The 72,089-nt window shown below is 48.8% G+C and overlaps 1 protein-coding gene across 1 annotated transcript; it reads right to left on the bottom strand.

Moving 5' to 3' along the window:
• Positions 1-25,784: 25,784 nt before the first annotated feature.
• LOC144097964 (tubulin beta chain-like) lies at positions 25,785-37,294 on the bottom strand. The gene is made up of 7 exons (XM_077630554.1): positions 37,230-37,294; positions 36,526-36,634; positions 31,371-31,481; positions 29,433-29,677; positions 29,091-29,290; positions 28,123-28,559; positions 25,785-25,960 (listed from the first exon to the last, which is right to left on the bottom strand). Exons 1-7 carry the CDS (start codon positions 37,284-37,286, stop codon positions 25,785-25,787), a joined length of 1,335 nt encoding a protein of 444 aa, XP_077486680.1. The 5' UTR covers positions 37,287-37,294.
• Positions 37,295-72,089: the final 34,795 nt, after the last annotated feature.

A 72,089-nucleotide genomic window follows, 5' to 3' on the forward strand; every position in this document is an offset into this window, starting at 1 on the left:
AAGGGAGATGATTGGTGGAGAAACATTCGGTGAGGTGGAGAGAGATGATTGATGGAGAAGAGAAGAAGACGACAAGGCTTACGTGGACTAACACCGAGGCTATAAAAGGGCGAGTGAGAGCGAGGCACAGGGGGAACAGCAGAGAAGCGGAGGCTCCGGCAGGTCAGGGACACATCGGCTGGAAGAGAGCGACGCCGGCTACTGCTCCGGTGAGCTAGCAATCTACGACACCGCATCTTGGACTCCCTGCCGTGCCTGAGCCCGTTCCGGGGAGTCAACAGAGGACACTACCACCTGCTACGGCCAGGGGTGTCTCCAGCGCTGTTGCCGCCCATCCGGGTGGTGTCCCCAACGCCAACAACTCCGGCATCATCTCCACGGGCGCTTGCACCTGGCGCTTGTACGACGCAGCCAGCGACGCCAGCCCAAGCGCGTCGAACGCTGCCAGCGACGCCAGTCCAAGCACGGCGAACGCCGCCTCGGCGCCGCCTACTGGATCCATACAGCGCCGCAGCCACACCGAACCAACCGTGAGCACGAAGGCCGACCGCTAATAGTAGACCACTAGTAGTAGACGTTAGTAGCATTGTACCCGGGTTGTGTGTATTTATAGTATTTGTGTTTTGTGTTAGTTTTGTTAGTTTTTTGTTCTAGTGTGTGTGCCACGTAGGGTGTATTAAATGTGTGTTTGTGTCGGTACACCCATCGCCTAGTCCATTCTTTCAGTCCGAGTGTTCTCCGGAGAGATCCGTGACAAAGCGCCCTTTCATTTCCCTCTAGTCTCTCGCGACCAGAGGTCCGCGTAATCGGGTGGGGTTTATTGAAGTGTTGGGTACCCATGAGTCTAGCGACGAGTCCTCGCAAGAAGTTCTGGAAGGATTGCTATGAATCCGTGACCACATGAGCGCTGCGCCCTTGCGCTTCCCATTGCCGTACGTCAATTGCAAGAGCGGCGGTTTCCACCGCCACTGGACAGTCGTCTATGACGAAGGCAACCAGCACTTGGGAGAATTGGAAATTTATCGCTTCAGCCGCGTTTTTATTGTGTTCCGGGTATGCCGCGGCGTCCACATACCCCGCGCTGACGGAGATGGCAACTCGCTTGCGTAGGTAGGAAATTCTTGCTTTGCGCCAGCCAGTGTGGACATCTTTGCATATATGCTTCGGTGTCAGAGCTACTTTCATTTTATTTCTTTGTTGTTTCTCTAAGGAGGATTGAGAATCCAGGGCTCGTATGTCCGCTGTCATGTCTACATGCCGAAGAAGGGCGGGGCCGGCTTGAGTTTGTCGCAGTCAGATTGTTTAGTGACGTGAGGATTGGTTCCCAGAGTTCGGTGTATGTGTTGAAAAGGCAAAGGGCGTGAAGTTTTTCTGTGGACGTGCTGGGTGGAAGATTAACCGCCGTTTTATATGCCCCTCTTATGATAATGTCAATCTGTTGCTCTTTCTTTTTCTTGGTCGTGAGAAAAGAAAGTCCGTACGGTACGCTCCTGCATGAGGACCAGCAAAATACAGTAAGAAAGCTGTTTATTTTTTAGAATAGTATATACACACATACGACTTCCTGCTCAACACCCTTCGAAGAAGTAAAGCTGCCATGCATACCCTTTCTTTAACACACACCGGAAGAGAGCTGGAGGAGATATTTAGTCCAATACCTCAGGCTGACTTGCTAAATGGAGCGTGGGTCGCAAACTTATGTAAAGGTCAGCTCAGCCCCAACATGAAAACATGTAACATCCTAGCTTTGCAAATTTTGGGTAATCATAGTGCACTTGGAGTGAAGAATATCAACTAAAAGCAACAGTTTTGACTATCCCTTCTCCCACAGCGCACACTGAAACCCCAGTGTTTGTCACCAAACACATTGCATCTTCCAGATCTGCCAAGAATTAATTTTTTTTACAAAATGCAACGCCCTCAAGGGAGCGCAAAAAAAACTTGTCTGCTACACAGAAAAGCACTTGAAAGTACACACATGTGAACGCCGCAGTCACAATTTGCTTACAGCTGCCAGTTCGTTTTCAGCCAGTGGAGCATAGGAGAGGACTCAGAAGGAGAGGTAACAAGAGAAGCCGCATGAAAAAGTCACATTTAGACATCATCTCCATGAAATGAAAATTTTATGGAAACCTTGGCTTCTTTTCTGGATTAAATGTGTTTCTCTGTCTCGCATATACCTTTACTTCTAAGGACCACTACTTAAACGTCCTAGACTTTATTTATTTATTTATTTTATTTATTGAATAATGCGGACATGCTGCATGTCTAAGCAGGAGAGGGAAATACATACAGGGGAAAAGCAAAGCAAGTACTATAGTACCGAACAATATAAATGCCACAAAGTAAACAATGCAAAAACAGAATTGAAAACGCGATTACAGCCGAGCAACTAAGCCAGAAGTGAAGATATCAAGAATTATTAGAAAGCAGCGGAGAGTTCTGCGGTAGACCATTCCATTCAGAAACTCTTCTTCGAAAAAAAAAGAAAACTTGTATGTATTTGTGCGTAAGAAAATAGGTTTGAGGCTAAAGGTATGCTTGTGGCACAAGGCTCATCTAGAAACACTAGAGACGTGATCTTCGGGTCGAATACCAAGTCGAGAAAAGTATAATGAATGCAGGAAATTGAGACGAACCTTCTTTCTTCTATCTGCAAGCATTTCTAAGTCTTGAAGGAGAGCCTAGGCGTCTGTAACGGTTGAAAATAAAGCGAGCCAAAAGACGTTGCTTTTTTCTAGTTTTTCGGTGTCCTCTGTAGTGTAGGGGTCCCATACAATGCAGGCATATTCGAGAATTGGCCTTACAATCGATTTATATGCCTTCAGTCTTAGTGCACTAGGGCAACGGCCCATCGAAACTTGACAAGTCCTAACTTTTTGCGGGCGAAGGAACATATATTATGAATGTGTTTCGTCCATTTGAGCCGTGACGTTAAACCTGCCCTGCAAGACTACGTAGCATACTTCACTATATACGGTATACTTAGAAGCGCAATGGGTGCAATATGGCAATGCTAACCGATCTTTCTCATGGGGGAAGCTGGATCTTAGAATCCGGTAAACACGACTGGGTCCACGTAAACACAATAGTGCTTTTCCCGACCGCACAGACTAAAAGGTCAGTTTTATGCGATTGCAGAATGAGGATGTTGAGGTATTTTTACGGTGTTGTGGCGCCGCTTTCACACTGGGTTGGTATTTTAGGTGTTGTATGTACCAGCAATCATGATATTTATGGTCACACCCAGATGTATGATAACGGAGGACACAAATATATTGTCGTTGATCATCATGTCATGTCACAAGTAGGCATGAATAATTAACTCTGCAGCGCTGGCCCAGTGGTTTGAGCTTGCGCCTCGCATAAGGCAGGTGCGGGGTTCGATCGCCTGCGTCGCCGTGTACTCACCGGTGATAAAATGCGTGCGAGTAATCTCCTGGCCTTGTGCTCGGTTATTTGGGGCGCAGTTATCTGAAAATGGGTCTGGCCCCCTCTTGATCAGACTAAAGCACCTTGCTCCATGGTGTTATTTGGCCACAGGTGCACTTGCGCCATAAAAATGATGATCATGATCATTATGAGTAATTAATTGTTGGCGACTTGTGTGTGTGGGAGGCATGATGTCGTGTATAACGTTGGGTGCGTGAATGTTGTATGGTGAGGATTATGATTAAGCATGGCATGTGATGCGCGGTCAATACGAGCATGTGATATCGTGAAAAAATTTTTCCTGTTGATTAATTGGTGGTGGCTGCTATGCATAGCAGCCATGTATACTAGAATGGTGTGAGTAATGTGGCATAAATCACAGTTATCAACCATAATCATGACTCAGCAAAGTTAGTGTTAAATGATCGAATTATCATTGCCATTGTCATTAAATCTTAGGCGGCGTGCGAGCGAGTCGTCGCCAAACCACAAGTGACGCAACCAAAACGGGTCGACGGGCTCCTTACGCTGCAGTAACAAGGCGCCCGGAAATCTTTTATTCATTGCATGGGTCCAAGCTCTTGGCGTGATATGAACTCCTGGAATGATGACTGGTTATTACGCAAACATCCAAGTTCCTTGTTTTGTTATCTGGAGACGACACAGGTATGTGGAACACACATGGGCAGTTTTATATTGTAACGCAGCAATGAATTTATCCTCTACATTTCGTCTTCTTTTTTCGCAGATTTTCTTCCATCCGTCGCTTCAGACCACAATCAAGTGACTATTCAAACTGGGCCACTATCACTGCCGCGTGAAGACACGAGAAAAATTTGAAAATTGCTTGTTGGGGAAAGGAACTGGCGCAGTATCTCTCACATCTCGGCGGTCACCTGGACCGCGCCGTGAAGGAAGGGATAAAGGAAGGACTGAAAGAAGAAAGAGGTGGCCGTTGTGGCGGGCTCCGGAATAAGATCGGTTTTTGGTCTCCTTGACTGACACACTGCGGCATATACCTCACCGTTCTGAGCTGGCCCCAAAACGTGTCAGAAGACACTGCAGCTGCTCGCTGTCTAGTGCTTCGTCACAGCTTGTCTGCTTCGTTTTTTGGCGTTGCCGGGCGTTTCTTTTGGTGAGGCCGTTTCACTTTCGTGGGGTTTTTGCCAGGGTTCAGGGTAGCTCTGCTCTCTCAGGTGATGAAAGGTTGTCGGCGCGCTGTGTGCACGCATGTCTTTCTCCTCCCCGTGAGGAGGCTCGGCAGCCTGGTTCGCCAGCGAGCTGGCCAAAAGCTTCCCTTTAAATTCATTTAAAAAAATGGCGTAAATTGAATTCCCGTAGCGCTTGTATAGATAAGAGATGGAATTCTCGAAATTAAGAATCAAAAACAAAACAGTATCAACTAACCAGTCTAACCAGTCACTATCTCGACATCTCTGAAGTGCTACATTTCGGGAGGTGTTGCATTATTTGTAAGTCGGCAAACATTGAGTGTGTGTCGGATCTCCTTCGTCCTTCGGTGTAATACCTTCACTTCTGTGCTGGTTAAACCCTTCATTCCTGAGCACCGTGCGTGCACTAAGTGCAATGTGAACTCCTCAGCCATGCAGTTAACCAGCTCGGTGGTGCTCTCTCCACATGAGGCGAAGGATGAGTTAGAGCGAATTGCTCAAGGGCTTGCTTCACGTTTCAGGAGCAGCGTAGAGTCCTCTGTTCGCCCCCTACCCCTCCTCAGACTATGTTGTGGTTGACAAACCATAGTTAACAACTGCAGTTTCTTTAATGCAATCCTCAGCTCTGGGTTGGGATGGTGTTACGGTCGGTATGTTAAATATCTTAGCGCAAGACTTCACTCTGAAAACTTTCGAAAGCTCTGCGACAGTGGACACAAAGAGAAAGACCCGAAGGACAAGCGCTACAATCAACTTAAGTTTATTGGAAAAAACACAAGGTTAAATAGCTCACACAAGGCAGCCAGCAGCGCATGCGCCTACCCCCGAAATGACAAAACGAATCACTGTGTTGAACCAAGGTACCGAATTTCACAATCATGGATTACAACAGATGGTGCGCTGACGCACATGTCGTAAATTTTATGAATATGATATGCCTCATATAATTCATTTGTTAGCTGATTGGAATGGCTATACAGAATGTTTGTTCTATTGAACAGAGGTACACATGCATTTTTGTGCAACGGGCTCGAATTGTTAAGTTCCCAGTCTCAGTAATGTAGGGCCAAATTAGAGGTGGGAGCCCCTACACATGCATTTTTTTGCAACGGGCTCGAATTGTTAAGTTTGCAGTCTCTGTAATCTAGGGCCAAATTAGAAGTGGGAGCCCCTTTTAAAGACGCATCATGTTGGCGTAGCTGTGTATTTAGGCATTTACCAGTTTGGCCTATATAACTCTGGCCGCATGTGAACGGTACATCATATACCCCTCCCTCGGCACAAGGGGCAAACAGCAAATTTGGCCCTGCATTACAGAGACTGCGAAATTAACAATTCTAGCCCGTTGGACAAAAATGCATGTGTACCTCTGTTCAATAGAACAAACATTCCGTTTAGGCATTCCAATCAACTAACAAGGGAATTACCTCAGGCATATCGTATTCACAAAGCTCCAACATGTGCATCAGCACACCATCTGTTGTAATCCATAATTGTAAAATTCGGTATCTTGGTTAAACACAGTGATTCGTTTTGTCATTTTGGGGGTAGACGCATGCGCTGCTGGCTGCCTAGTGTGAGCTTTTTAACTTTGTGTTTTTTCCAATAAACTTCAGTTGATAGTAGCACTTGTCCTTCGTATTTTTCAGTTTGTGTCCCCTGTCGCAGCGCTTTCGAAAGTTTTCAAAGATGTACCAACTAGCTTAATTGTCTGTGTTACTCCAATTTAAGACTTCACTCAGGGCCTCCTCGATCTGGTCAATACATCATTGGAAACTGTATGGTTGCCGCACTCGTGGAAGATGGCGAAAATAATATTGCTCTAAAAAGATACAAAGAAAGGCTTCAATATTGATAACATTCGGCCGATAGCTCTAACATTCAATTGGGTAAAGCTCATAGAAAGAATTTTGCACAGCCGCCTATCAGCGCATGTTTTAGAAGTCTTAACGGAATAATGGCGCAGATCAAGTGACAGGCCAGCAGGAGAGTTAAACACAGAGAAGCGCCAACTTACAACTTTATTATTTGGCTGCCACTATGCCGAATTAATACAAAGCAATACGCCCAAACAGTGAACAATAATCAAACAGTGACGCACATGGACGCGATGTGCGAAGCGGCAAATCATTATATCGCACGAGGCAAACAACATGGCGAGTGCACTAAGCCCTACCGCAGCACGTGGAACATCCCTGTCTCAGATGACTAACTGGCAAAAAAAAACAAGAGGTAAAACACGGGACGACACAAGCTAAAACCTAAACTAATCACGAACATATCATTGAAGAAAAATTATGACGGAAGGCCACGTCACAAACCCAGGGAAATGACAAATGAGGACTAAAAGGGCTAAAAACCATGAGAATGATACCTGAAACGTCAACAAAACACGCAAAGAGTCAGTATAAAACAAGACGCATAAAACAAAACTACAAAGCCGAAAAAACACGGCTAACTTCGAAGAAAGTGAATAACAAGGGACCTGGTATAAAAGCGCAGAAAACACACTAAGCATGCTGACACGACCTCGGGGCCCCGTATGAGGTACATGTGCGTCACTGTTTGATTATTGTTCGCTGTTTGGGCGTATTGCTTTGTATAAATTCGGCATATTGGCAGCCAAACAATAAAGTTGTAAGTTGGCGCTTGTGTGTGTTTAACTCTCCTGCTGTCCTGTCACTTGATCTGCGCCATTATTCCGTTAAGCATGTCTGACCAACTTGCCCAATCCTTTACGCTTTTTGAAGTCGACGCATCGAGCTGTGCCCAGATTGGTTGTCGCTGCGGATGCTCAATTTGGTCCGCGCACGTCGATTTAGAGAGCAGAGTCCGCCTTGCTGTGCGCAAGAAAGAAGTATCAGCATTAGTGACGCTTGACATTGCTAAACAGTGCGACAGAGTTGAATATTCGATCCTTCTCTATTAATTGCCATCATTACACCCGCCGTACTACATGTACTACATTTATGCATTGATTCGCGAATTTTCAACTCGACGGCAGTTCTTTTGCTCTGACGGTTCCTTCACCTCATACACCTATGTCCAGACCAGAGGCGTGCCACAAGGTTCTGTACTTTCGCGACTTCTATTCAATCTGCTGAAGTGCGACATTTCAGTGCACCCTGATGTTACAGTATATGTTTATGCAGATGACATAGCCTTCTTTGCTTCTGCAGCAGACATTCATGCCCTATATCGTTCTCTCTCTCTCCAGCAATACCATAATGCGCTCGAGGTTTGGCTGGATGCATTAAATTTGGTATAAAATGTGCAGAAAAGCAGCGTGCTAGTTTTTAAAACCAACATGCCTTTATATATATCCCTGCACAATCACTCGGACAGCATACCTCAGGCGGAATAGTTGAGGTATCTATGCGTCATTTACGACGCCAGTATGTCTTGGCGGCCCCACATCAATACTAACGTTGAGAAAGGTGAGCGTGCACTGGGTAGGCTACTAGGAATAAGTAATAGGCAATTTGGCATGCGCCTGGACACGCTTGTACTTCTCTACAAAGCCTATGTCAGACCTATTTTCGAATTTGGCTGCATACTTTTTTCTGGCTCCCCTAAATATAAGCTTCATCGGTTGCTTCTATTAGAAAGGCGCGAACTGCGTCTCCGCCTAGGTCTCCCTCATTCAGTTTCCACTGCAGTTCTGTACCTGGAGCCTCGTATTCCCGACCTTAACTCCCGTTTTCACCTTTTAACTGTCAGCACTTTTTGCGGGCATTTGAGTCGGCTCCTGGTGTGGCTACACCTATTTTCGTCTCGCACCCAACCCTCTTTCTCACTCCTCATTGGCCAAGGTTCCGCCTCCCTCAAGTTGTTTTTACTTAGAACCTTTTATCCAACATTGGTGCGGATCTCAATTTTGTATGCAGAGTTGGTTGGGCAGCGTCCCCTGTCGATGTTGATTTTGATTATAATTTCCCACCTAATGCGAGGCATCTCCCTGCAAGGACAATAACTGGTCTCTTCTTTGATGACCTTGCCCATTTCCCACTACATACTGTGATTGCTACATATGTGTGTGGGGCCGGCCGGAAGGCAGCGGTTGGTATTTTTTCAGTCTCTCGTGGATATTTTTGGTTAGAATTCCTGATTACACAACCATATTTCAAGCATAGTTTATGGCTCTTGGGTTGGCCGCTTTGGAAATTCCCACAACTGTTTCTCAGGTGACATTCCTCTCAGATTACCTCTGTCTTGTTGGCGCTGGAGTCCACACGAAAGGCTTTTTTTTTACGCTCACTAAGGTTTTTTATTCCTGGATAGGTGAAAGAGGTGCGCTTCGTTTGGATACCAGGCCACTGCGGTATTTTGCAAAATGAAGCAGCAGACATTTCGGGAAAATCAGCTCTAAATGCACCTGTTGCCTGTTGCGTCGTTAATCTTGTTCTTTTCGGTATGACTCGATCTCAGCGTCTTCAGTTTATAACCGCCACGTAGAACGATCCCTTACTCTCTACTGTTGACTACAACACATCACATGTACCCATTGAAGGCTCGTGCGTGTAAAACCCGGCAGTGTAAGGTAGAGATGACACTCATGCGGTGCAAGACTCCCGTTTAGATCTTTTACTTCGGTCGACGCGGCTAGTCCCACAAACTTTTGTGCGGCTTGTGGTGAATTCAAAACATTGGAGCAGTTTATAATCTCTTGCCGGAGGTTTGCACATCAGAGGTGAGCACACCTAGAAATTCCTATTACAAAGTTTGGTCTCACTTTGTAGCTACCCGCAGATTCCATTGCTAATTGTTTCCAAAATTTCCGCATTTGAAAGAGCGTATGGGTATTTTCATATATTTAATTCTCAGATATTCTCTGCCGATATTTTGTTTTTGCTTTTCTTTTAAGTACTCTGAAATTTCGCCCAAGACACAATCATTAGTTTGACACAAGTTTACCCTATTCTATGGGGTCTCCCAACTGAACCATGGCCAATCCCCCGTCGTAGGTATGTGCCACGTCACGAAGGCAACAACAAAAATTTCAACCACATGTGGATCTTTAACGGTCACTGATATCGCACAGCCACGGGCGGCTTTGTGTTTCGTCTTCATCGAAACCCGGGTGCCGCGGGCGGATACGAACCCAGGGATCTCCGGATCAGTAGCCGAGCGCCCTAAAAACTGAGCTTCTGCGGCCTGTACGGGAAGTTAAACATATTGGATTTCTAGCAATCCTTGAGCTTTATTGCTCATTGAAAAAAAAATAAAAGGAAACCCGTTCACTTTTGAAATCTACGTCTTCTTGAGAATTGCAACGCGACCGCCAAAGCCAGTTACGCGAGCAGATCCAGCGAGATGACACAGCCTCGCATAGACACCGCTGGCGGCACCCGGGCTGTACCGTGGGAGCAAGCCCTCTGTACGTGGACTCCATTGTATGCTGTTGCTCGGCAGAACATGGCCGCCAGTCCTCCAGGTGCCCCAAGAGCGGGAGACGACATCGCGGCTACTCCAATGCTGCTGTACGGCCGATAGTGGCGGCCGTGTGAACGCCCCCACAGCGGTCGGAGACGCCGCTGTCGATGTGGATGCGGTGCGTTGGCGACGGTATCCCGGCCTTCGCGAAGGTCCGACTCGATGCGCGGCCAAGAGCAGCGATGTTCGAAGTCCGCTTCCGGCATCCTGCTTCGCCTGTGCATGGAACCGATGGACGTGGTATACAAGCCGGGCAGCGTCGATGCAGGCCCGCAGTAGCCGAGTCCGTCATCGGTAGCGGACCCCTCAAATACGTATGACACGACGGCCACGGCGGGCGCTGGATGCGTCACCGAAGACCCGTTCTAGTGGTAGCTCACCAATTTTCCCGGCTGGGCCGACTGTCTTTTGGTGCTGCGGCCGAGACTTGCCGCAGATAAAGTAGCAGATCACCCAACGAAAGCGAAACCCTTCGTGTGGAGCGGGTCGGCTGCGTCGTAATCGGCTGGTTTCTCGGCTTCTTCTGAGATGTTAGTCTTCCACGCGTCACAAAGCCTCGAGCAAACCAGCCGCGAGAGAACCTGTGTCCCTCTTCTTCCGCTTCTCTCGCGTAGAGTGATCTCCAGAGAGGAAGAGAAAGTAGTTAGGAAAAATGGATAGGTCGGCCTGGGGGTTGACTGTGGCCTACTACCACACACAAGTGAAATGGAAAAGCGAAAGCAAAATGGCCTTGGATATAGAGAGGACCACGCACACACTCTGAGTGGCGCAAATCTCACGTAGACAGTGTATATCTCATGCGGCCTATGTCTTCCATATCCATGTCTTGCAGACATACCAGTTTTCATTGCAGACACACCGTGCACAGATGGATAGCAAACCTCTGCGCACTCTCATATCCCCGCACAAACGCTTATGCGCTTACAGTACGTACTATTGCAGAAAAAGCTGAAAATGCACAGACACGTGTCCCGACAAAAACGCGTGTACACATGCGTGGTCCGCTCTCTACACCGTGAAAGCGCGCACCGCACAGCACGCGCAAATGTCACAGACAACAATCTGGGCCTACTTAATATAAATACTTGAAAACAGCCTTCATCGTGCACCAGCCATCAGTTTGTTTCACCTTGACGCCGAGCGGAGTTTCCTCAGAAAAATGCCGGCTGTCCAACTTAGAGTAATTTTCAAGGCCCTCCTCACATATCAGTGTAGCGACGGCATTCGAAAACAATATGATCAATTGTCTCTGGATCGTTACAGTTCAATCAATTCGGGCTAGCTTAAACTCCGATCTTTTTTTGGAGGCATAGCTTTTGGAGAATGCGACACTAAGCCGTAACCGCGGAGTGTTGACGTCGCAGAACATTTGATTGTAAGTTAAGTCGCGGTCCAGCATCAAGCCGAGAGATCCGGTCCTGCTGATGGCTCACATCGTTCCAGTGCAATTGCATGGCAGCCTCACTGAATGAGCCAGTAAGGCTGCTCTGTCACTTCTCGAGAACGACACTTGGATGGAAGCCTTGTCAGCATGAGGCAGCCTAGCTTCCGCATCAGCGCTTTCATTTCTCGCTATGCCGCAAAGTCTGCGTATCCATGAAGTCTGGTGGTGTGGCCGCGCAGCAACGCGCCAGCTAGCAAAAGTACAATTTGCCGGATTAGCTGCTCGCATGTGCGTGGTTTCATGAAAGTTTTTCGATCTGCAATGCGGGTCTTGCGTCGCAGAATATAGTCCAATAATTTTCGGTCTGCTGGCCAATGTAGCGCATGGCGTCTCGTGGGCCTACCAATTCGCTTGCCGTGGATGATGTTCTATGCATGAGCCTGAAACGGTGGCTGAAGGCGCTGCCAGGCAGAATAACCCGGCGCTGCTCCTGAAGAAGTGTTCGTCACTAATCCGTCGTCAAAAACATGATCTGAGTCGCCTTACGTGGAGCAGATATCGCCGATTGTTTCAGTGCAACTGTCGCGAAGTGCGACTTTTTCTGGTATTCCTGGAAAAGTTATACGAAAGTTCGGATTTGGAATTGTCCATAAAGGCAGCTCTGCAATTTGGCGGGGCATGTAGTTTGTGGGCATCAAATTGTGCTGCTTCCTGATGGCAGCAGCGTCTTGACGCGCTCTACTGTTATTGGCCAGGGGGTGGTGCTTTTGCTTATAGTTAGTTGTCACACATGCACCCGTAGTGGCTCTTGTTCGAATTAAACACGGGCTGGACTGGCGCAGGCCTCCTAAGCACACCGCTAAAGCACGAGACTGAGGGCTATCCAATGTTCGCAGATCAGTCTTATCCCCGAAACTTATACCCAAAAATTCTGGACAAAGGCATCTTTGAGCTGCATATCGTTTATGAGCGTATTTTTTTTTTCATATAATGCAAGATTTGACCACAACAATCAATTTATCCGCAGATCATCCGACGGCAGTATTGTAAATTTTTTCTATTAAGTTCTTGCTATCGTCGAAAGCGTTCCCCAATGGTTTCTAAGGCAGTATTTCCTGTTCGATGTGGTCGATGAACACACTATAAAAGAAAGTTATTGCTACATACAAGAAGAATGGACCATTAAATTCACTATTTTCATAACAAAACATTGCAATATTTCAATATTTAAAATTTTGTCCGAGAATGTTGGACATGGAAAAGCCGCACTGTATCTGTGCCCGTAGGTGAGTACCGGTAAGATATAGCTGTTGTACACTTTTCTCTTGAGGGATATTGGTAACCTGCTATTCATGATCTGAGAAAAACTGTTATATGCGCTCCACCCAATGCTTATCCTTCTAGTTATTTCCCTCTCATGATCCGTATCAGCGGTGACTATATACCTGCCCTAAGCAGACGTATTCCTTTACCCCTTCCAGCAGCTCGCTGCCTATTATGGACTGCTGTTATTTTGCCAGGCTGTTGAACATGACTTTGGTTTCCTGCATGTTAATTTCTCGACCCACTTTTCTGCTGTGCCTGTCTAGCTCAATGGTCATGATTTGCAGTTCACCCCCTGAGCCATTCAGCAAGCCAATGTCATCAGCAAATCGCAGATTATTTAGGTACTCTCCATTAACTATTATCCCCAACTGTTCCCAATTCAGACCTCGGAATACCCCCGGTAAACAGCGGTGAATAGCATTGGCGACATATTGATTCCCTGTCTGAGGCTCTTGCTTACTGGAATTTTATTTCTGACTTTGTGAAGGATACCCGCCGTGGTGGCTCAGTGGTCAGGGCGCTCGGCTACTGATCCGGAGTTCCCGGGTTCGATCCAGACCGCGACGGCTGCGTTTTTATGGAGGCAAAGCGCTAAGGCGCCCGTGTGCTGTGCGATGTCAGTGCACGTTAACGATCCCCAGGTGGTCGAAATTATTCCGGAGTCCTCCACTACGGCACCTCTTTCTCCCTTTGTTCTTTCACTTCGTCCTTTATCCGTTCCCTTACGGCGCTGTTCAGGTGTCCAGCGATATATGAGACAGTTACTGTGCCATTTTCCTTCCCCAAGAACAAATTTTTAATATTAGTATTATTTGTGGAGGACTACGACAGCGGTGGAGTTCCTGTAGATATCTTCCAGTATTTTGACATAAGGCTCTTCTACACCCTGATCCTGAATTTCCTGTATAACTGCTGATGTTTCCACTGACTAAAATGCTTTCTCGTAATCGATAAGGGCTATGGTTGGTTATATTTTGCGCATTTCTCTATCACCTGAATAATAGTGTGAATGTGATCTATTGTGTAATATCCTTTACGAAACCCTGCCTGATCATTTGGTTGATTAAAGTCTAAGGTTGCCCTCTCTCTATTAGCGATTACCTTAGTACCTTGTACGCAACGTACAGCAAGCTGATCGGTCTGTAATTCTTCAAGTCCTTCGAGCCTCCTTTTTTATGAATTAAGATGATGTTTGCGTTCTTCCAAGCTTCTGGTACGGTCGAGGTCATAAGGCATTGCGCATACAAGGTGGCTAGTTTTTCAAGAGCAATCTCCCCTCCGGCCTTTAACAGATCTGCTGTTACGCGATCCGCACCATAGACATCATGTGTGCCTAAAATTTAATCCCTCCAACCCCATCTCTTCTGTTGCCAGCCCACTTCAAATTTCCTGACGCCGTTCCAGGTTATTTGTGCCACATCGGTGGTGGAATTGTTTCCCTACCTGTCCACTTATTGAGGGCTCGACGCGCAATGACCAACTTTACCGAAGCTGCTAATGCATCTCATCCATTAGATCTGACATACCTCTATGCTGCAGCTTTCAGCAGGAGACACAGCCCTTCAGCATAAAACGGTTGCATCACTGCAGTAACCCGCACTGGAGGAATGCGAAAACATTGACGGCTCCTCGCCCCTCTTCACCTCTTTTTGCTTCACTCGTCGTCTCTCTTTGATTCAAAAGAATTGATGTCAATTCATCTAATTTCTCAATTGTCACAATGAGTTATTTACTTAATCATGTTCCATCAATTGCCCGTTTTGACTTTTCAAACTTGGCACCATGCTTCGTTTTCAAATTTGGCGCAACGCTTGGTTCCGGCCACACTTACGGTGTTTTCAAATTTAGCGCCACTTTTTATCCGCTTCCCCCCCCCCCCCTACTTTTTTGGACATTTTTTGCTCTAATAGACTATTCATCCGATTAAAAAAATTTTTTTGCGACATCAACCTATCTTATCGCTATCTCTGCACTATCTCAGTTCCTCAAAACTGCTGCGGACACGTTCTGATGACACGTTTTGCGGACATGACCCCGTCGACATAGCCTAGGAATACTTTCGCATTAGAAATCTATGCGGCACTGCACACATCCTTTGTGCGTGGATGTAACCTTCCCGGCGGTCAATCTCGCCGTGAGGAAGTCGCGCTGCGGAGAATTTTAATGGGTGCTGTGCTGACTCTTGGCATCAGGGCGTCCATGGCATCCAGGTCTGGTTAGGGAGCCTATATGTGCAAGGCTCCCTAGGTCGGGTACACATCCACTGACATCTCCCTCCTGCCCCGCTCCTGCTACGGAGTGGACGCTCAATTGCTTTTTTTGGAACTTGCCCCGGACTTTTTGGGCTGCGCGCGAACAATCATCTTCGCAGCCAGTGCTATGACCCGAGCCGCCCGCCAGACACACGCGGCGCGTGGACGCACGGGCCTCAGCATCGAGCCCAGCTGGCCTTAATCAACGATTAATTGTGCCAAAGGGTGAATTTTCGCAATAAAAAATTTCCAGATATCGTGGTCACCTTCGAGCCACTATCACCTATTCAAAGCTGTTGACTGGCACCGAACGCCACGCACTCAAATCGTGAATGTGGCAGTTTACTAACCCATTTCCCTCGGAGAACTGGATGAGGTCTGACCAAAGTTTCAGCCAAGCGTTTGTTCTATCAAAATGCTTTGCACATTGCACCTTTTTTTACAGCTTCTTGGGGTGCTGATCCGAAAGAAGAGCGACGGCTGATTAGCAGAACTGCAGGATCGTGTCGGAAAAATGGGGCGCTGCACTCAAGGCGGAAGACACGTCATATTCAGTAAACTTTTTCCACGTCTTACCTCTAGGGAGCTCTGGCAGAAAGAATACGAATAGAGGGTTTGTTGTAGCCTGATGTGGTGTGCGATGAAAGCGCATGTTAAAGAGCCCCAATTGGTCGAAATTATTCCGGAGTCCTCCACTATTACGTACGGAGCCTTTCTGTCGTTGTTTATGTGAGGGATCGCTTAGTGACGTACCACGACCTCAGCACGCACTACCGCAACTATCGATATTGTCACCGAGAAACGGTTGGTGTACGCAGGGCAGGTTTACTTGCTTGACTTGTACGCGCGTGACGCTGTTGGGACGCGCAAGGCAGCAGGCAGCACCAGAAATGAAGGCGACAAAGCATCTAGCCCCAAGATGCCTCAAGGCTTGTTAACTTCCAAGTAACAGAGTTTAGCCGCGATACGGCGCCTCTAGAGGATTTAGTGGTGTGGCACTACTCCCCCTCTCTGAAAGGCATCGACTCGGTGCGACAGCAATGGGAGGCAGGACAACAACGGTAGTCGCATGTGTCTGGCGCGCGGTGTAGCCACGCGCGAGGGGCTAGCGGGCGTGGTACAGCTTCATACGGGCGACGTGGACAACTTCGCATGTCGGCCGTCTAGAAGAACTAACGGTTCCCTGGGGGAGAAATTCGTAGGTGACCACTGATCTGGCGGAGCACCTCGTAGGGACCAAAGTATCTGCGTAGAAGCTTTTGAGAGCGCCTTCGCATGCGGACTGGGCTCCACAACCACACTTGTTCGCCGGGCTGGTAACGCCCATTTCTGTTGTGGAGGTTATAGCACCGAGTGTTATGTTATAGCTCGCAAAACCGGGTGGATAATTAGTACCGCCTTCAGGGTTCGCTTCCTTCTTTTGGTCCCAGGCTACATTTGTCGGTTGTGTCCTTCGGAGAGCATCGGACAGAGGGCTTGCCAAAGTGGAATAATCACAGATATAGAGATTGTAATATCCCGTAAGCCCTAAGAATGCCCTAATGTAATGTCCGTATTTGTTCTTGGCCGCGGGTGGTCTGCTCCCGCTGATATCTTAACCTCACTGGGTTTCCTCAGATCTTGGCCTACGATGTGGTCCAAATAGTCGACGGTTGCCCTCGCAAGGCAACATTTCTCGGCCTTTACAGTGATCCCAGCTTCACGCAAACGGCTCAGCACTGCTTTTAGATGCAATAAATGGTCCGCCCATGAATCTGAGAAGACAGAAATGTCTTCCGAGTAGAGCACCACAAATGCTTCAGGGCCCTGTAGAACGCTGTCCGTTAGGCGAGAGAAATACAACGAAGCATTTTTGAGCCCGAATCTCATCATTGTTGATTGATAGCTTCCAGTCGGAGTGACGAATGCTGCGTATCTGCTGGCGCGTTCATTGAGCGACACTTTCCAGTACCCTCGAATAAGGACTAGCGTAGTTACATAGGCTGCGCGACTGACCTGTTGCACTCTCTCCTCGATATTGGGAATAGGGTACACTTGATCCTTGGTCACAGCATTTAACTTCCGGTAATCTACTACAGGCCTTGGGTCTTTAACCGGAGCTTCCACCAAGATCATAGGCGAAGCGTATTCGCTTTCGGAGTGCTTGATTACTCCTAATTCCAGCATGCGCTTTACCTCCCTATCAAGGATATCTCTCTGCCTTGGATAGAGTCGATATCACCTTGACCGCACTGGCTCCTCGGATGTACGCTCAATATCATGCTCCATCAAATAAGTTCTGCCCAGCCTGTCTACCAAGCAGTCTTCACTCTCTGCTATCAGTTCGCCGAGATCAGACAACTGAGTTTCTTTTAGTTCTCCTCTCCGCTCAGTCCTCGTGAGGAGTTCCTTCGCGCATTTTTCCTCTCCGCCTCGGCAGATAAGGTTGTCTTCCATCTCCCCAGGAAGGTTCCGCGTTAGATTTATCGCGGTTTCTTTCTGCACGCAAGGCTTCATTAAGTTGCAATAGTAAATGCGCGTTTCTTACGGCCTTCCCGGTGTTTTCACCACGTAGTTGGTGTTAGAGAGCTTGCAAGTTACTTCAGCAGGCCGTTCCCGCTGTACTTCGAGTCTATTCTGCCTTGAAGCTCTCAGCAACATTACCTTGTCACCGATAAAAAAAAGTCCGTTGACGGGCTGTGCGATCATAGTAGACCTTAGAACGAGCCTGAGCTGATTTCATGCTGGCCTCCACGAGTTCTTTAGTCTTATGAAGACGATCCAGCAGAGTCAACACCAACTCCACTACTGTAGGGTCCTCTCCGCGTCCTTGCCAGGCTTCGCGTGCCATTCGCAATGACCTTACGTACGCCAACTCGGCGGGGCTAAATCTAGTGGATTCATGCGGCACGGACCGCAGAGCGAAAAGTGCTGCAGGTACGAATGCGTCCAAGTCACGCTTGTTTTCATAGCACAATCCCCTAAGTACGGGCTTTAGAACAGAATGCCACCTTTCTACGCTGTTGCTCTGGGGATGATGGATTGAGCTGTGCACTATCTTAATGTCGCATCGCTCTAGAAATCAGGCGGTGAGGGCACTCGTGAATACACTACCCTGATCACTTAGGATCTCAGAAGAGAATCCAACTCGGTCAAATACTGGTAACAGGGAATTCATCAAACTCTCTGACGTCACCTCGCGCAGCCCGCCAGCATCGGGAAACTTCGTGGCAGGGCATAACATGGTGAGGGTATAACGACACCCTGACTCTGTTACGGGGAGTGGCCCAACTACATCTATCACCAACCGGTGAAACGGCTCAATAATGTTCGGTCCTGAAACCATCGGCGCTTTCCACTTACCTCGCGCCTTTCCGACCCGCTGACGTGTGTCGCACGACCTGACAAAACGCTCCATGTCCTTAAAACATCCAGGTCAATAGTATTCTTGTAAAAACCTCTGCTTTGTTTTCTTGATTCCCAGGTGGCGTGACCAGGAATTGCCATTGGAAAGTCGCAGTAAGTCTTGTCGGTACTTCTGGGGAACGACTAATTGGTCTCGCTCCACTCCACGCTTATCCTTGTATAAGTGCTAAAGCACGCCACCTCTCACTGTGAAGCAATATTCTCTTTTTTCCCTCACTTTTTCAGTGGAGCTTTCTGATATCCTGTATCGTCGGGTCATTTGCTTGTCCCATACCTAGTTCTTCTCGGCTCGCACTTAGCAGCGTCGTGAAACTGCGTGACACTGGCGGCAAAAAAACCGCTCTCTAGGATCTCCTCGTTCCGTGGTTCTTCATGCTTACTGCTAGGCTGACCGGCCTCAGGTGCCTCGTTAGCGCGATTGTCTGAACCTTGTTCATTAATCTCTGCCCCAAGTTTAATGGCTGTTTTCTCCGCAGTGCAATTCTCAGGAGTAAGCTGTGTTGCAAGCTCCCGCGCCTCGTAACGGGTCAAGGCCTGCACAACTCTGTCTCCAAAAGGGATCCCCTTCTCTCGTAATAACGTATGCGATATGTCAGAGAACAAATACGGATAGCATTTTGGTAGCTTTGTTGACACTGCGGCTTCGGTTATAAGCGTACCCAAAGGGCCCTCAATTACCACTGTTGCTATTGGCAACCACACGCTTTGTTCCTCCACCACCTGTCAGATCCATGCACATTGGCCTGTGTAATCGGACGGCGACACATCAGACGGATGGAAAACATCCATCGTTGCGGCTGAGTCACACAGCACCTTTCCTTGATTCCCGTTCACTACCAGGTCATGCATGTAAGGTTCCAACAGCTTCATGTTTTCATCGCAGTTGCTGACATACGAGAACGCAAGTTTTTCTTTTTGGCAGTTCAATGCTATGTGACCCACATCATTGCATGTGTAGGAAGTGAGCGGTCTCCTAGCCTCAAACACGACTTTCACTTTCTGCGTTTTGACCAAATTCGCACCCTTCTCATTGTCTTCCTTTCTTTGAGGTTTATCGGAAGAAACCTTTCTCTCGTCTTTCTCGACTGTAGAGCTCTCAAAGTGCCTCTCGTGAAGATAATTCCCACTTATAGCAAAATGGCGGGGCCAATCAAATCTAGTGTTGTTGATATACTGCCGGCGCGAAGCGCGCTCCTCAATGAGTTCGGTCGCTTTTGTCGCAGACGTCACGTTGTCCCGGTCCTGTATTCAATTTTTTTTTTCTCTTCAGAGAGCCAGTTGTAAAACTGCTCCAACAAAATCCTCTCCACTACAGCGCCCCGGTCACTGTAAGACCCTCTGTCTTTAACCGTTCGATCAAGTTCACTTGCAACTTGTACAATACATCGGAATAGCTCTCCTGCATCGACTTCTTACCTCCCCAAAATCGCTGCCTGAACGCCTCGGCGCTAATTCTATATTTTCGTAGGAGGCAAGGCTTAACCGTCTCGTAGTTTTCCGCGTCCTCTTTTGCTGAGCCGCGCGACAACCTCCGCTGCCTCGCAGGGCAGAACTGTCAGTAGCCTCTGAGACGAAGCGTCTCGACTGCAGGATTGCTTCTCGCATGTTCGTTCAAAATTTGCCAGATACAGACCGATGTCCCCTGATACCACTTATGGCTGCATGTGCCTAGACATCTCGAACTCTGCCTCCTTGTTGCGAAGAGGTACCACTTGTTGGGGACATTTGCCCTTCCTCTTGCTCAACTCCACTTCTAACTTACGGAGTTCTAACTACCACTGCAGTAAGTTTTTTTTGCTTCTTTCTCACTTTCACGCTCACGCCTTGAGTGCTGTCTGATCAGCTCTTCCTTTTTTTTTGTCCTATGACGCTCCACACCTCACTGAGCTCATCATTTCCCCCAAATCAGTGATTGCCTGAATAATCATGGGTTTTCGTGCCAAACTCTTTGCATCGATCCCCACTTCCTCTCACAACAGCGACAGGTCCGGCTTGTGCAGCTTCTATAGGTCCATGATAGTCCTGAGTCTAGGCTATTTCTAAAACAACTATGCAAAAATGCTAGGCCTCTACGATTTAGGCACAGGTCTCTTCCAGTTGTATATTTCAACCCTCTTTTAAAATGGGGTCGACATCGGAGGAAAGCCAATCACTCACCCACACATGTGATCATGTCCCGAGACAGCTGCTCTCTCGCTGACCGACCGTTGCTGCTGCTTGAAGGTTCCGATCCCACAGCTGCCACCAGTTGTCGTGGCGGAGGGGTTCACTCTAACACGGGCTCCATTGGGTAGCGTGTCCGAGCCTTCGGGTTGAATAAATATGGAACTTGAAGCTTGTGAAAACTAAAAAACAAACTGGCACTTTTCAAGAAACTTGATTACATAGTTTAGAAGGAAACAAAAAGAGCAAACAATCAAGAAATAAAAGCTCATTGCGTCGAGCGACTGGATGAGTCTTGTCGCCAAGGCACAGAGCGATCGTTCGTACTCAGGATGCTCGTTAAATACACTTAGACTCCGCCTCTTTCACCACACGATTCACAGAACGGAAGAGTCGCCGCACAAGCACGCTGAGCCCCGTGGGAATGGGCGAAGAGGATACTGAGGTACACTGCTACTTCGTCCGAAGCAGTCAGTCACGGTAGTTTCGGAAATGTGCTTTTGCCCGCTTCCTTTCGTCGTCTTGTCCATAGTGGATCGCGTCTAGCGGTCCGACTCGAGCGGCGCGTGCGTGGGAAGGATTACACAGGTAGTTTCCCCGAGACACCTTTTTTTCTTTTCGTGGTGTTAACGAGGGGTCAAACAACGTGCCCCCAGCAGAGTTGTAACACTGCCTAACCTTGGAGGCCGAGGCAAAGCAGTCGCAGAAATACTGGATAACGCTTTCCAGGCAGCGACTCAGATTAGACGGGAAGTTCGGGTTTACGTCAGTTTTTTATGGGAGTGGTCGGTGCCTCCACTGATGCCGGGTCTCCGGACAAAGCGTGCTGTGCCGTGAATTCATCGAGTTCTTCGATATACGCAATACCTGTTCTGCCAGGCAGACACTGAGGTTCACAGCCAAAATTGGACACCAAAAGTTCGGTTCGGCCATTTTCCAGTTCAACAATTCCGCGAACAAGACAGACTTGGCGACCAAGGAGCAGCGACATGTTGGTTTCAACGATGCCACGAGTACTAATGATGTTATCGCAATCTACGGTAACAAACATGCTGGCACTTGAAGGGATCAATACGTGGTCTTCACAGACGCGCAACTTAGTCCTGCGTGGCTCGGGATCGCCGTCAACAGGGGGTTGAGTGGAAAATGACACTTTCAGCTCCTGAAGGTTGATGACGGCACCGTACTCCCGAAGGAACTCCAAACCGAGTATCAGGTGTTTGGAGCACTCGAGCAGCACAGCAAAGCAACCAGGGAAAGTAGCACCAGTGGATCTGTATTCGTGACGTGCAGACGCCAATCGGCGTAACCACATGAGGGCTGGCGGTGAGGATCTGCGACCCAGGCCAAGGGGTTTAAACCTTTCATAGAGCCGTGGCTGACTGCTCATTACGGAAAAATCAGCGCCGGTATCCACAAGTGCGGTCACATCGCGGTTATATGCGGTTACTGGGATTTCGGTAGACACCAGTGGGTCACAACACGTCGTTGTCATTTAGTTCGTCGGGTGAGGTCTTCGTCGGTCGGGTAGTAGCAGTGAATCGTCAATTTCGGCCGAAACAAGTCGGTGACAGCTTGTCGTCGTTGAGGTCGTACGGTCAAGTAGTCGGCGGTCGGATGGTTGCTGTGGATCGTCTGGTGGAGGCTCTTGACTTGGTCGAATAGCGGCAGCCCTACCCCCGGAGGACGCCGTCTTCAGTTTCCCGATGTTGGGACGTGCCTCTGAACTGGCAAGAAGACGACGGGCCGCTTGGAGTAGAAAACCGCCTTCGGGATGGCGATCGCGACTGACGCCGCTGCGCGGTCGATGGCTGCACGTTATCGGACAGATATTGCTCGAAATCCCGCGGCTGTTCTCGGTAGCGTGGTAAAAGTGCGTCAGGTGAAAACCCCCTCAAGCCCATTCTGAGGTAGCGGCAGTGGCGGAGGATGCGGCCGGGTTTCCCGCAGTGGTAGCAGAGTGGCCTATTGTTTGGCGTACGCCAAACATGCGCTTTTCTCATGGTGGACCGGGAATCCTGCTGTACGGCGGGTACAGCTGTAATTGGATACCGATGTGAAGACACAGGAGTGACGGGGGAAAAGGCTTTCACCACTGGCCCAGGGCGGCTTTGTAGGGCTTCACTGTATGTCATGACGTAGGGAGCCGGCTCAGGAGCTGGTGGCGGCTGAACAACTGGCCGGGCTTCATCTCGGACCACGTCCGGTATGGCCTCGACGATGGCCAGTGGAGCTTCGAAGCGAAGTTTCTCGAGTTCTTCACGCACCAGGCTCCTCACAAGCTCTCGAAGCTCCTCAGTTGTTAGCGACGTAGGCGTACAGTGGGGAGCGCTGGAACACTAGCTTGACGACCTAAGTGCGCGCCCCGTTCCTTCAGAGAACGCTCCATGCTTGTTGCTTCCTTGGCAAAATCGGCCACAGTTCTTTGCGGGTCACTCACCAGTCCGGCAAACAATTGCTCTTTTCCGCCGCGCATTAAGTGGCGTACCTTTTTGGCCTCGGGCATAGCAGGATCGGCGCGATTGAAGAGTCGCGTCATGTCCTCTATGAACATTCTGATGCTCTCGTTCGGCTGCTGCGACCTCGATTACAAGGCGATTTCAGCGTTATCCTTTGTTTCGCCGGTGCTGAACATGGCTAAGAGCTCTCGGCGAAAAACCTCCCAGTTAGTGAATGAAGCTTCGTGCTTCTCATGCCAAGTGTTGGCCGAGTCCTGTAGTGCAAAGTAAACGTTCCGTAATTTGCGCTCGCCGTCCCACTCGTTGAAGCCCGCTACACGGTCAAAGCTCGCCAACCAATCTCGACATCCTCGAACCTCTCACCATGGAACCATGGGGCCGACCGAGGTGCGTGAAGGAGGTACGGTGGGACATTCCCGGAATGGTGACTTGTCTCGCTAGCCGTAGTAGATGTCATGGTCCTTGCCAATGCTGTGAGTTGGCCGAACTCCGGTTGTAGTCCTCGGAGGCGGCGGCTCGCTTTGTGGACTGGTGTTATAGCCACGCGTTGAAAACTGACGCCAAGTGTGTCTTCGAGGTCAGCGTACACGGGCCGTTACCCAGCGGCTCCACCAAATATGTCACCGAGAAACGGTTGGTGTACGCAGGGCAGGTTTATTTGCTTGACTTATACGCGCAAGACGCTGTTGGGACTCGCAAGGCAGCAGGCAGCCCGAGAGATGAAGACAAATCATCTAGCCCCAAGATGGCTCAAGGCTTGCCGACTTCCAGATAACACAGTTTAGCCACGATACGGTGCCACTAGGGGAGTTAGTAGTGTGACAATATCGATACCCTCCGGCCCACATCTCCCTAATTACTAAGCCACACAAAGACGGTTGGCGGCAACTACAAATCCACACCTTTCTTAACACTGCCCTATACGCCCCGATTTACCCTGGATATATGCACCCGAATGTCGCCTGTGTGGCGCCGAATGTCCAATTAGGGATCGTGACAAGAGCCACGGAGGTGGCCGAGCGCCAAGGGCTCAAGGCAGCCTTATGGGGCTGTACCCCCACGCGCGTAAAAGGTACACTTGCGCCAATTCTATACATTTTTCTTTTGTCAAAATCCGATACTTCGGCATTTCGGGGATTTGAAGCTGCTTGTCTGGCGGCGAAAGATGAATTTATTGTAAGATGATCATTGAAAAGTTTTTTCCCGCCGCTCTGATTCAAACTCCTTACTCTCCGATAACGAAATAGACGGGAAGTGATGTGTACTGATGTAAACGTGGACTCCGTGATCATCGGCTACAAGCGGTGCAGCCTAGCAGCAGCCGAATCTCCGCCCGGACGTCGAAGCCTTTACCAGCCGTCGCTGCCATCCGTTCGTTCACGTTTGCACCAGCATTGACGGATCCTGTTTCCGTTCCGGACAACGAAGTTCTCGCAGAGAATAGCGGCTTGCACCTCAGCGAACTCCTCACAGCATGCGATGCTTTTGAAACGAAAGCTTCAATATTCTAGGTAAAGCCGATTTCGCCGTGCGTGGGCGGTTAGCTTCAAATGAGCCAGAGGTCAAGTGTGGCTATAGGCCTTACCTATGTGGTCCACCATGGTGTGCACCACTTCACCTCTGATCTTTCGATTTACCGGAAGAGGGCGGTAGAATAGTCCTGTGACAATCGCGTGATGTCACGCGATGAAAACTGCCGTTGTGACGTCAGTCTGGGAGGTATGTGTAAGCCGCAGCGTTCATTGGGTGACCAACCTCTCGCGATCAACCATTAACTGCCACCTCTCAGGGTGGCAGGCTGGGCGCGCTGCCTATCCATTGTGCGAAACGCACTCAACATTAGAGACTCCAAGCCGCGTGTAGTTGCCCGATACGTACACCACAGCTTTCGCTCTCTGACAAAGTTCAGAACAAAGTTCTAAACCGAAGCAAATGGTGGTGGCGGTGAAAAGCATTTATTCGATATATAATACCTATACAGAAAGAGGTATTCGGCGAAGGGGGCTTCCCCTAGTGGGAAGCCTCTTTACATACCAGGTGGAATCCCTAGTCCGGGACCCCATTGGTAGAAGCAGCCGTCCCGGCCCTCTGGACCAAGATCCGCTGGACCTGGAGGTCCAAGCAGCCAAAGCAGGGCCGCCTCCCAGTCCTCTAGGGTAAGGTGGCAGTATGGCGAAAGGGCTCTGTTAGACCGGCAGGCCAACACCATGTGACAGGTAGCAGCCACTTCCCCACAGTGCGAGCGCCGTACACGGCCTGTGTACTGTGCGATGCCAGTGCACTCCCCCCCCCCCCCCCTCCGTGATCGATATTCCAGGAGCCATCCACTACGGCGTCCCCTCATAGTCTGAGTTGCTTTGGAACTTTAAACCCCGCGAAGCCCAGCCAATCCAAATCCAAACCAATTTTTCCTGAACACCAATTTTGTTGCTTGCTCGGGTGATAGGGCTGTTATTACATTATGAGATACGAGGGTACTCAAGTAGTCCACAGTTGCACTTGTTGGAGATAATGTGAGTCTGTGAACGGCGCAAGATCAGATAGGCGTTATTGTTAGGCGATGCCTACTGAGCCGTACTACAGATTAATGTAATGTTTGTTAGATGCTAGCCTGTTGTAATTATGATTCTAAGGAATACATTCCTCCGTCAACCTGAGGAAAGGCTGAGCGGAATATCGATTGCGGCTGTACGAGGATCAACACAGGAAACACACCCCTTTATTGAAAAGTGAAAGCAAACAAAAAGGGATGTTTCAATCACAAGGCCTCTGCCAGGGTCGCGTCGAACTCTCCCTCGTCGTCAACCGTAGCCTCCTGGTACTGCTGGTACTCGGAAATCAGGTCGTTCATGTTGGACTCTGCCTCGGTGAACTCCACTTCGTCCATGCCCTCCCCGGTATACCAGTGCAAAAACGCCTTGCGACGGAACATGGCTGCGAAAATGTAAATAACGTCATCACAAAACGTTGCTGACAAGTACCGTCATAAACAGAAGTGTGCGGGATTCGGGTAGCCGAAAAAAAAACAAGCATAAGAGGTCAGAGAAAAGCACTGAACATTGAGAGGACATGTGTCCTTCATCCTCTGGAACAAGTATAAGCTGACTGGCTAGCGATTCAACGATGACGATAAAATAAATTAATCTCTACAAATCCGCATCCCGTAAATATTTTGCCTACGAGTGCATAGCTTACCATACGCTGTTGAGGAAGTGAAGGCACGCTTTTTAACACTTTGTAAGCCGTAGCTCATGCTTCATGTGCAAGCAATTGATAAAATAGCACTTATGATGGCACATGGAATTGAATGACATAATTTTTAAGCAACTTCGACCACCAGTTTTGCAGAAAAAAAGAGAACACAGTTGTACTAATGACTTCGTATAAAAACCCTCACTTGTAGTACGTATTCGCACAGTCTGCCAATCTTGTAACACTGCTTGTATATAATTGGGAATCACTTCAAGAAATACTGTAAGGCAGTTTATGGATCAAGAAGGCTCGAAAGCTCATTATCGTCAGCCTGACTACGCCCACTGCAGGACAAAGGCCTTCCTCATATCTCTCAAATTAAGCCTATCCTGTGCAAGCCGTGACCACCTTACCCCCAGTTAACTTCGTAATGTCATCCGCTCATTTAACTTTCTTCTGCCTCCCGGTACGCTTGCCTTCTCTTTGAATCCAGTCAGTTACCATTAACTACCACCTTGCCTTCGCATTATTTGCCATGCCCAAGCACATTTCTTTTCGGTTTTGACTAGGATTTAATGATTTAATCAACCCGCATGTGTTCCTTGGCCCGCTCTACTCCCTTCCGGTCTCTTAACGTTACATCTATCACTTTGCATTCCATATATGCCTCTGGGTTGTCCTCATTTTAAGTTAATCCTTTTTCTTTAGCCTCGGCAAAAGCTCAACCAGTCCTCATTTATCCCCGCTAAACGGCGTCCTCGACTGTAGACCTGCGCTGATAAAAGCAGGTCTATTAGGGATATGTAAAAAAACATCATCCCCTGATTTACCTCGTTAAACTAAATGCGGCATAGGTAAGCTAGCAGTAAGTGTATGAACCCTTCGCATAGGTTACCTATGAAGGTTTTACACACATTGTAAGCGGCATGCTGGCGCGACGCCTTTCAGCCTTTCCTGTTGGCTGCGAAACCGGTTTGCCTACTCTTCACTAGAGTGCAGGTGGTATGCATGGGTTCTGTCCCTTCCGAGTGAGTGCAGCTGCCACGAAACCGGTGTCTCCTTCACCAGGACACCGCCACGCTTCATCACGACACATGACTTTCTCGCTAGTGACCAACCTAGTGCTAGTAGAAGAGCGAGTTGGGCGAGTTCGTATCGGGCCATTATGAAACAACAGCACGAATAAGGGCGGGTATGAAAGTAGACGACACAAAGAGCGCCAGTGTTAGCGCACGGAAAGAAAAGGGGGATTTCCCTCTGTCCACTTTGCCACCCACAACCTGTCACCTGACACCTTCACTTTGTCTTCCCTCTCCCACTAGCAGTCCCCTCCTCGCTCTAAGTGTTGAGGGTGATTTCAATGTCTACACTTCCACCTACCAACCGTGGCAGCTGGCAGGCGGACGCTTCATCCGCAGACGGCGTTTTTTTTTTCGCTAGCTAGGCATCTAGTGCTATAGTCGGATACAACTCAAGAACGAAGCTGCAAATGGCTCCCAATGAAAAACCTCCAGCCAATGTCGTCGATGTATGTACAGGACGCCGTGGTAATCCGATTAATCTATGGCTATTCCCCATTTATCGGCCACCCCCTGAGATTTCACGCCACGCTTCCAGGGGGATCGGTCAAGAGGGAGAGGGGCAGAATCGGCAAAGAGGAAGAATTGGTCGACGCCATGGGCTGGAGTCTCCTTTGATGGGAATTTGCCGCTTTGTGGTATCGATTATAGCACACTTAAACACGCTCAACGGTTTTTGAGATAGTTCTGTAGTATCCTCCACGGAAAAATGTTCTACGGAGGGGCACCGTTTCCCGTTTTGCAACACATGATGCAAGGGGGACACATGCTTCCAGCGGCCCTGCACAGGGTCAAATAGGCAGTTCTAGAACAAGCGGTACTTACCAGTGAACTGCTCAGAGATCCGCTTGAACAACTCCTGAATGGCTGTGCTGTTACCAATGAAGGTAGCAGACATCTTGAGGCCGCGAGGTGGGATGTCGCACACGGCAGTCTTTACGTTGTTCGGTATCCACTCGACGAACTGGCCCGAGTTCTTGTTCTGGACGTTGAGCATCTGTTCATCCACTTCGCGCATACTCATTCGGCCCCTGAACACAGCAGCGACCGTCAGGTAACGGCCGTGGCGGGGGTCGCAAGCAGCCATCATGTTTTTGGCATCGAACATCTGTTGCGTCAGTTCCGGCACCGTCAGAGCCCGGTACAGCTGGCTTCCGCGGGAGGTGAGTGGAGCGAAGCCGGGCATGAAGAAGTGGAGGCGCGGGAAGGGCACCATGTTCACGGCCAGTTTGCGAAGATCGGCGTTCAGCTGTCCTGGAAACCTGAAAGAGAAGTGAAGAGCCTTCGTGAATTTGGATGCCAATTCGCGAAAAAGGCCAATAGTTCATGCATACTCTGGTGCCATTCCTTCATGGCAACTGCAATTATACGAGGCTGAAAGGTCGCGATCACGAGCAGGAGATTCACGCATCGAAGTACGCTTAACTTCAAGCATGGTTGAATTGATTTCGGACTTTTCACGAAGAAGCACAGAGTAGCGTTTAAATCCTGCGTGGCCAACAGACTAGCGTCTTTATCGGCCGTCTGGAACGTGCACGTTACTGTCATCAGCAGAGCTTTTGAGCGCGCTCGATTGTCGACTTTCTCGGGCTAGTTTGCTGCCTGCTTGTCCTGGAGCCCTCCACCAAGTATGTGTCATACGCTAATGCACACCTGCCCGAACTGTCGGAATGTTCCCATCAAAAATCCCTGTGCTGTGAGCAGATATGAAAGTTTTAAATCGCATTTCGTACTCGGGTTCCATTTGCATACCAGTTTTGCTGCAAAAGTACAGACGCAAGTCAGCTACCCACCTGAGACATGTAGTGACACCCGACATTGTCGCAGAAACCAGGTGGTTGAGGTCTCCATAGGTTGGAGTTGTGAGCCTAAGCGTCCGGAAGCAGATGTCATAGAGCGCCTCGTTGTCGATGCAGAAGGTTTCGTCCGTGTTTTCCACAAGCTGGTGCACTGAGAGGGTGGCATTGTAAGGCTCGACGACGGTGTCCGAAACCTACAGAGAAGTGCAGAAAGACAATCAGAACCACATACGCGAGGCATCAGGGAAAGCCAGTGAAGTCAGCTTAAAGAAAGGCAAAAATGTCACCAATGCACAACAAGGACATCAGACTTCAGATGTGATTATAGTCACAAACCTTGGGGGAGGGAACAATGCTAAATGTGTTGATTATGCGATCGGGGTACTCTTCCCGGATCTTCGAGATCAGCAGTGTTCCCATGCCAGATCCAGTGCCGCCGCCCAGGGAATGTGTGAGCTGGAAGCCCTGCAAGCAATCACAGTCTTCGGCTTCCTTGCGGACGACGTCGAGCACAGAGTCCACCAATTCAGCGCCCTCCGTGTAGTGGCCCTTGGCCCAGTTGTTGCCAGCACCACTCTGTCCTGAAAGGGCAGATAGTGAAAGGCGTATACTTTTGACGAAATGATTCCGACGGCGACTCAACGCTCAGATGTGTGCGAAAACTAAACGTACTGCTGACACGAGTCACATACGCGCCAGAAAAGAGCTCACTGACTTTCTTCCTGCAGATAAAACGCTCTAATTAAAGCTGCTTTTGCTGCCTCCCGGCAACAGGAGTCTTTCTCGGGCCCCAGCACACTTAGTAGCTTAATGTTAACCTTAGATGCAGAGTTAACCTTACTTGTAGTGTGCCTTGTGAAGCAATCAAATGATTAAATAGTGAGACGAATGAATGGAAATATTTTGAATGTCCCTGAATTATGATACATGCACCCTTCTGTTCCCCGTCACGGCTATTCAGAGCCCGTAATGGAACTTAGGACATCTGCTCAGAGCAAATTTAATGGCCAAAATGTGAAGTCTGTGCGAAGAGCAGACGAAGGATACAAAAACATAAGACAGTCACCAGCGCTTATGCCTTGTGTGTCTTTTCTTGTGTCATTCGTCTGGCTTTCGTGCCGGTTTATTCACATCATGGGGCAGCAACTAGCCCGGCAGCATGCTCTCTTGTACTACTGGTGAACCTCATTAACAGTCTCACGGCTACCAGGGAAACTTAGTGGTTTTCGGCTATGGCAGTATATAGTGCCGTATATAGGCGTTGCTATTAAACACTTGAGGCAATGGACGTTACGGACACTGAGGATCGAGCTGGCGTACTGCAAATAGGAATACATCAAGAAAATTCATGGTGACCATTTAGCTCACAAACAGGTGCCCACACAATGTTTGTGGATTGTAGCTCGAACGAAAAGGGGAACGCGCTTTACAGAAAGGTACAAATATACGTAAGCTCCTAAATACAGGAAAAACGCAAACAAAACAGTAAACAAGAAGAGCGAAAAAAATAACACCCTCCAATACACTCATCTTCGTTTTTTTTTTTTTGAGACAGAGAAAGACGAAAAGGGCGACGCGAGTTCGTTGACCCACGCGACAGACAACCTCGCGAGGGTCAATGAACTTTTAAGCCATGCGGTTAACTGACATCCACGGAAGCTGGTCAGTGTTTCAGATTTCCAGTTGACACCACGGCGTATTCACGAATGTCATTTGAGGAATAAAAGAGGTCTCTCTTCGCACTGCTTGAAAACTGCCTAAACTACTGGAACCAGGGAGTGGAAATGAGTAAACTTCCACAATAAACAGGCGGATTGGTAGGCCTGCATTTTTAAACCTGCAAAAACGGGCCGAACACCGCCATATGCGCTAAATACGTAGTCCATCGGTAGACTTGCTTAATCCGTATCAAGAAATGCCCAGTACCTCTCCACGAGTTGTTAGACGTCAGCAGTCCAAATACCTTATCGCCAGAGCCTTTAGTGAATTTCATATATTCTTGGAAGGCTCGAAGGCTGTAGTACTGAGTGGAATGGTTAATGTACATGACCTGAACTCTCCAGCCGCTATTCTGTTTTCTTGTGTTCGTGCTTCAGTTATTCTGTTTAGTTTGATTTGACGCTGCCGTTACCAAGCGACTGAAACGGCTGAAACATGGCAGTGGACAATGCGCTCAGGTGAGTGCGCGCTTTAGTCCCGCCGGCTTTCTGCGTTCAAAAATGGCAAACGCAAAAGCACACAAGTTCCTTCGGACAACGAGGAGCAGCAGCTTGCCGAACACAAAGTTGTCCGGACGGAAGAGCTGCCCAAAGGGTCCCGAGCGCACAGAGTCCATGGTTCCCGGCTCCAGGTCAACCAGGATGGCCCGAGGCACATAATTACCTCCTGAATGAAAAGGAAACTCAGTCACACATAGTGCTAGAACAGACGCCGTACGCTTATCACTCATAACTTAATCTCCTGGCGGGTGATCTTACACAGAATGTTACAGACAGAATTCTTCCATTCGAAGAAGTCGTGGCAACGGAACGCAAAAAAACGACGGCGACCCAAACTCAAATAGGAAATGGGATAGCGATCAATGTAAGCGATATGTCGCATCCCGTCGCTTGATAGGCTGCCATTTTATTCGCTTCCTTAGTAGCTTCTTCTCTTCTCGTGTCTGATATGACTGCAAACGACTGCACCTAAAACACTCCTATTGTGGTGAAATTAACCCGGAGCTTTTCAATGCGGCACCGCTTTCTCTTTTAAAGCGAAAACTTCATTACGTCATGTTCTGCGAGTTTCGTCGACTCCGTCGCTTGGTCTTTAGGCGACCTTCAGGCGCTCCGCAGCTGCGCCGAAACCGATAAAGAGCGGACGCTTTAAGCTACGTGACGCTATACTGACAGTTGCGCGCTGCGTGCGTTTGCATCGACAACGCTGTGGCAGAAACGCGGCACTGAGCTATAGGCCGCCGGAGTTCATTGCGTTCATTAGCCTTGGCGTTGACAACGTTCTGGACTCCGATGATTTTGAGGAAAGGAAGAGCACATAACTGGCTCCCTGGGCCAGCGGACGCCTCCTCCTCGCTTTGAGGTACTATACGTGGCGGTGGCGAGAGAGAGGTGTGGGCTGCATTCGTTAGCGCCGGCAACGTTGCGACACACACGCGGCACTGCGTTCGTTGCGTGAGCAACCTCTCACGATCCACCAATGACGCCTGCCAGATTGGGCACGCTGCGTACCCAGTGTGCGGAAGACACTAACCGTTACAGGCGCCAAGCCGCGTCTAGTTGCCCGATATGCCACAGCTTTCGCTCTCTAACGAGGTTCAGCAGTATAGTTAAACCGCGGCTAATTTTCTTCATCTTGCACTCCATCTTTCGCACCTTCCCGTATGGCGTACTGCACCTTTCCTTTCACCATAACCGCATTATTGTTTCCTTCCTCCACTCGTATACATATCGGCGTGAAGCTGCGTCAGAAGTGAAAATCATTACTGTCTCCATCGTAGCAGGCGTACGCCGACACCCGCCAGCTGTACGCAGCGAATCACAATGATGTACTACTCCGCGTTGCGCTGCACACTAAAACATGATTACTACAGCTGCAATGCAGGGCGCGAGCAGTCCACAACGGTGGACTTAATGCATGCACTACAGGGACCACGCAAAGCGAGTTACGATACCGCCGCCACGATAAAAAAAAATGGAAGTGCTTACGCGTGCGGCGTGAATTACAAGTTTTATTTTTTAAATCGCCGCCCATTTCATACATACTTTAATCCCTCCCTCCGCGAATAATAATAATAATAATAATAATTGGTTTTGGGGTAAAGGAAATGGCGCAGTATCTCTCTCATATATCGTTGGACACCTGAACCGCGCCGTAAGGGAAGGGATAAAGGAGGGAGCGAAAGAAGGAAGCAAGAAGAGGTGCCGTAGTGGAGGGCTCCACCCTCCGCGATGGCATTCAAGTGTTAAGTCTCTAAGATTGCTCCCTCGCCTTTCCTTAATTTTCAGTGTTTCCAAACCCTAAACAGACGCGCGCATACTGGCTACGTCCGAGAGAGGATACTCCTATGCCTTCGCTCTGAATAGTGTGTGACGCAGTGCAACTGTAATATTTCGACGACAATTTGACAACTATCGCTGTAAAAGACTCAAGTGAAAGCAGTTAACATACGAAAACATATCGGGCAAGCTGCGCAGCTTTCCTTGCGGATCATAAGGCAGTTAACACACAGAGGCTGGTGAGCGGAAGAACATAGGGCGCCTAGGAGAAGCTAGCGTTGCAGCGCTTTCACGACGCCACATGTCCGACCGCATTTCGAGCCCCCGGTCTCTACCAAAGGCACAGAGGGCATCTGCGTCGTGAGGCCACTTTAAGGAGCCCCAAAACGAAGTACGCCATCAATCGGCCGCGCGGCCCTAATCGAAAAAAAAATAGCTGCGGTTTAACTACTGCTGAACCTGGTTAAAGAGCGAAAGCTATGGTGTATCGGGCAAGCAGACGCTGCTTGGCGTCTGTAAAACGTTGAGTGCGTTCCGCACACTGGATAGGCAGCGCGTCCAGCCTGCCACCGTGTCAGGTGGCAGTTAATGGTTAATCGCGAGAGGTTGGTCACCCAATGAACGCTGCGGCCTATTCTACCGCCTTCTACCGCCGAATCGAAAGGTCAAAGGTCAAGCGGTGCGACACTATGGTGGACCACATACGGTAAGGCCTGCAGCCACACTTGACCTCTCGCTCACTTAGAGGTCAACCGGCAACGCACGGCGAAATCTGTTTTACCTAGCGTAGTGAAGCTTTCGCTTAAAAAAATTGCTTGTGCTTTAGCTCATGTTCATCCTCGTCAGAAGGGAAAGATGTATCTCCCTGGCTACGTTTACGGCCCAGAGACTGGCGCTTTCAAACTTTCATTTTCCTTCGCTTACAGCGCGGTTCGGGTGCCCAGCGAGATATGCGAAACATGCGTAATTTGCTTTCCTTAAAAACAACTTTCATTTCACTTTCCTTCAATTACAGCGCTGTTCGGGTGTACACCGAGATATGTGACACAGGCGTAGTTTTCTTTTCTTAAAATCAATTTTGTTTTCATTTTACTCACGTTACCGGCGCTGTTCGAGTGTCGGTCTGCACGGCAGGCGTCGCATCAATCACATAATCACATCTAGGGTTACGCTGAACTCAAAGTGCACCGGCGTTTCATGCACAACCCACTTTCATGACCTGCGATACCGGAAGACGCTTTCCCGCTTGAGTGGAGGGCAAGGTCAAAATTAATGCTCAAGGTCAAAGGTCAAAGTAGAGACAGTTGGTGTAAAGGTTGCTCGTGTCGCTGCTGTAGCTGACGCCGTGTGTCGAACCTGACTACCACCAGTTATGCTCATGGTTTGACATCTACCTCTATTCAAGGAGAAACTTGCGGCCACCGTGACCTGTAGCAATACTCTAAGTCAAACTTGAGGCCCCGCTCACGGCTCGAAAAGTTGGCGCAGTGCTTTTCGCTTCAAAAATTGGTCTCGGTTTTGCCCCGACCCAAAGCTTTCGTAGCAACTTCTTGGCTCCACATTTGAACAGTCGCTGCAGCAGTTGGATTGCACATGTTCCCCATAGAGGCCGCAAATAATCACAAGTGGCTACGAAGGATACTATTAAACACGAGTGCCAATGTCGGCGTTCATTGCGGCATGCTCTCAAGCTTCAAAACTGATTTTCTTTCCCTCCGTTACCCTTCCCTTACGGCGCGGTTCACGTGTCCAACGATATATGAGACAGATACTGCGCCATTTCCTTTCCCCCAAAACCAATTATTATTATTATTATTATGAATGGCGCAGTGTCTGTGTTACACGCGCGGGTGCGCGCGCGCGTGTGTCCCACGTTACTTTTTGCCGCCATCTGCTACGCTTGCCTTCTCTTGCCTGCCGAAGCCGATTTCTTCTTGATATCGACTAGGAGGTCACTTACTCACGGCGTTTGTTCCGTCAACGACCGTGCCCGCCTCTGATCCCTAACGTTACAGTTGTTTGTATTTCCATAGCTCGCTGCGTTGTCCTAACGTGAGGTGAACGCTTTTCGTTAGCCTCCACGTTTCTGCCCTACAGATGACTACCGGTAAGATACAACTGTTGCATACCAACGACATACGCATCTTGAATTGCAGGCCTTCAAAGACTTTTGTATCGAAAGTATGATGACACGATTCGTCGTATTGCGTTCCGGGTGGTGTCATATGCGCGCTTGTGTGTGGGTGGTGTCATACTTCGAGAAAAAAAAATGACCGCCTGAAATAAAGTTCGCAAACCGCATTCGAACGCCCACGTCTTGAGTTCGTTACGTGGTTATCTTAAAACTGGTTTTGAGGAAACGAAATGGCGCAGTAACTCTCTCGCATATCTCTGTGGACATACGAACAAAGCCGCAAGGGAGGGGAGAAATGAGGGAGTGAAAGTGGTGCCGTAGTGGAGGGCTCCGGAATAATTTCTACCCCTTGGGGATCTTTAGCGATCACTTACATCGCACAGCACGCGGGTGCCTTTTGCGGGGCCGCAGCAGTCGGGTACGAGCCCGGGTAGTCTGGCTCAGTAGACAGCGCGTTAACCAGTGAGCCACCGCGGCGGGTAATTAAAGTGTGCCGAATTTTTCGTTCGCTTGGAGGTCGTTTAATATGCATTGACATTAGACAACACGGACGCCTTCATCGTTCCGCCTCCTGCGAAACACGTCTGCCGCGGTCGCGAACACGGTGTCCATTGTGCGTTCGCTTCATCACGATTGAAAACGGCGGACGCCTGGAAAGAACGTGGTCGCCTACTGCAAACGACCAGACGCCAGAGAACAGCTTCACCTGTCAACATCGTGATCGACCGACGATATTCTCTGGTCCGTAAGCGTCATGTGGTGCTCTTTTTCTGTCAGCTGGGCGGACAAAGGAGGAGGTTTTTGAATTTAATTGTCTATCGCAGTGCACATGCCGCCAGTATTTTAATGTGATCGCGTTAAGGTTCTCGTGTTGCAGAAAAGCCGGCGTCATCATCGGTGCTGACCTTGTGGCTTGGCCCCGTGGCGTCATCACTACCAAATAACCACATTGAGAGCGAGCTGCCCAACCTTGGCAAGTAGCAGTAACCAGCGTATCACAAGCTCCACCGGTGACAGCACCGGCCATCGCAGGGCAGTAGCGCATCGCTTAACCACTACACCACTGCGCCCAGGGATCTATGAATGTAAAGAATGCCTAATTACGCGTATAAGGGCACTGACCTATTTACATTAACACGTCATACCCTTGAGCAGGAGCTAGAGCATCTTCTACTGCGCTCGTTCAAAATCAGCAAGCCTAGTTCCGGGTCTTAGCAGCTTGAAAAGGCAGTACGACATTCAAAGACGCGACAACTCTGCACTGAAAGTATCATCGGAAATGCAGACAGGTACTTACCAGACGCTTGGTTGTAATAGACATTTATGCGCTCTATCTGAACGTCAGAGTCTCCACGATAGATGCCAGAAGGATCAATTCCATGCTCGTCCGATATGACTTCCCAAAACTGCGAGCAGGAAATGTTTCATAACTGGCGTGAGGTCACATCAAACAGCCATGACCCCCAAACCACTTAACGCCCAGAATTCATGCAAAACACGATATGGTGCGAAAACACATTTCAGACATAACATGGCTGCTGCCGGGTGCCGCAGTCAAGGTGGGAACGCTAGGTCAGCCAGCTCGGACGCACCAGCTAAGAAGCTCGCCGCTCTCAGAATATTGGCACACCTTTAGTGGTACAGCGAAAAACACAATCGGAAGCTTGTAGAATTGTCCTATCGTAACGTTGAGACTGTGCAAGCAGCCTTTAAAACGAAGTATATTAAACGGCGGCCAAGCCCCGAAGGTCAGGTGTGTGGTTGGGCCTAACATTCTCGCTCGAAGCCGCGACTAAGGAGGGAAGAACTGAGACTGCCCACAATTGACACTTGCGCAAAGCTCATTACTTACATGAGCGCGTAGCCTGCAACGAGAATCTCGAAAATGCTGCCGCGTACACAACGCAAAACGTGAGCACAAAACACAGGGTGGAAGACTGCTATGGGCATCGGGAAAGCAATGTGTCATCAAATATTATGCATCGTAAAACAGTCACTTACTTTGGCGCCGATTTGGTTGCCGCACTGGCCCGCTTGGACGTGAACGATCTCCCTCATTGTGTACTTGGAATATCAAGCCACACAAAACGCAAGCTCCCCGAACGCAGAGTGAGGCCTGCGAGAAGGAGCTGGAATATTTATAGGCGCGCGCCGCCGCACCTCTTCCTCATTTCTGTTCGCATTCGATGAAGTAGAAATTTTTTTGCTCCTGAAGGAAAAAAACCACTTCAGCTCTTTTCATCGAAGTTTAACGCTGTTGCGAAACTTGGATATGAAATCTTCCTATGAGGTAGCTAACGAAAAAGAAAGCGTATGCGAAATGAAAGAGGAACTATTTCTTCTTTCGGAAAGAATTCTGAAGAACGGGTGATTAGATGTGCTTTCAAACCACGAACGCGGAAGGCCACCTCGCGGAGACACTCGTTACTTTTCTTTTCTTCCTTTTCTTTTTCGTGCTTATTAAAATTACTTGCGCTAAAGTCATTGCTGACTTCAATTATGAACTATTATTTTTACTCCTAAGAGCTCATACAGGAAGCCTAGCCCGAGCAAGGCCTCAGCGTGTAACCATGGCAACGCCCCAAATAACGCAGCATGAAGGCTCCTCATCTTCTTTTTCCTCTCAAAACATGTCCCATACGCACAGAGGGGTAGGGGGGCACTGGCCAAGGTGTAGTGGCTTAAACAAGAAAATTTCCATAGGAGATTACGACACAGTTTTAGCACAAAGCCTGAGTATTAAAAAATGTATCAATAAAAGCTACAGAAGAATATTTAAAGTAAAATGCGCCGCTAACCGCTTCGTCTTTGCAAAGCTGAGCGTCGGTGCTGGCTCTGTAGTACAACGTAGCTACCGGCGGCGTTGCATAAAGACCACATGGCTATGCCCAGCACACTTCACTTGCCCGTGGCCTCTTCGTCGTCTTTGTGTCTCAGACTGGAGGTCCGGCGTGAAGTGCCGTGGCAGCCGTTGGACCATCCAATCAGCCTCAATGAGCAGCCGAGATTCGGCGTACTCACCAGCGTAAGGAGTGTCAGCCACGGCAAAATCCAGCTGTAGTACGTGAGGCGGAACGCGGAGCTAAGATGAACGCTACATATGTCATAAAGAAAGAGAAAGCTAAAAGTTTATAAGCTTTTTGAAGGTTGGACGAATAAGATAGGCTGACTCCTTTGTTCAGCAATCTGGTGGCTTGCGCTGATGTTCAGAATGGTGATGTTCGATGAGACCCGCCGCGGTGGCTGTGGTTAGGGCGCTCGACTACATTGGAGTTCCCGCTGTCGGCCCGACCGCGGCGGCAACGTTTTCATGGAGACAAAACGCTAAGGCGCCCGTGTACTGTGCGATGTCAGTGCACGTTAATGATCCCCAGGTGGACGAAATTATTCCGGAGCCCTCCACTGCGGCACCACTTTCTTCCTTTCTTCTTTCACTCCCTCCTTTATCCCTACCCTTGCGGTGCGGTTCAGAAGTCCAACGATATACGACACGATATACGATATACGCGCCTGTAACAGAGTCATCCCAAAAAAATGTGTGCGCTAACGGATAAACAGCGTGCTCTGTAATTTTAACAGTAGCGGGAACGGCACCTCGGGGAACATCATTTCGTTGATTGGTTCATGTTAAGGAGTACCTCAGCCGATGTATTATATATCTTCAGTATAATGCAGGCTGTTAAACAAAATAAACGTTGAGGTGACGCGTAAGCCTCGCCCTAATATTATGGCGCGATAGTGCCAGCGGGTCCTTCAGCGGCCTGTGCCCAGCACGGTAGCTCAGTGGTTAGCGCTCTTCTCGCCTGACCGGAATACCCTGGACCGAACCTGGCAGCGGCGCCAGCGTTTCGATGCAGACGAAACATAAAAGGCGCCCGTATGCTTTGCGATGCAAGTACATGTTAAATATCCCCAGGTGGTAGAAATTATTCCGTAGCCCTTTACTACGGCACCTCTTTCTCTCTTTCTTGTTTCACTCCCACCTACCTCCCTTACCTTACGTCGGCCAGCGAGAAGTGAGACTGTTACTGCAGCACTTCATCCTTTAAAAAACAAAAAAAAAAACGGTGGTAGGAAGCAGGATGTGAGATCATATGAGGCAACACCCTCTAAAAGGTAACCGCATGAGAGATCTCATCGTCAGCCGCTATCGGCAGACGCGCAGGGCGAGCAGGGTGACGAGACTTTCACTATAGGCAGATAGTGGTTCAATACTTTTCTGCACTTTGGCCACCTTTGCACCTCCCTTGCGTTACGCCAGGCTTGTCGCACGACGGAGTGGCTCTCTTCCATCGACTGCGCACGAGCTCAGGCTCTACGCCGGATGGATGCAGAGGGTTCACCACAACTCCTCACCTATGTGTGTACACTATAACGTTTTGAGTGATGTGAACCATTTCTATTTACCATGCTCACGTTTTTGTACAAAGCCGAGCCTGAGGTATTCCTAGAAAGCTCGAGGAGACTGAAAGTCCCCTTGGAAGACGTCTCTCGCATCGTGTTTCCTGAGTGCTCCCGAACTGAGGGCTAATTAGTGTCACAATCGCTCTTGCAGTTTTCAGAGGACACCGGCCTTATGGAACAGCGGTAGAGACACAACCACTCAAATTAATTACTCAAGGGGAGCGACTGCCGAACAGTCATTGTAAGGCTTATCCGGCTTGTACATTTACACCTCCACCCCCCGTCGTAGTTACCCTGGAGAGAGCAGGGGGTTACCAATGGAGGAGAGTATCGCGATTGCGTTGGAAGGCGTAACCTCAAGGCGGCTACCACGGGAACCGTCCGGAATGTGGTTACCTTGGAAGGTGGAGGACGTGGTGAGAGCGGCGGTGTCGCCAAACGGAGTATGGTTAATGCAGGAGGAGGGTACTGCAACAACAACCCAGGAAAGTTCGACTGGGTGTTGTTACCGTAGAAGGAGGATGCTATGGCGAGAGTGTAAGGCGCAGCTGGAGGGTGGATGCCACAGGAAACACACTGATGGTACACAGTTAGCCAGGGAGGAGTAGGGCTACTGTGAAAGGATGACGACATGGCGAGTGCGCTGGAATAAGTAACCGGAATGTGGTTACTGTGGAAGGACCCGCAGCGGTGGTAGAGTGGTTAGAGCGCTCGGCTACTGATCCGGAGTACCCGGGTTCGAACACGACCGCGGCGGCAGATTTTCGATATTGGCGAAACACAAAGGCGCCCGTGTGCTGTGCGATGTCAGTGCACGATAAAAATCACCACAAAGGTGACATGATCACCTGCGGAACACTGAGAGACTCTAGGGTATCCGAGGTACAGCGAGAGATCGTCGGCATTGCGGGAAAGCGGAGCACACCCCTCTGTGCTGTGCAGCAGCTGGCCAGAGCCGTCATACATGAGGAGCTCCAGGACCATCTCCTCGTGTACACTGACGGCTCAGTGGCCCGCGACAGCTGCTCCCTTGCTACGGCGGCTACCATCCCTGCCCTGCGACTGCACAGCCAGCAACACGCAACCTTCCTGGGCTCCTTCACCACGGCGGAGTTGATGGGGATCCGGCTCGGGCTGGACCTGCTGCTCACCCTCGGCCCTCCGCCTCCCATGAGTGCTCTGCTGTGTGACTCCCGCGCCGCCCTCAGCCGCCTGCAATCTAACGGCCGCGGTACCCAACTAGTGCGGGAAATTCGCTCGCGCATCGAGCGCCTCGCGCAGAGAGGATTTGCCGTGCGTGCACAGTGGGTTCCCGGTCACTGCGGCATCGCCGGCAACGAAGAAGCTGACGACCTCGCGACCGCTGCACACCAACTACCTGCCAGCGATCTGCCCCTTGCACTGGAGGACGTGCGTGCGGCCATCCACGACCATCTCCGAAGGCAGCACCCCGGACCCACGCATCGCAGGAGGTGAGCGCATCGACAGTATCACCGGCGGTCGCGTACTTACACGGTCACAACGTGCAATGATCCTCCGCGCGTGCATTGGCTGCGTGTGGCCCGGGGAACGACGGGTGCGTCACGGAATCGCGACGAGTGATGTGTGTGACGGATGCGGTGCAGTGGAAACACTAGAAGACCTGCTCCATCACTCTGCCGCGTTCGCCGATGCTCGTCGCGATATGCTCGCGGCCTATAGGCCGCACGGCATACTACCAGACTCCATCAAGGCGCTATTGTGGCCGCAGGGCACTGCGCGCACTCGTGAGCGAACTTTGGTGAGCCTCTGTGCATTCCTCGAACACACGAGCTTGACGTCCCATCTGTTCTCCGTCAGGTAGTTACATGAAGCGACCGAACGCTCGGCGAGTTCTACCTTGAACGATTAATAACTGGACGCCCCACTCCAGATGTAGCCAACACAGGGCTGTGCGCGTGTGTTTTTAATTCCTCTAAAATGAACTAATCACGCGCACAACCTGGACACATTTCTTATTGTGTAAATAGTTTGTACATATTACTGCTCCCCTGTCCTCTCTTCATGTCCCCTCAACTCTTTCATTTCATTTCTCCATTCTGCCTGCTATCCTTTATTTACGCTTCCCCAGCTCAGGTGCTTCAGTATCTATGGCAGATGCCGAGGCTAGCAAAAATCTTTTCCTTTCTTTTTCCTATTATTTTAATAAAAAAACCACTACCGCGATATCAGTGCACGATAAAGATACCCAGGCGGTCGAAATTATTCCGGAGTCCTCCACTGCGGCAGCTCTTTTTTCCTTTATTTCTTCACTCCCTCCTTTATCCCTTCCCTTCCTGCGTGGTTCAGGTGTCAGCAGAGATGTGAGACAGATACTGCGCTATTTTCTTTCCCCAAAAACCATTTCTTGAAATCTTTCCGTAGAAGAGGGAGGCACAGTATGGCTTGCCAGGGTGAATGTAGTGCTTGTCTGCCGCAGCTGTGTCAAAACTCGCTGCCCGAGGAGTGGGTTATCGATAGCGCCTACAGAGCGGCGGAATGGAAAGGAGAGCTATGCAGATATGAAGCCGCTCTCATATTATCTACTTCAATGTATCGCAAAATATAAATTACTTAACGGCGACTGAATCTCGCTTTACACACTTATAGCCAACCATCCTGTCAATTTTTAACGCGACATCGTTAAGGCTTTCGTTCAGCAGAAAATCCGGCCTCGTCGTCGGCGTTGTGAAAGAAAAATCCTCGGAGAATCAACCAGATGGGCCCCCTAGGTCACGTGACCTTGCGGCGTCATGACAACTTGCCTACCCGATTGTGAACAAACTAACCGCAACGGCAGGTGGCCATTTATTACTGGTCATCTGAGAAGAGCTTCCAGGGTCGCACAAGCCCCAACGATGGCAGCACGTGCCATCGCTGGGCAGTGGAGCATAGCTTAAACGCTGCACCAATGTGCGAGGAGGGGTATCGGGAATGCAACGAATCTATGTACGTAACGCAGAAAATAACCAATTTCGGCTATATGGGTATCAATTAACCCATTACGCTATAGCGTCATTCCCTTAACGCGGAGCTTATGTGGCCCCTCCAATTTGTATGCGTGTTTTCAGTAGAAATAGCAGAAGCAATTCTTGCTGAACACAGATAAAGAGTTCAAAATGTGCTTCACCGGCCACACAATGCCTAGCTGATCCTCTTCACTGGCAGGTATGTTAGGAGATGACATTGTATGAGGGAGCGACTGAAGGAACTGAGGGGAATGAAGAGCGACAGGACAGTACAAGAGATCAGCAGAGGGCCCGAGCGGAATCAGTATAATTTATTTGTGTCGTTATAATAAGTGTGCTTTTCTGAATTTTAAGAATCTACATGTCTTCGTTGCACAGTGATGGACTGGACCAGTGAGTCGCTGGAGCCGCTCCAAAATCCCAGCGACGACCTGATTACGCAGTTCATTTCTAGCAGTCTCTGAATTCCCAAGGATCCACTACAACGTGAATACGAGGTATCAGATCGAGAAGGGCTATATCTAGTTCTCTAAGCATATACCTCGGGCCCACTTATATCTGCCACAGTTATAACGAACGCTCTTTAAATTTCGAAGGAGGGCGGTGCTATCGTCAAAATAGGAATTGGTGCAATGGCCCTGCGTCTCAGATACAACGAAGTGTGGCCGCAACACTCGGTTAAAACGGACGACGAGGGGCCGTAAATTCACTTTTGTCGCATATGCGCGGATATCGGAGAGTGCCTCCGAGGAGCACTTTATTCCCTCCCTCCCTTACATAACGTGGCAGCCCAACGAATACATTAAAAAAGGCTGCATTAAAACTAGACAACCACTGGCTAAGTGAGTGCCGAAGGGCTACAAGGCCTGCGCACAGTCGCAAGTAAAAAAGATTAGCACTAGTGGCGTGCCACAGGAGCGCCAGATAGCAACGCTCGGCGCTCTGGTTACCAACACGCCGATGGCAAAAGGGACCCGCCGCGGTGGCTGAGTGGTTAGCGCGCTCGGCTACTGATCCGGAGTTCCCGGGCTCGAACCCGACCGCGGCGGGTGCGTTTTTATGGAGGCAAAACGCTAAGGCTCCCATGTGCTGTACGATGTCAGTGCGCGCTAAAGATTCCCAGGTGGTCGAAATTATTACGGAGTCCTCCACTACGGCACCTCTTTCTTCCTTTATTCTTTCACTCCCTCCTTTATCCCTCCCCTCACAGCGCGGTTGAGGTGTCCAACGATATATGAGACGGATACTGCGCCATTTTTTTTTCCCCAAAAACCATTATTATTATGATGGCAAAAGTGGCAGGTGTGCTCGCAAAGCACGGCGCCGCGCCAGCCGCGCGGTGCGATGTTCACCGCTCCGGTGACGTCAGTGTGCTAATATTTTTTGCTTGTAACTGTGCGTGTGTGATTGCTTGATGCGCAAAGCATCGCGGAAGAAGGAACGTACATGGTTTGCACGAGGCAAGGGCAGCGTTGAAAGGGAAACTCTTTCACATTGTCACTGGTCAACCGAAACCAGTGATTTGAGAAACTGGTTTGCAAAAAGTGGCGTCGCTAGGGTGCACGACACCCGGTGCAGTGGCCCCCGTGCGTTGTACCCCACCTCCTTCCCATATCCGGCACCATATCCCGATTCCCCTGTACTCGACGGAGTACCCTCTTTACCATACTAGACATATTACAGAGCCGCTTCTGGCGCCACCCTGGCGTAACGGGTATCAGGATTTAGTCACGCTGCTCACACCACAAAGGCACGAACCGCGAAAGGGGGAATCGTCACGCTAATCACCGCATTATAATGAGAATGCGTAAGAGCAATTGTTCAGTAAATTCCACATTAAGAGCATGGCTAATAAAAATAATACCGCATAAAGGCGAGTTTACAAAAGGGGAGCTATATAAAGTAGAAGGCGAAGGCTTGCGCTGGCACTCGCTAGTACTTCACTACAAAGCCTATGTCAGACTTATTTTGGAATTTGGCTGCATACTTTTTCTGGATCCCCTAAATATAAGCTTCATCCGTTGCTCCTTTTAGAAAGGCGCGCACTGCGCCTCTCCCTAGGTCTCCCTGAGTTTACAACGCAGTTCTGTACTTGGAGGCTCGTATTCCAGACCTTAACTCCCGTTTTCACCTTTTAACTGTCAGGACTTTTGTGCGCGCAACTGATTCGGCTCCTGGTGGGGCTACATCTATTTGCGTCTCGAACCCAGCCCTCTTTCTCACTCCTCATTGGCCAAGGTTCCGCCTCCCTTAAGTTGTTTTTACTCAGAACCTTTTATCTAACATTGGTGTGGACTTAATTTTGTGTGCAGAGTTGGTTGGGCAGTGTCCCCTGTGGATATTGATTTTGATTATAATTTCCCACCTAATGCGAAGCATCTGCATGCATGGACATTAACTGGTCTCCTCTTTGATCCCCTTGCACATTTCCCATAACATACTGTGGTTGCTACAGATGCGCCTGGGGCCGGCTGGAAGGCAGCGGTTGGTATTTTTTCAGTCTCTCTCACGTGGATCTTTTCGGTTAGAATCCCTGATTACTCAACGATATTTCTAGCATAGTTTATGGCTCTTGGGCTGGAGGCTTTGGAAATTCCCACAACTGTTTCTAAGGTGATATTCCTCTACGATTGTCTCTGTATTGTTGGCGGTGGAGTCCACACGAAAAGCTTTTTTGATACGCTCAATAAAGTTTTTTTATTCCTGGATGGGTGAAAGAGGTGCGCTTCATTTGGATACCAGGGCACTGCGGTATTTTTAAAAGTGAAGCAGCAGTCTTTTTGGCAAAATCAGCTCTAAAGCGGTTGCCTGTAGCGTCCCTAATCCCTTTCTTTTCAGTATGACTCATTTCAGCGTTTTCAATTTATATCCGCCACGTGCAACACTCTCTTATTCTATACTGTTGACTACCAACATCCCATGTACCCATGGAAGGTTCGTGCGTGTAAAACACGGCAGAGGGAAATAGCGATGACACGGATTCGGTGCAGGATTCCCCGTTTCGATCTTTACTTATGTTGATGCGGGTCCAGTCCCACAAACCTTTGTGGTGAAGTCGGAACATTGGAGCATTTTATAATCTTTTGCCGGAGGTTTGCACATCAGAGGAGAGCACATCTAGAAATTTCCGTTACAAAGTTGGGTCTCACTTTGTAGCTACCGGAAGATTCGCTTGCTAATTGTTTCCAAAATTTCCGCATTTATTCACGCGTGTGGGTATTTTCACATATTTAAATCTCAGATATTCTCTCCCGATATTTTGTTTTTGCTTTTCTTCTTAGGTACTCTGAAATTTCACCCAAGACACAATAATTAGCTTGACACCAGTTTACCCTATTCGATGGGGTCTCCCCACTGAACCCTGGTCAATCCCCCGTCGTGGGTATGTGCCATGTCACGAAGGCAACAACAACAACAACAACAATTTAAACCACCTGTGGATCTTTAACGTGCACTGACATCGCAAAGCACAGGGGCGCCTTTGCGTTTCGCCTCCATCGAAGCCCGGCTGCCGCGGTCGGGTTCGAACCCGGGAACTCCGTATCAGTAGCCGAGCGCCCTAACCACTGAGCCACCGCGGCGTGTACGGGAAGTTAAACATTGAATTTCTGGCAATCCTTGTGTTTTATTGCTCATTGAAAAAAATAAAAAGAAACCCGTTCATTGTTGAAATCTACATGTTCTTGGGAATTGCAACGCGACCGCCCAAGCCAGTCAACGCGAGCAGATCCAGCAAGATGACACAGCCTCGCATGGACCCCGCTGGCGGCTCCTGGGCTGTACCATGGGATCGAACCCTGTGTACGTGCGCTCCATTGTACGCCGTTGCTCGGCAGAACATGGCCGCTGGTCCTCCAGGTGCCCCAAGAGCGGGAGATGACAGCGCGGCTACTCGCGTGCTGCTGTACGGCCGATAGTGGCGGCCATGCGAACGCCTCCACAGCGGTCGCAGACGCCGCTGTCGATGTGGACGCGGTGCGTTGGCGCCGATATCCCGGCCGTCGCGAATGTCCGACTCGATGCGCGGTCAAGAGCAGCGATGCTCGAAGTCCGCTTCCGTCATCCTGCGTCGCCTTCGCCATGGAACCGATGGACATGGTGTACCGGCCGGGCAGCGTCGATGCACGCCTGCAGCAGCCGAGTCCGTCATCGGTTGCGGACCCCTCAAATACGTGTGACACGAAGACCACGGCGGGCACTGGATGCGTCACCGAAGACCCCTTCTAGTGTAGCTCACCAATTTTCCCGGCTGGGGCGACTGTCTTTTGGTGCTGCGGCCAAGACTTGCCGCATATGAAGCAGCAGATCACCCAACGAAAGCGAAACCCTTCTTGTGGAGCGGGTCGGCTGCGTCGTAATCGGCTGGTTTCTCGGCTTCTTCTGAGATGTTAGTCTTCCACGCGTCACAAAGCATCGAGCAAACCAGCCGCGAGAGAACCTGTGTCCCTCTCCTTCCGCTTCTCTCGCGTAGAGTGATCTCCAGAGAGGAAGAGAAAGTAGTTAGGAAAAATGGATAGGTTGGCCTGGGGGGTGACTGTTGCCTACTACCACACAAAAGTGAAATGGGAAAGCGAAAGCAAAGTGGCCTTGGATATAGAGAGGACCACGCACACACGCTGAGTGGCAGAAATCTCACGTAGACATTGTGTATCTCATGCAGCCCATGTCTTCCCTATGCATGTCTTGCAGACATACCAGTTTTCATTGCAGACACACCGTGCACAGACGGATAGCAGACCTCTGCGCACTCTCATATCCCCGCACAAACGCTTATTATGCGCTTACATTACGCACAGTTGCAGAAAAAGCTGGAAATGCACCGACACATGTCCCGACAAAAACGCGTATGGACATGCGTGGTACGCACTGTACACCGTGAAAGCGCGCACCGCACAGCAATCGCAAGTGTCACAAACAACAATCTAGGCCTATTTCATATAAATACTTGAAAACAGCCTTCATCGCACACCAGCCGTCAGTTTGTTTTACCTTGACGTCTGGGAAAGTTTCCTCGGGGAAAGGCCAACTGCCCAACTGTCTGAGAGTAATTTCCAAACCCCCCCCCCCCTCACATATCAGTGTAGCGGGGGCATTCGCAAATAATATGATCAATTGTCTCTCGATTGTTGCAGTTCAATCAATTCGGGCTAGCTTAAACTCCCATTTTATGGAGACATAGCTTTTGGAGTACGCGACACCTAGCCGTAACCCCGGAGTTAGTCGACGTCGCATAACATTTGATTGTAAGTTAAGTCGCGGACCAGCATCAAGCCGAGAGATCCGGTCCTGCTGATGGCTCACGTCGTTCCAGTGCAATTGCATGGCAGCGTCACTGAATGAGCCAGTAAGGCTGCTCTGTCACTTCTCGAGAACGACACTTGGATGGAAGCCTTGTCAGCATGAGGCAGCCTAGCTTCCGCATCAGCGCTTTCATTTCTCGCTATGCCGCAAAGGCTGCGTATCCATGAAGTCTGGTGGTGTGGCCGCGCAGCAACGCGCCAGCTAGCAAAAGTACAATTTGCGCGATTGCGTGGTTTCAAGAAAGTTTTTCGATCAATGCTGGTCTTGCGTCGCAGAATATAGTCCAATAATTTTCGGTCTGCTGACCAATGTAGCGCATGGCGTCTCGTGTGCCTACCAATTCGCTTGCCGTGGATGATGTTTTATGCATGAGCCTGAAACGGTGGCTGAAGGCGCTGCCAGGCAGAATAACCCGGCTCTGCTGAAGAAGTGTTCGTCACTAATCCGTCGTCAAAAACATGATCTGAGTCGCCTTACGTGGAGCAGATATCGCCGATTGTTTCAGTGCAACTGTCGCGAAGTGCGACTTTTTCTGGTATTCCTAGAATGGTTACACGCACGTTGGGATTTGGAATTATCCATAAAGGCATCTCCACAATTTGGTGGGGCATCTAGTTTGTGGGCATCAAATTGCGCTGCTCCCTGATGGCAGCAGCGTCTTGACGCGCTCTACTGTTACTGGCGAGGGTGTGGTGCTTTTGCCTACAGTTAGGTGTCACACATGCACCCGTAGTGGCTCTTGTTCGAATTAAACACGGGCTGGACTGGCGCAGGCCTCCTAAGCACATCCTTAAAGCACGAGCCAGAGGGCTTTCCAGTGCTCGCAGGTCAGTCTTATCCCGAAACTTATACCCAACAATTCTGGACAAAAGCATCTTTGAGCGGGATATCGTTTATGAGCGGAATATTTTCATATAATACAATATTTTACTACAACAATCAATTTATCCGCAGATCACCCGATGGCAGTATTGTATTTTGTTTCTATTGACGTTCTTGCTATCGTCGAAAGCGTTTCCCGCTGGTTTCTGAGGCAGTATTTCCTGTTCGATGTGATCGATGGAAACACTTTAAAGGAAGTTTTAGCGACATACCGTGAGAATGGACCATTACTTTCACTCTTTCCATATCAAAACATTACAATATTTCAATATTCAAAATTTTGTCCGAGAATGTTGGACATCGAAAAGCCGCATTGTATCTGTGCCCGTAGGTGACTGCCGGTAAGATACAGCTGTTGTACACTTTTCTCTTGAGGGATATTGGTAACCTACTATTCATGATATGAGAGAAACTGTCATATGCGCTCCACCCAATGCTTATCCTTCTAGCTATTTCCCTCTCATGATCCGTATCAGCTGTGACTATATACCTGCCCTAAGTAGACGTATTCCTTTACCACTTCCAGCAGCTCGTTGGCAATTGTGGACTGCTGTTCCTTTGCCAGACTGTTGAACATGACTTTGGTTTCCTGCATGTTAATTTCTCGACCCACTTTTCTGCTGTGCCTGTCTAGCTCAATGGTCATGATTTGCAGTTCACCCCCTGAGCGATTTATCAAGCCAATGTCATCAACGAATCGCAGATTATTAAGGAATTCTCCATTAACTATTATCCTCAACTCTTCTCAATTCAGGCTTCGGAATACCGCCTGTACAAAGCCGGTGAATAGCATTGGCGAGATCTTGATTCCCTGTCTCAGGCCCTTGCTTAGTGGAATTTTATATCTGATTTTGTGGAAAATACCCGCCGCGGTGGCTCAGGGGTTAGGGCGCTTGGCTGCAACCCGGTTTCGAACCCTACCACGGCGGCTGCGTTTTTATTCAGGCAAAACGCTAAGGCGCCCGAGTGCTGTGCGATGACACTGCACGTTAACGATCCTCAGGTGGTCGAAATTATTCAGGAGTCTTCCACTATGGCACCTCTTTCTTCCTTTCTTCTTTCACTTCCTCCTTTATCCGTTTCCTTACGGCGCGGTTCAGGTGTTCAACGATATGAGATACTGCGTTATTTCCATTCTATAAAAACCAATTATTAATAATAATAATATTACTATTATTACATTTACATTTCTATATTTCTTATTGTGTATGATTGTATTTCTAGCTTGTACTTCAGAGGTTTCTTATTCGTTCATATTAGTATTGGCTTTATTGTTTGTATTTTGCTATATGCTGTACTTGGCTGTTATCGGTCGTTCTTATGTTCATTCTCTTTGTTTATTGTTTCATTAGTTATTTATATGTCTGTTGCCTGTTCTAGCTGTTTCATTTACCGCTGTTCTCACTGTTTTCTTGTTTTCGGTTTTTTGCTTCATGCTTGCTGTCACGCCTAGTTTATGTGTCTTTTTTTCTATCGCCTTGACAGCTGCATTACCTCCCCTGAGTGTCTTCGTTTGTAGTGAAATAAATTTACATTTTGTGCTTGTGAATGGTGTACCAGCACCAAGACCGTTGGGTTGTTCCTGGGCCCCGAAAAATAGATTGATTTATTATTATTATTAATTTTATTACTATTATTTATATTATTATTATTATTATTATTATTATTATTATTATTATTATTATTATTATTATTATTATTATTATTATTATTATTATTATTATTATTATTATTATTATTATTATTATTATTATTATTATTATTATTATTATTATTATTATTATTATTGTTATTATTATTATCGGCAGTCGGTGGCAGCAAGCCTGGCCAGCCCATTTCTGCTATCGTTCGACAGTGCAAAGCGGAAACCTCCCAGACCATCGTGACAATACTGTGCTGCAAGCCACAACGTAAAAGGGGCGGACATTTCGTCCGCGGTGCAGTCGGTGGCAGCGAGCTCGGCCAGCATATTTCTGCTATCGTTCGGCAGTGCAAAGCAGAAACCTTCTCCCAGAACCATCGTGACAATACTGTGCTGCAAGCCACAACGTAAAAGGGGCGGACACTTCATCCGCGGTGCAGTCGGTGGCAGCGAGCTCGGCCAGCACATTTCTGCTATCGTTCGACAGTGCAAAGCAGAAACCTTCTCCCAGAACCATCGCGACAACAATGTGCTGCAAGCCACAACGTAAAAGGGGCGGACACTTCATCCGCGGTGCAGTCGATGGCAGCGAGCTCGGCCAGCACATTTCTGCTATCGTTCGACAGTGCAAAGCAGAAGCCTTCTCCCAGAACCATCGTGACAACACTGGGCTGCAAGCCACAACGTAAAAGGGGCGGACACTTCGTCCGTGGTGCAGTCGGTGGCAGTGAGCTCGGCCAACACATTTCTGCTATCGTTCGACAGTGCAAAGCGAAAACCTTCTCCCAGAACCACCGTGACAACACTGTGCTGCAAGCCACAAGGTAAAAGGGGCGTACACTTCGTCCACGGTGCAGTCGGTGGCAGCGAGCTCGGCCGGCACATTTCTGCTATCGTTCGACAGTGCAAAGCAGAAACCTTCTCCCAGAATCATCGTGACAACACTGTGCTGCAAGCCGCAACGTAAAAGGGGCGGATACTTCGTCCGCGGTGCAGTCGGTGGCAGCGAGCTCGGCCAGCACATTTCTGCTATCGTTCGACAGTGCAAAGCAGAAACCTTCTCCCAGAACCATCGTGACAACACTGTGCTGCAAGCCACAACGTAAAAGGGGCGGATACTTCGCCCGCGCTGCAGTCGGTGGCAGCGAGCTCGGCCAGAACATTTCTGCTATCATTCGACAGTGCAAAGCGGAAACCTTCTCCCACAACCATCGTGACAACCCTGGGCTGCAAGCCACAAGTTAAGAGGGGCGGACACTTCCTCCGCGGTGCAGTCAGTGGCAGCGAGCTCGGCCAGCACATTCCTGCTGTCGTCCGACAGTGCAAAGCGAAAACCTCCCAGAACCATCGTGACAACACTGTGCTGCAAGCCACAACGTAAAAGGGGCGGATACTTCGTCCGCGGTGCAGTCGGTGGCAGCGAGCTCGGCCAGCACATTTCTGCTATCGTTCGACAGTGCAAAGCAGAAACCTTCTCCCAGAACCATCGTGACAACACTGTGCTGCAAGCCACAACGTAAAAGGGGCGGACACTTCGTCCGTAGTGCAGTCGGTGGCGGCGAGCTCGGCCAGCACATTTCTGCTATCTTTCGACAGTGCAAAGAGAAAACCTTCTCCCAGAACCATCGTGACAACACTGTGCTGCAAGCCACAACGTAAAAGAGGCGGATACTTCGTCCGCGGTGCAGTCGGTGGCAGCGAGCTCGGCCAGAACATTTCTGCTATCATTCGACAGTGCAAAGCGGAAACCTTCTCCCACAACCATCGTGACAACCATGGGCTGCAAGCCACAAGTTAAGAGGGGCGGACACTTCGTCCGCGGTGCAGTCAGTGGCAGCGAGCTCGGCCAGCACATTCCTTCTGTCGTCCGACAGTGCAAAGCGAAAACCTCCCAGAACCATCGTGACAACACTGTGCTGCAAGCCACAACGTAAAAGGGGCGGACACTTCGTCGGCGGTGCAGTCGATGGCAGCGAGCTCGGCCAGCACATTTCTGCTATCGTTCGACAGTGCAAAGCAGAAACCTTCTCCCAGAACCATCGTGACAACACTGTGCTGCAAGCCACAACGTAAAAGCGGCGGACACTTCGTCCGCGGTGCAGTCGGTGGCAGCGAGCTCGGCCAGCACATTTCTGCTATCGTTCGACAGTGCAATGCAGAAACCTTCTCCCAGAACCATCGTGACAACACTGTGCCGCAAGCCACAACGTAAAAGGGGCGGACACTTCGTCCGCGGTGCAGTCGGTGGCAGCGAGCTCGGCCAGCACATTTCTGCTATCGTTCGACAGTGCAAAGCAGAAACCTTTTCCCAGAACCATCGTGACAACACTGTGCGGCAAGCCACAACGTAAAAGGGGCGGACACTTCGTCCGCGGTGCAGTCGGTGGCAGCGAGCTCGGCCAGCACATTTCTGCTATCGTTCGACAGTGCAAAGCAGAAACCTTCTCCCAGAACCATCGTGACAATACTGTGCTGCAAGCCACAACGTAAAAGGGGCGGATACTTCGTCCGCGGTGCAGTCGGTGGCAGCGAGCTCGGCCAGCACATTTCTGCTATCGTTCGACAGTGCAAAACGGAAACCTCCCAGAACCATCGTGACAATACCGTGCTGCAAGCCACAACGTAAAAGGGGCGGATACTTCGTCCGCGGTGCATTCGGTGGCGGCGAGCTCGGCCAGCACATTTCTGCTATCGTTCGACAGTGCAAAGCAGAAACCTTCTCCCAGAACCACCGTGACAATACTGTGCTGCAAGCCACAACGTAAAAGGGGCGGATACTTCGTCCGTGGTGCAGTCGGTGGCAGCGAGCTCGGCCAGCACATTTCTGCTATCGTTCGACAGTGCAAAACGGAAACCTTCTCCCATAACCATCGTGACAACCCTGTGCTGCAAGCCACAACGTAAAAGGGGCGGACACTTCGTAAGCGGTGCATTCGGTGGCGGCGAGCTCCGCAAGCACATTTCTGCTATCGTTCGGCAGTGCAAAGCGGAAACCTTCTCCCAGAACCATCGTGACAACCCTGTGCTGCAAGCCACAAGTTAAGAGGGGCGGACACTTCGTCCGCGGTGCAGTCGGTGGCAGCGAGCTCGGCCAGCACATTTCTGCTATCGTTCGACAGTGCAAAGCAGAAACCTTCTCCCAGAACCATCGTGACAACACTGTGCTGCAAGCCACAACGTAAAAGGGGCGGACACTTCGTCCGTGGTGCAGTCGGTGGCGGCGAGCTCGGCCAGCACATTTCTGCTATCTTTCGACCGTGCAAAGCGAAAACCTTCTCCCAGAACCATCGTGACAACACTGTGCTGCAAGCCACAACGTAAAAGGGGCGGATACTTCGTCCGCGGTGCAGTCGGTGGCAGCGAGCTCGGCCAGAACATTTCTGCTATCATTCGACAGTGCAAAGCGGAAACCTTCTCCCACAACCATCGTGACAACCCTGGGCTGCAAGCCACAAGTTAAGAGGGGCGGACACTTCGTCCGCGGTGCAGTCAGTGGCAGCGAGCTCGGCCAGCACATTCCTGCTGTCGTCCGACAGTGCAAAGCGAAAACCTCCCAGAACCATCGTGACAACACTGTGCTGCAAGCCACAACGTAAAAGGGGCGGACACTTCGTCCGCGGTGCAGTCGGTGGCAGCGAGCTCGGCCAGCACATTTCTGCTATCGTTCGACAGTGCAAAACGGAAACCTTCTCCCAGAACCATCGTGACAACCCTGTGCTGCAAGCCACAACGTAAAAGGGGCGGACACTTCGTAAGCGGTGCATTCGGTGGCGGCGAGCTCGGGAAGCACATTTCTGCTATCGTTCGGCAGTGCAAAGCGGAAACCTTCTCCCAGAACCATCGTGACAACCCTGTGCTGCAAGCCACAAGTTAAGAGGGGCGGACACTTCGTCCACGGTGCAGTCGGTGGCGGCGAGCTCGGCCAGCACATTTCTGCTATCGTTCGACAGTGCAAAGCGGAAACCTTCTCCCAGAACCATCCTGACAACCCTGTGCTGCAAGCCACAAGTTCAGAGGGGCGGACACTTTGTCCGCGGTGCAGTCGGTGGCGGCGAGCTCGGCCAGCACATTTCTGCTATCGTTCGACAGTGCAAAGCGGAAACCTTCTCCCAGAATTATCGTGACAACCCTGTGCTGCAAGCCACAAGTTAAGAGGGGCGGACACCTCGTAAGCGGTGCAGTCGGTGGCGGCGAGCTCGGCCGGCACATTTCTGCTATCGTTCGACAGTGCAAAGCGGAAACCTTCTCCCAGAACCATCGTGACAACCCTGTGCTGCAAGCCACAAGTTAAGAGGGGCGGACACTTCGTCCACGGTGCAGTCGGTGGCGGCGAGCTCGGCCAGCACATTTCTGCTATCGTTCGACAGTGCAAAGCGGAAACCTTCTCCCAGAACCATCGTGACAACCATGGGCTGCAAGCCACAAGTTAAGAGGGGCGGACACTTCGTCCGCGGTGCAGTCAGTGGCAGCGAGCTCGGCCAGCACATTCCTTCTGTCGTCCGACAGTGCAAAGCGAAAACCTCCCAGAACCATCGTGACAACACTGTGCTGCAAGCCACAACGTAAAAGGGGCGGACACTTCGTCGGCGGTGCAGTCGGTGGCAGCGAGCTCGGCCAGCACATTTCTGTTATCGTTCGACAGTGCAAAGCGAAAACCTTCTCCCAGAACCATCGTGACAACCCTGTGCTGCAAGCCACAACGTAAAAGGGGCGGACACTTCGTCCATGGTGCAATCGGTGGCAGCGAGCTCGGCCAGCACATTTCTGCTATCGTTCGACAGTGCAAAGCGGAAACCTTCTCCCAGAACCATCGTGACAACCCTGTGCGCCAAGCCACAACGTAAAAGGGGCGGACACTTCGTCCGCGGTGCAGTCGGTGGCAGCGAGCTCGGCAAGCACATTTCTGCTATCGTTCGACAGTGCAAAGCGAAAACCTTCTCCCAGAACCATCGTGACAACCCTGTGCTGCAAGCCACAACGAAAAAGGGGAGGACACTTCGTCCACGGTGCAGTCGGTGGCAGCGAGCTCGGCCAGCACATTTCTGCAATCGTTCGACAGTGCAAAGCGAAAACCTTCTCCCAGAACCATCGTGACAGCACTGTGCTGCAAGCCACAACGTAAAAGGGGCGGGCACTTCGTCCGCGGTGCAGTCGGTGGCAGTGAGCTCGGAAAAGCACATTTCTGCTATCGTTCGACAGTGCAAAGCGAAACCCTTCTCCCAGAACCATCGTGACAACCCTGTGCTGCAAGCCACAACGTAAAAGGGGCGGACACTTCGTCCACGGTGCAGTCGGTGGCAGCGAGCTCGGCCAGCACATTTCTGTTATCGTTCGACAGTGCAAAGCGAAAACCTTCTCCCAGAACCATCGTGACAACCCTGTGCTGCAAGCCACAACGTAAAAGGGGCGGACACTTCGTCCATGGTGCAATCGGTGGCAGCGAGCTCGGCCAGCACATTTCTGCTATCGTTCGACAGTGCAAAGCGGAAACCTTCTCCCAGAACCATCGTGACAACCCTGTGCGCCAAGCCACAACGTAAAAGGGGCGGACACTTCGTCCGCGGTGCAGTCGGTGGCAGCGAGCTCGGCAAGCACATTTCTGCTATCGTTCGACAGTGCAAAGCGAAAACCTTCTCCCAGAACCATCGTGACAACCCTGTGCTGCAAGCCACAACGAAAAAGGGGAGGACACTTCGTCCACGGTGCAGTCGGTGGCAGCGAGCTCGGCCAGCACATTTCTGCAATCGTTCGACAGTGCAAAGCGAGAACCTTCTCCCAGAACCATCGTGACAGCACTGTGCTGCAAGCCACAACGTAAAAGGGGCGGGCACTTCGTCCGCGGTGCAGTCGGTGGCAGTGAGCTCGGAAAAGCACATTTCTGCTATCGTTCGACAGTGCAAAGCGGAAACCTTCTCCCAGAACCATCGTGACAACACTGTGCTGCAAGCCACAACGTAAAAGGGGCGGACACTTCGTCCGCGGTGCAGTCGGTGGCAGCGAGCTCGGCCAGCACATTTCTGCTATCGTTCGACAGTGCAAAGCGGAAACCTTCCCCCAGAACCATCGTGACAACCCTGTGCTGCAAGCCACAACGTAAAAGGGGCGGACACTTCGTCCACGGTGCAGTCGGTGGCAGCGAGCTCGGCCAGCACATTTCTGTTATCGTTCGACAGTGCAAAGCGAAAACCTTCTCCCAGAACCATCGTGACAACACTGTGCTGCAAGCCACAACGTAAAAGGGGCGGACACCTCGTCCGCGGTGCAGTCGGTGGCAGCGAGCTCGGCCAGCACATTTCTGTTATCGTTCGACAGTCCAAAGCGAAAACCTTCTCCCAGAACCATTGTGACAACACTGTGCTGCAAGCCACAACGTAAAAGGGGGCGGACACTTCGTCCGCGGTGCACTCGGTGGCGGCGAGCTCGGCCAGCACATTGCTGCTATTGTTCGACAGTGCAAAGCGGAAACATCCCAGAACCATCGTGACAACACTGTGCTGCAAGCCACAAGTTAAGAGGGGCGGACACTTCGTCCGCGGTGCAGTCGGTGGCAGTGAGCACGGCCAGCACATTTCTGCTATCGTTGGACAGGTAGTGTGAGTTTGATCTTGCTCCATAGACCCACTCCATTATCGCTATCTGTTAAGTTGTCTGAGCTTTTGTACTGGTGATGGCTGAAGATTGTGTTGTCTGCCAGAAGCCATTACCTGACGATGGCCGCTTCTTGACATGTGCAGACTGTAAAGAGCCGTACCACTTGGGGCAGAACTGTTCAGGAATCGCTCCAAATACATTCAATATGATGTAACCGCAGAAAAGAGATGTATGGGTGTGCAAAACCTGCCGTACCAGCAGAAAAGGTGGTAGTTCGACTTCACAGGCACTACAGTCGACCTACAGCGGAGACCTTTCAGAACTGGTAGCAGAACTTAAAGAGATAAAACGAAATGTAGAACACCTACCAGAGCTTCTTGTCAAATTTGACTCGTTGCTTCTGTTCAAAGCAGATTTCAATAAGTTTTGTACCACGGTCCATGAGTTGGAAGATTTTGTAACGCTGATGTCAGCAAAATATGATGATGTGGTCCTACAACTTAAAGTGGATAAAGGAGAAGCGTCGGCTTACAAGAAAGAATTACATGAATTTTCGTTTTCCTGCTCAATCGAAGGTTCAGAGAGCTACGATTGTCAATGTTAGATGAAAGGAAACTCGATAATTTAGTAGCACCGTTCATCTGGGCATCTTTAATAGAAGATGAACCAGCGGAAAAGTTTGCGTAAAGATATGCGATAAGCCAGCTGGGTTCAAAAAGATTTCTACGTGTGCGGTTACTCGTAAAATCAGGCAGAATCACAAGTGGATAAGCCTTGAAATTATGCGACCGATTGCGAACAGAGACTGGCTTTAGAAACGTTCTAAACATAATCCCAGAAATGCAGACCTGCGTTCGGAATGCAGGGTTGTTAGAAATATAGTGGTAGCACTTATTAGATCTGCACGGCGCAGGTATTTTCAAGAGCAGTTTGAACGATCTGTCAGAAATCCTGCACAGATGTGGTCGTTGATTAACTACCTTCGTGGAAAAGAAGCACTCACTTTGCTCGGACGCTTTAAAAAATGATTCTGTATCAAAAGCTAACGACTTCAATAAACATTTTACGCTCGCGACGGAAAAGGCAGCAGCTCGACAAGACGTTAAGTGCACACTAAAAGAATTTTTATCAGCTTCAGCATATCTTCCAAGGCTCTCAAAGGACGATCTTGAAAGGATAATATTCAGCTTCAGACGAAATAAGCCTGTATGAATAGATGGCATATCAGCCTCATTGTTACAACGGAATTTTCCTGCTTTTTCGAACATCCTACTTTTTTTCTTGAACGGATTTTTGGAAAGCGCGGTTATTCCGGAGGGCTTGAAAACAGCTATCGTTGCACCGCTTGTCAAACGCGGACAAAGAGATGCTTGTGAAAACTACCGACCTATCTCCATACTGCCAATTTTGTCACAAATACTGAAAAAATTTCTGTTTGAATGCATGACGTCTTTCTTGAATAAATTATCTGTCATTTCGAATCGTCAGTTTGGTTTTGTTACAGGGAGGGGCACTACAGCACTTCTGGAGGAATTCACTGATGAACTCTACACTGCATTTGGTGAAAACCTGTTCACTTGTGCCCACTTTCTCGATGTCCAGAAAGATTTTGATACCGTGAACCGTAATATTTTGTTGCAGAAATTGCATCTGTTGGCTTCCGAGGCCCCTTTTATGATATTCTCAAAAGTTTTCTGTATGGACGCGCACAAGTTGTCAGATTAAACTGCCAAAAAGAACATAGTGAGAGGCTGCCACTGAGGGCAGCTGTGCCCCAGGGGTCAATTTTATCTCCATTGCTCTTTAATTCATATACAAATTCCTTGAGTTCGATAGTATCCAAGTGCTCAATTTTCCAATACGCAGATGACACAGTTTTGTTAGCAAAGCACATTAATAATGAGACCACGGTGAATTTGTTGCAGGAAAACATAAATAATGTGATGAAATGGTTTGCTGAGAACAGAATTTCAGTGAACACGAAGAAAAAAAAGATCATGTGTTTCAGAAATCCTTTAAAAACATCACTTATAGATAAGCCGGTATTTTTGTATGATCATGGTTTCAGGTCACTGTCAACAGGTGGAATATGTAAACTCGTACAAATATATGGGTGTGGTCTTCGACGGCTGCTTATAATGGCATGTACATACACTTAGTTTACGTATGTTCCAAGCTTCGTAAGGCTTCATGGATACTCTTTAATGTGAAATCTTTGGCGCCCTTGGCCGTGAAAAAATTATGCATGCGCTCGCATAGTGTCCTTAGGTATGGCATCACTGTTTATGCTTCGTGTCCTTCCCGTTGGCATGACCGTTTGAATACGCTCTTGGAAAACACGTTAATCTCCATTGCATATAATTCCGCTCAGCCATCCGGCGCTAACAATTTTCAATGGCTCAGTCTCCCATCATTTCGCTCTTTATTTGTTTAAACAATCGTTCGTCGCCATTTTTGGAATTCCAACTTTTTAGTGCTGAATGTTCCGAGTAGAAAGTTGCGGAAGTCGACTCAATATTTTGTACCGCAGAGTTCAACGCGGTATGGTAGATCAAGACGCTGCGTTTATGTGCCTGAAATCTTCAATGAATTGACTGATGAACTTTTTGAAGTGACCACTTTGCGGAACCTGAAGATACACTTGAAAGCTTTATGTTGACCGCGGTCGCTCTTTGTTTATGACGAAAATGCGCGTGATTCTGTTTTGTGCTGTTCCCTTTTTGCATACTCCTTATCTTGGAGCTCTATTCGTGAATTTTGTAATAATTTAACTTTAGTGTTCTTTGTAGCGATTAGTGTTTTCTATTGATCTCCTGGCATTTTGTCGCTTTGCTTTGACTGCCAGGCCCAGTCCGGCAAGCCTCTTGTTGGCTTTGACGGACCAGACCCTCATTTCTACTGTATACAAAGTGGCAATAAAGATTATTATTATTATTATTATTATTATCATTATTATTATTATTATTTTTATTATTATTATTATTATTATTATTATTATTATTATTATTATTATTATTATTATTATTATTATTATTATTATTATTATTATTATTATTATTATTATTATTATTATTATTATTATTATTATTATTATTATTATTATTATTATTATTATTATTATTATTATTATTATTATTATTATTATTATTATTATTATTTGTGGAGGACTATGGCAGCGGTGCAGTTCCTATAGATGTCTTCCATTTTTTTGGCATAAGACTCTTGTACACCCTGATCCCGCATATCCTGTATGACTCCTTGATCATGCTTTCCAGTTCCCCTCCTGAGTGACTCAGCAAGGCAATGTCGTCAGCACATAACAGATTACTTAGGTATTCTCGATTAACTCTTATCCCCAGCTGTTCCCAATTCAGGGCTCGGAATATCTCCTGTAAACAGGCGGTGAATAGCATTGGCGAGATCTTGATTCCCTGTCTGATGCTCTTCCTTACTGGAATTTTATTTCTGACATTTTGAAGGACTATAGCAGCAGTGCAGTTCCTATGGACCTCCTTCACCCCGCGACGTCACGAAGATGCGGTGGCGCTGATGTTAGCAGCGACTTTCGCATGGTAGGCAAAACAGGTTCCGCTTGCCCGTGCCTACCGCAGCTGCCGCAGCTACCGGCGGCTGCTTCAAGCCTGTGAACTGCAGAAGCAGCATGTATTGACCAGCTGCGTCACTGCTGGATCCGCGTAGTAGCATAAAAAATATTAAATTAGCCCCGATAGGTTTCTCGCGCATAAATGCCGCATTCGGAAACTGGCTAACAGGCATTGGGCCACGGTAGTAAAGCGCGAAGTCTGGGAGTCGATAGGCACTGCCACTCAATGCACTTAATAGCATGCAAGTTACTGCGTTCATTCATCTGAACTTCAGGATAGTAGGCTGATAATTGCTCAAGGAAAAAAAAGAGATATGCAGCTGCACACGTACTTATCACCTTGAGCCGGAGTGCAAGGGGCGCCGACAGGTTCACTCGCCCCCAAGGAATGCGTTTTTTTGTTAATAGCACACCATGTTTTAATGGCGCGTTTTATGACATTTAATATTTACTTGAAACTGTTTCTTGATATGACGACGTCATTGTTTCACTCGAGTAGAAAGAAGTCTGGTAAGTTGTGTCAATCTTGCGCGGTCGCGTTGGTGTGCTTAGAATAGCGTACCTTAAGTATGCTAAACGCCATATGCTTTTTCATTGCATCATGCACGTGTCATGTTTCATGAGGTAGTACATGATCGCGAAGCTTGTTTGGAAAGAAGCAGCCGCAGGCGTGCTACTAACAGACACGTGGCGAGATTGAGAGCTAGGGGACGCGGCATGAAAAGTGTTTTCGTTATTCATGCATGCGATATGTAACTAAACTTGGTGCAAATATCAAATTCCTACGTTAGTTTCAGTAATTCCTTTTATTTATAGCTATACCTGGTGCAGTGCTGGGTAATTATAATTAACACCGTCGTCAAGTCCCCCCAAGGTCTCAAATAATTGAGTAGATAGTGCGCAGTTTTTTTTATGCCAGCAGGTACATAAAGCCCTGTTCTGTACGATGACGCGATTAGTTCTTTTTCTATATGATCAGTACCTATGCATGCATAGTTACATGAAAACGTTTCTTACAAGAAATAACTAACACAGTACTGCACGTGTAGGGAAAAAAAATCGAGACGTTTATTACGCTCCTCGACGTCTCAGGAATAGTTTGCGACAAATGGAATCATTTGATTTTCATGCGAATTACGAAGGCGAGTGATCCAGTTGCAGAAAATGTGAGAGGTCACAAAACGAACCTTAAAGTTTATGGCATCTTCGCTTTCGCTTTGGTCAAAGAAATGCAGCACTGAAATCAAAGAAATTACCTCACAATTTTTGACGACCACACTTCTAAAAAGCGTAATTTATAAATTTGTACTCAATATTTTGCTAAAATTTTTCGTCACGAAACTAGACTTTAGGGCTAAGAAAGAAATAATTCTAGAAATCAAAAATTTTCCCCAAATCGACCAGCTTAACAAGAGGACAAGTCGGCCTGGCTGGTGCGTGGTCATGCGGCTAAAAACAGCGCTAAGCGAGACAGAGGAGATCAGGGACACGACGCTGTCCCCACTTTTCGCACAGCGCGACACGTACATATGTCAGCAGACGATGAGCGCACGTCTGCTCCGACGAAACAAGGCCAGCACTTCCCCTCACTATTGTCCCGAAGTAAAATCATTCCGGCTAGTGCAGAGTGTCAAAACTTGTTTTATTCAATGCCTAGAGCATAAATAAACGGCAGTAACGCTTTCTACATGTTTACTACTAACCATATATACAATACAGTGGCAAACTATTTAATGCGGCGAGTTGGGCGTGTTGGTACATAGTTTTCTAGAAAAGCAGTCAGTTCAGCGCCCGTCCTTGTCGCCTCGTCTCTGTCCTCGTCTGTTCAGCGCTGCTTTTCTAGCAAACTATTTCTCTTTATAGGCCGCACGTGGCCAACGCGAGCTCGTGTACTTCAACAAATTACTAAGTTGGAAGCATCGACCATTGCTATGATTCGCAGAAACTGGAAACGAGCCCACAAGCCTTGAAAACCCGCGCTCAACACCTATCCGCGACGCCACTCCCCGACCTTTTGCTTACCACGAGCTCGCTAGCGACTGCAGCGCCACCTCGTTTGTTTACAAACATGCAGGAGGTCCATAGATGTCTTCCAGTAGTTTCATATAAGGCTCTTCTACACCCTGATTCCCCAATGCCTGCATGACTGCCAAAGTTTCCATTGAGTAAAATGCTTTGTCGTAAGCGATAAAGGCTATATATAGGGGTTGGTTATATTCTGCGCATTTCTCTATCACCTTATAAATAGTGTGAATATGATCTATTGCTGAGTATTCTTTACGAAAGCCTGGCTGATCATTTGGTTGAGTAAAGTCTAAGGTTGCCCTCGCTCTATTAGCGATTACATTAGTAAATACCTTGTAGGCAACAGACAGTGAACTGATCGGTCTGTAATTTTTCAAGTCCTTGGCGTCTCCTTCCTTATGAATTAAGATAATGTTTGCGTTCTTCCAAGCTTCTGGTACGGTCGAGGTCATAAGGCATTGCGTATACAGGGTGGCTAGTTTTTTATAGAGCAATCTCCCCTCCGTCCTTCAACAGATCTGCTGTTACCTGATCCGCCCCAAAGACATCATGTCTGCCTAAAGTTTAATCCCTCCAACCCCCTCCATCCTGCCGCCAGCCCACTTCAAATTTCCTGGCGCCGTTCCTGGTGATTTGTGCCACATCGGTGATGGAATCATTTCCCTACCTGTAAACGTTTTGAGGGCTCGACGCGCAACGACCAATTTTACCGAAGCTGCTAATGCCTCTCATCCATTAGATTTCACATACCCCTATGCTGCACCTTTCCGCATGAGACACAGCCTTTTAGCAAAAAACGTTCGAGATCACTGCGGTAACCCGCACTGGAGGAATGCGAAAGCATTGACGCCTCCTCGCCCCTCTTCACCTCTTTTTGCTTCACTCGTCGCCCCTCTTTGATTGAAAGAATTGACGTCAATTCATCCAATTTTTCAATTGTCAAAATTATTTACTTAACAAGTTCCATAAATTGCCCATTTTGACTTTTCAAACTTGGCACTACGCTTCGTTTTCAAATTTGGCGCCATGATTGGCTCCGGGCATACTTCCGGTGTTTTCAAATTTAGCGCCACTATTTCTCGGGCCCCGCTCATTTTTTTGGACATTTTTTTGCTATATTGGACTAATCATTCGATTAAATTTTTTCTTTTTGCAACATCAACCTCACGTTCTCCTCTATCGATCGCAACCATTCGTTTGGCGCTATCTCTTCTGAGTTCCTCACAACTGCTGCGGACACGTTCTGATGACACGTTTTGCGGACATGACCCCTTCGACATAGCCTAGGAATGCTTTCGCATTAGAAATCTATGCGGCACTACACACATCCTTTGTGCGTGGATGTAACCTTCCCGGCGGTCTAACTCGCGTGAGGAAGTCGCGCTGCGGAGAATTTGAGTGGGTGCTGTGCTGACTCCTGGCATCGGGGAGTCCTTGGCATCCAGGTCGGGTTAGGGAGCCCTACATGTACAGGGCTCCCTAGGTCTGGTACACTTCCCCGCTCTTGCTACGGAGTGAACGCTGGATTGCTTCTTTGGAACTTGCCCCGGACTTCGGGCTGCGCGCGAACGATCATCTTCGCAGCCAGTGCTATGACCCGAGCCGCCCGCCAGACACACGCGGCACGTGGACACACGGGCCTCAGCATCGAGCCCAGCTCTCCTTAATCAACGATTAATTGTGCCAAAGGGTGAATTTTCGCAATAAAAATTTCCATATATCGTGGTCACCTTTCAGCCACAATCACTATCAAAGCTATCGACTGGCACCGAACGCCAAGCACTCAAAACGTGAATGTGGCAGTTTACTAACCCAGTTCCCTCGTAGAACTGGTTGAGGCCTGACGAAAGTTTCAGCCTATTGTCTGTTCTATAAAAAAGTTTTGAAAATTACACCTTATCTTACACCTTCTTGGGGTGCTGATCCGAAAGAAGAGCGGCGGCTGATTAGCGGGACTGCACGATCGTGTGGCAAAAATGGGGCTCTGTACTGCAGGCTGCACTCAAGGCGGAAGACACTTCATAATCAGTAAACTTTTTCCCCGTCTTCCCTCGAGGGAGCTCTCGCAGAAAGTATACGAATAGAGGGTTTGTTGTTGCCTGATGTGTTGTGAGATGTCAGCGCACGTTAAAGAGCCCCAAGTGGTCGAAATTATTCCAGAGTCCTCCACTATTACGTACGGCGCGTTTCTGTTGTTCTTTAAGCGAGAGATCGCTAAGTGACGTACCACGACCTCAGCATGCACTATAGCAACTTTCGATATTGTCACCGAGAAACGGTTGGTGTACGCAGGGCAGGTTTACTTGCTTGATTTATATGCGCAAGACGCTGTTGGGACGCGCAAGGCAGCAGGCAGCACGAGAGATGAAGACGACAAAGCATCTAGCCCTAAGATGGCTCAAGGCTTGCCAACTTCCAGGTAACACAGTTTAGCCGCGATACGGCGCCGCTACAGGAATTAGTAGTGTTGCAATATCGATACCCTCGGGCCCATATTTCCCTTATTACTAAGCCACACGAAGACGGTTGCCGGCAACTACAAATCCACACCTTTCTTAACCCTGCCATATACGCCCCGATTTACCCCGGGTATATGCACCCGAATGTCGCCTGTGTGGCGCGGAATATCCAATTATGGGTCGTGACAAGAGCCACGGAAGTGTCCGAGCGCCAAGGGCTCAAGGCAACCTAATGGGTCTGCAGCCCGACGCACGCAAAAGGTACGCTGGCAACAGTTCTATAATTTTTCTTTTGTCAAAATACGATAATTCGGCATTTTGGGGCTTTGTTGCTGCTTGTCTGGCGGCGAAAGATGCATTTATTGCTAAAGTGTTTGTTTCGTGTTGAAAAGCTTTTTCCCGTCGCTCTGATTCGAACTCCTTACTCTCCGATGACGAAATAGCCGAGAAGTTACGTGAACTGATGTAAACGAGGACTCCGTGATAACTGGCTACAAGCGGTGCAGCCTAGCAGCAGCCGAAACTCCGTCCGGACGTCGAAGCCTTTACCAGCCGTCGCTACCATCGGTTCGTTCACGTTTGCACCAGCATTGACGGATCCTGTTCCTGGTCCGGACAACTAAGTTCTCCCAGAGAACAGCGGCTTGCACCTCAGCGAACTCCTCACAGCGTGCGATGCTTTTGAAGTGAGTGCTTCACTACGCTATTTAAAGCCGATTTCGCCGTGCGTTGCCGGTTCACCTTTAAGTTACTACACCTCGAACAGTTACTACACCTCCAACTAAGTTACTACACCTCCAACAGTAATTACTACACCTCCAACATCAAAGCAAGCCTGCGCTCAAACTGTCGTTGCCACGTCAATACCCCAGGTGCCGTCTCATGAGCCGCCTCTCGACAGTGTCCCTGTAAGTCTGTCTCGCAACACTGTTTGCACTAATGACATGGCTTGTCCTACGCAGAACCGTCGTGCTTCATCCTCTCCTCCTAAGTCTTCCGTTCCCCAGATCAAGACCAGAAAAGGCTCCCCTAGTGTATCTTCCAAATCAGATATTCTTCAAGAGGCTGTTTCAGCCTCCATTCTCAAATAGGCACCATGGCGGGTATAAAGGTTCTACAATGGAATTTCCGCTCTATTGCATGTTCTCTTCCTGATTTAAAAATTTTTATATCATCCCATAACCCAGATATCGTGCTCCTGCAGGAAACTTGGCTATCCCCTATTAAGGTTTCGTGTTTTCCGTGCGGATCGCATAAATGGTAGGGGCAGCGGGCTGGTGACCATGCTTTCGTCAAAAATGTGCCATCGGGCATCAATAACTAAAAGAGTAATGGATTCCGATTGCTAGCTCCTAGCTATAGATCTCACTTTGCTAAACTGCTCTACAGTCACAGTTGCAAATGTCTATTTTCCAAATGGAGTATGTAGAACAGCCCACCTAGACAGCTTACTTGCAAACTCGAGCAGAATAATCATTGCTGGGGACTTTCACTCCCACCACGTAGTCTGGGGTTCCTATACTCATTCAGATGGCCATATGATATGGGCATGGATGTCTGCAAATGATATGTGGTGTTGCAACTACCGGGCTATAACCTTCGTCCGCAGACACTCGTGCTCAGTTCTCGATTTGCCCTTGGCAACAAGAGGTGTAGATATAGGGGCATTGTCCACGATTGACTGTGGCACATCTAGCGACCATCTGCCAATTACTTTCACCATATTGGTGAGCCCCCTCCGAGAGCGTGGTTCTGCCCGAAAATTAGTTAATCTTGAAGCGTACACATCTTCTTTGCGTGCCTCCCTTACATCTAATCCATGTTCATGTAGGACCAGTAAGGCTCAGCGTGTGTTTTCTTCAGTTTTGAAGGCTACGGAGAGCTCCCAGTTCACTGTGCGTTCTGCTCTTCGCAATAAATCACCATCCCCATGGTGAATGAAGAGTGTGAGACAGCTTTCCGTCGTAGGAAAGCAGCGTGGAGGTCTCTATCGCATAATCAGAGCCCGGAAAATTGGATCAACTACAAATTTTTCTCGGCTTCATTTAAAAGAACTATAGCAACGGCAAAGGATGACTACAATCAAAATTTAAACACATATTTGTCAAACCCAAAAAATAAGAAGGCATTGTATCGTTTTATGGAACGCAATGTTAACACTTCAGTTATGCAGTTAACCAGCTCGGTTATGCTCTCTTCACAGGAGGCGCAAGTTGAGTTCGAACGAATTGCCGAAGGACTTGATTCACGTTTTCAAGAGCATCGTAGAGTCCCCCTGTTCGCCCCCTACCCCTGCTCAGACTATGTTTCCGTTGATAAATCAGAATTATTAACTGCAGTTTCTTTAATGCAGTCCTCAGCTCTGGGTTGGGATGGTGTTACAGTCGGTATGGTGAAAATACTAGCGCAAGACTTCACCCTGCAGCTCCTCGACCTGATTAATACATCATTAGAAACTGCATGGCTGCTGCCGCACTTCTGGAAGGTGGCGAAAATTATATTGCTTTTAAAAGATTCAAAGAAAGGCTTCCATATTGATAACATTCGGCCGATAGCTATAACATTCAATTTGGTGAAGCTCATAGAAAGAATTGTGCACAGCCGCCTATGCGCCCATATCTCAGAAATGAATGCATTGAGCTCTGCCCAGATTGGCTTTCGCCGGGGATGCTCCATTTGGTCTGCTCATGTCGATTTGGAGAGCAGAATCCGCCTTGCTATGCACAAGAAGGAAGTCAGCTTTAGCTACGATTGACATTGCTAAAGCATACGACAGTGTTGAATATTCAATCCTACTTTCTAAATTGGCATTATTACGCACACCGTACAACATTTTTGCATGGATCCGCGAATTTTTAACAAGACGGCAGTTCTTTTGCTCTGACGGTTCCTTCACCTCAGAAACCTATGACCAGAACAGAGGCGTGCCATAAGGTTCTGTACTTTCGCCACTTCTGTTCAATGTGCTGTGTGAAATTCCAGTACACCCTGATGTTACAGTATATGTTTATGCAAATGACATAGCCTTCATTGCTTCTGCAGCAGACATTCATTCCCTATATCGTTCTCTCCAGCATTACCTCAATGCGCTCGAGGTTTGGCTGGATACATTAAATTTGGTATTAAATGTGCACAAAAGCAGCGTACTACTTTTTAAAACCAACATACCTCTGTATATATCATTACGCTATCGCTCGTACGTTATACCTCAGATAGACTCGTTGAGGTATCTAGGCGTGATTTATGATGCCACTTTGGATTGGCGGCCCCACATCAAAAATAACATGGAGAGAGGAGAGCGTGCACTAGGTAGGCCACTACGGATAAGCAATAGGAATTTTGGTATGCGCCGGGACACGCTTGTACTTCTATACAAAGCCTATGCCAGACCAATTTTGGAATTTGGCTGCATACTTTTTTCTGGCTCCCCTAAATATAAACTTCATCCATTGATGCTGCTAGAAAGGCGCGCACTGTGCTCCTCTGCCTACGTCTCCCTCAATCAGTTTCTACCGCAGTTCTGTACTTGGAGGCTCGTAATCCCGACCTTACCTCCCGGTTTCATCTTTTAACTGCCAGGACTTTTTTGCGAGCATTTGAGTCTCCTCCTGGTGTGGCTACTCCTATTTTCATCTCTCACTCTGCCCTTTTTCTCACTCCTCACTGGCTAAGGTTCCGCCTACCTCAGGTTGTGTTTACCCAGAATCTGCTATCCAATATTGGTGTGGATCTCAGGTTTGTATGTAGAGTTGGTTGGGCAGCGTCTCCTCTGGATATTTCTTTTATTTCATTTTCCCATTTAATCCGAAGCATCTGCCTGCTAGGATATTAACTGGAATTCTCTTGGATCACCTTGCCCAGTACCCGCAACATATTGTAACTGCTACAGATGCGTCTGGGATCGAAAGGAAGGCAGGGGTTCGTATTTTCTCAGAGTCTCTATCGTGGAGCTTTTCGGTCAGAGTCCCGGATTACACAACCATATTTCTAGCAGAGTTCATGGCTAGGGGGCTGGCCGCTTTGGCGATTCCCACAACTGTTGCTCAGGTAATATTCCTCTCAGATTGCCTCTCTGTTCTGCTGGCCCTGGAGTCCACACGAGACGTTTTTTGAGACGCTCACAAGACTTTTTACTTCCTGGATGGGTGAAAGAGGTGCGCTTCGTTTGGATGCCAGGCCACAGCGGTATTTTACAAAATGAACCAGCAGACTTCTTGGCAAAAGCAGCTCTAAATGCACCAGTTGTCAGTAGCGTCCCTAATCTTGTTCTCTTTGCATTGACTCGATATCAGCGTCCCTCTCTTCCTTTCTTCTTTCCCTCCCACCTTTATCCCTTCCCTTACGGCGCGGTTGAGGTGTCCAGCGATATATGAGACAGATACTGAGCCATTTCCTTTCCCCAAAAACCAACTATTATTATTATTATTATTTTCAGTTTATATCCACTGCATGCAACGATCCCTTACTCTTTAGTGTCGACTACCAACATCTCATGTACCCATGGAAGACTCGTGCATGTAAAACCCGATAGTGTGAGGTAACGATGACACTCATGCGGTGCAGGATTCCCCGTTTAAATCTGTATTTATGTAGATGCGGGTTCAGTCCGACAAACCTCTGTGCGGCTTGTGGCGAAGTAGAGACATTGGAGCATTTCTTACTCTCTTGCCGGAGGTTCGCCCATCAGAGGAGAACGCATCTTGAAATTCAGATTACAAAATTGGGTCTCACCTTGTCGGTTCCTCTCCTCCTCTCTTTCGACGCGAGCACCAGGGATTTTGCACTGCATCACGTATATGGATACCTCCACATTTATATAACAACTACCGGCAGATTCTCTTGCTAAATGTTTCCAAAAAATTTCCTCATTCAAAAAAGCATTTGGGTATTTTCATATCTTACATTTTTAATTCTCCAATATTGTCTCCCGATATTTTGTTTCTTCTTTTTCTTTTAAAATAATCTTAAATTTCACCCAAGGTTCATTGAATAGCTTGACGCCAGCTTTTCCTATTTATGGGGTATCCCCACCGAACCCTGGCCAATCCCCCGTCGTGGGTATGTGCCATACGACCAAGGCAACAACAACAACAACCTCTAAGTGAGCCAGAGGTCACCTGTGGCTATAGGCCTTACCTATGTGGTCCACCATGGTGTCCACCACTTGACCTCTGATCTTTCGATTTGCCGGTAGAGGGCGGTAGAATAGTGATGGCGTTGTGACGCCAGTCTGGGGGAAATATATAAGCCGCAGCGTTCATTGGGTGACCAACCTCTCTCGATCAACCATTAACTGCAACTGTCAGGGTGGCAGGCTGGGCATGCTTCTTATCCAGTGTGCAAAACGCGCTCAACATTGCAGACTCCAAGCCACGTATAGTTAGTTGCCCGATACGTACAGCACAGCTTGCGCTCTCTGACCAGGTTCAGCAGTAGTTAAACCGAAGCAAATGGAGGCAGTGGGCAAAAGCATTTATTGGATATATATACCTATACAGAGAGGTGTTCGGGGGCTTCCCCTAGTGGGAAGTCTCCTTACATACCAGGTGATGTACCTCTTAGTCCGGGACCCCATTGGAAGAAGCCGCCGTCCGGGCCTTCTGGACCAAGACCCGCTGGGCCTGGAGGTTCGAGCAGCCAAAGCAGGGCCGCCTCCCAGTAGTCTAGAGTAAGGTGGCGGTATGGGGAAAGGTTTGTGTTCTGCCGGCAGGCCAACACCATGTGATAGGTGTCAGCCACTTCCCGAGAGTGCGAGCACCATACATAGCCCGTGTACTGTGCGATATCAGTGCACCTCCCCCCCCCCCCGCCCCCGTGATCGAAATTCCCGGAGCGCTCCACTACTGCGTCCCTCATAGCCTGAGTTGATTTGGACCTTTAAACCGCACGAAGCCCAACCAATCGACGTCCAAACCAATTTTTCCTGAACACCAATTTTGTTGCTTGCTCGGGTGAGAGGGCCGTTATTCTATTACGAAATGCGAAGGTACTTAAGTAGCCCACAGTTGCACTTGTTGGAGATGAATGTGAGGCTGTGAAAGGCGCAAGATCAGATGATGTTATTGTTAGGTGATACCTGCTGAGCCATACCGCAGATTAATGAAATGTTTGTCAGATGCTAGCCGGTTTTAATTTTGATTCTGAGGTATAATTGCTGTGGCACCCTGAGGAAAGGCTGAGCGGAATATTGCTCGATTGCTGTTGTACGAGGGCCAACACAGGAAACAGACACCTTTATTGAACAGTGAAAGCAAACAAAAATGTATGTTTCCCTCACAAGGCTTCTGCCAGGGTCGCGTCGAACTCTCCCTCGTCGTCAACCGTGGCCTCCTGGTACTGCTGGTACTCGGAAACCAGGTCGTTCACGTTGGATTCTGCCTCGGTGAACTCCACTTCGTCCATTCCCTCCCCGGTATACCAGTGCAAAAACGCCTTGCGACGGAACATGGCTGCGAAAATGTAAATAATGTTAGCACAAAACATGGCTCACAAGTACCGTCATGAACAAAAGTGTGCGGGATTTGGGCATCCGGAAAAAAAAAACATTGATGCCTGGTCAAGCTCAAGAGGTCAGTGAAAAGCACTGAACCGTTAGAGGATATGAGCCCTTAATCTGCTGGAATAAGTATGATTTGACTGGCTAGAGATTCAACGAAGGAATAAATTAATTTCCGCAAATCCGCATCCTGTAAACTTTTTGCACACGACTGTATAGCTTACCATACGCTATTTAGGAAGTTAAGGCACGCTGTTTAACCCTTTGTAAGCCGTAGCTCATGCTTCATGTGCATACAAATGATAAATCATCCCTTATGATGAGTCATGGAATTGAATGACATGACTTTTAAGCAACTTCGACCACCGGTTTTGCAGAAAAAGAGAGAACACAGTTGTACCAATGACTTCGTAAAGAAACGTCACATGCGGTACGTATTCGTTGTCTTCCGATCTTTTACCACTGCTTGT

The sequence above is a fragment of the Amblyomma americanum genome, chromosome 7, assembly GCF_052857255.1.
Source record: "Amblyomma americanum isolate KBUSLIRL-KWMA chromosome 7, ASM5285725v1, whole genome shotgun sequence".
NCBI lineage: Eukaryota > Metazoa > Arthropoda > Arachnida > Ixodida > Ixodidae > Amblyomma > Amblyomma americanum.

What these genes read in the sequence shown, in the direction of transcription:
- LOC144097964 (XM_077630554.1), bottom strand. Translation starts at nt 37,286, where the DNA reads ATGAGGGAGATCGTTCACGTCCAAGCGGGCCAGTGCGGCAACCAAATC. An exon ending in GCAACCAAATCGGCGCCAAA is followed by an intron (nt 36,635 to 37,229) that starts GTAAGTGACTGT and finishes TCCTGCTCGCAG; the next exon opens with TTTTGGGAAGTCATATCGGA. An exon ending in GGTGTCACTACATGTCTCAG is followed by an intron (nt 28,560 to 29,090) that starts GTGGGTAGCTGA and finishes CTTCTCTTTCAG; the next exon opens with GTTTCCAGGACAGCTGAACG.